At 37.6% G+C, this 67,447-nt stretch overlaps 2 protein-coding genes across 2 annotated transcripts; both read right to left on the reverse strand.

Moving 5' to 3' along the window:
* Positions 1 to 47,516: 47,516 nt before the first annotated feature.
* LOC125228463 lies at positions 47,517 to 50,488 on the reverse strand. The gene is made up of 4 exons (XM_048133022.1): positions 50,323 to 50,488; positions 49,788 to 49,957; positions 48,132 to 48,307; positions 47,517 to 47,759 (listed from the first exon to the last, which is right to left on the reverse strand). Exons 1-3 carry the CDS (start codon positions 50,366 to 50,368, stop codon positions 48,140 to 48,142), a joined length of 384 nt encoding a protein of 127 aa, XP_047988979.1. The 5' UTR covers positions 50,369 to 50,488; the 3' UTR covers positions 47,517 to 47,759; positions 48,132 to 48,139.
* Positions 50,489 to 56,387: 5,899 nt separating this feature from the next.
* Positions 56,388 to 59,095, reverse strand: LOC125228933 (39S ribosomal protein L27, mitochondrial). Its single transcript, XM_048133651.1, has 3 exons — positions 58,943 to 59,095; positions 58,607 to 58,770; positions 56,388 to 56,646 (listed from the first exon to the last, which is right to left on the reverse strand). Exons 1-3 carry the CDS (start codon positions 58,992 to 58,994, stop codon positions 56,443 to 56,445), a joined length of 420 nt encoding a protein of 139 aa, XP_047989608.1. The 5' UTR covers positions 58,995 to 59,095; the 3' UTR covers positions 56,388 to 56,442.
* Between the last annotated feature and the right edge of the window lie 8,352 nt (positions 59,096 to 67,447).

The raw sequence follows: 67,447 nt of genomic DNA on the forward strand, positions 1-67,447 counted from the left end.
TTCGGGTCTGTTACTTGGTCGATACTGATCGGGCACGGCGAGCGCCCGCGCTTATATCAGTGCAAATACTAGGAAGGCTGGCGACCGCGAGTCGTCTTGTAATGGATGTCTATAGGGGTTGGTCTGTGACCATGAAGGTATTTTATTTTCTAGGGACTTCTTTTCTCAAATTATAAATGCAGACATCAATCGCAATGAAAAACTCAACAGTGATCGACTCTGGCCAACGTGGGACTCGAACCCACATCCTTGGATTGCCGTGCCGGTCCAATGCGTTACCAATTGCGCCAGCCGACCATCCGTCCATGACTGCGAATTTAACCATTACGACTGTAATCCATATGTTTATATTTAAAAACATATGGATTATTAAAATTGACTTCTTTTCTCTCTTCGTTTTAGTGGGATACCTTCTGCCATAGAGGAATAAGTAAGGGAAGAATGAAACTCTTACATCAGTAAATGCAAGTTATTAGTAGTGACGTCTATCGTCAATCACGCGTCAGATAGCATAAAATATCAGTACCACAGCAATTCCCGTCAACTTTGTACAAAAATTAAGGGAAAAGTTAAATTTGTTTTTATTAATTCCTATTTTGTTACCAAGATTTTGTTGATTAATTGAGATTTTATTAAGTTTTATTTCGTCATTAAGGTTCTCTAGTATCTATATTTTCTTAATTATAACAATTATCCTGTATATATCTTACGAAAGTCGAATTATATTACTAAATGTTGGTAACAAAATAGGATCAATTAAAATTTGCTGACGTGGCATTGTACAAAGTTGACGGGAATTGCTGACCACTACTCAACACTACGTGCCAACAGTGTTGCGTCTGTCAAAAATGTAATATTAAAACAGTTTACAACTCATATTACAAGCAGTAGGAATAAAAAACAGAGTACTGATTAATACTATTGTAATATTAGCTAACAATTGTCGAGCATTAGACTTTTTGTTCGTCGCGACATCTATTGACGAGTAGTACGCTAATTTACGCTAGTTGCGTGGGCGACGGTCGCGCGACGGTCGCGCGACCGTCGCCGTCGCGTCTCATACTTCCGTATCGATAAGGTTTGATTTCGTATGCGTCGCATCACCGTCGCGCGACCGTCGCCCACGCAAGCCACGGCGTTAAGATATTATTAATAATTATTTGGCTGTTACAGAATAATACTACTACTGGTGATTTGATTTTTCGGCTAAACCATAAATCAATACAAACCGAACACGTTCTTTCATGTAATATCCGTTGCTGTTTTAATCAAAGAACCAAAAACCTTCAAGCCATTGAGCAATACAAGGCTGTTTGCAGTTTGTACCTATAGGTATTTAACTAAATAGTTGCATACGTAATTGTAGGACTAAACTACTCTTCGACGAAAGTGACAAAGTCCAGATTTCACCAAAAGCTTGGCAGCCCTACAGTATGAGACGGACCCCGCGGAAACGTTACTGTCATGCAAATTTAACGTTTCACGGAACTAATTACTCTACTGCATTCACATTCAGATAAAGCTTTTATGTTTGTATAGTTTTCGAACGTACTAGACTCAGTTTATACCAGGTGTAAGTTTTGTTAAAGTTAACAAGTGTAATAGAGAAGTTTGTTTTAGTTCCTAGTTTAATATTGATTAGAGTAAAGCATGAGGATGCTGTATCTCCTGCCTTAGCAGTATTAGCAGCGACGGAGTTAGGTAGTAAGTATAAAAAGTTGGAACGTTGGAATTTTAGTGGTTTCGCATATTTTACAATGTATTTACTTAATAAGTGGGAAACTTTGGCAAAGAGTGTGGTGTGATGCGCTTATACTGAAAGAGGGCATGTAATAAGTACTAAAATATGTATGTAACTCTAAGGTGGATTTCTTAAACTGAGCAAAATTTGTTCAGAGATTTCAAAAAAGTAATTGTTGTGGTAAGGTACAGCGGGGAAAATCTCGACTGGGGGCAAATGTAACTGATCCTTTTTTTCCATGTTTTACAATGTTTGCATTATTAAATAGATTGTCCACCGGTGATATATGGTAGGCGTGTTCAGTGGATACGTGTAGAACTCAACATCATAGTGTAATAATGGAAAAAATGGATTAGTTACAATTGTACCCCAGTCGAGATTTGCGCCGCTTTACCTTATTTGTCACACTTTAAGTTTATCCGCATCACAAAAGCATGATGTTGCTTTCCAACATTAATTAAACTTACATTGATGCCAGCGTAGATTGAAAATAACACAACTTTATGTTATGACTGCATAACGATGTTGCTCTGTAAAACTTTATTTGTGTCTTCATTGCAAACAAAACGTATTCCTTACTCGCTCTCGACAGCGCGCTCCTTACCTAACGATCGCGTTAATCAAAGCGACGACAATAGCACTCGACTTTACTTCTGATATTTTTCAACGTGGATCCAAATAGGTCAGTGCACCGGGCCGGCAATGCCGCCATTGTTGCCTCGGCTACAACAATAGGTAAACGGGAACAGTTGTCAGTCGCGAGCTTTGTCCAATATCTCCCCGATGCATAGATCTGCGGCTTCGTGCATTCAGCCATCGAAATGAAAATGTTACGATTGGTTCTATACACCTATTGTGGGAAGCATATTGAATGCCTGTTTTCAATTTTATTGGATCGGGTTTTATTTAACTTGCAGGTACGGTAAAATAATTTAATAGACTCTTTTTAGGTACATAATTGATTGCAATGTAAAATTGTGTATAACTTGCTTGTGGTACATATATTATTATAGTATGACACTATATTAACACACTATAAATGACTTTTTTTATATTTTTTTTCATTTTTTTTTTATATTTAGTCAGTTAAAGTCACGTTAAAAGAATGACCCATGGTCTTGTCCGAAATGTCGGAATAGATTATCAGACTACGCAGCCAAACGTCCTTGCCAAGATTGATAAAAAATGACAAGTGAACATTAAGCTAGACCACTTTGGTCGTTAATGTTAGATGTAGGTACATTTTCGTTGCCTATTTTTTTTCTCGTCATTTCCTGGTCAATATTAAGTATAAATAATGAGACCATGTATTAGTTACGTTATATTAGACATACATTTGATACATAAATATTTTTTCATTTTCATTTTTCATGTTGTATAAAGAAGCAACCAGACGAACATTATCATTTGCGAAACTTAAATATTTTCTATTGAAGTTTTGCAAATGATAATGTTGTATAATGTTCATTTTCCTAACCCTACGAAACTCTAAAATCAGGAGTAAATCAGGAGGTTATACGAAATATACATTCAATTTAAAAAAAAAATTAAATCGGTCCAGTAACGACGGAGATATCGTGGAACAATCATAAAAAAAAATACAGACGAATTGAGAACCCCCTTCCTTGAGATTTGGGGCGCCGGTTAAAAAAGAAGCACTCGTGTTCTTCGTGTTCTTCCTTAGCTAAAATTTACCAACAAAAACGTGTTTTACACTTATAAAAAAATATGTTAATTAATATTACAGTCTTACTCCATGCAAAGATGAAATGTATTTTTCAGTACAGATGGTGTTTTTTTACGCACTAGTGCGAGAAGTGGTTCATTATATGCTAGGTCGAAACTTTGGAGACTCATCTGTACTGAAAAACGTCGTACGATACACGTGCGAAAAGGAAATTCGAAACTCGTTTCGAACTTCCTTTTTTACGCACTTGTATCGTAATGTACTATTTTAATACAGTTGCTCAAAAAGTGCCCGGTTTTTGGGCTGTTTAGCGTGCGAGAAATTGTATTTTACGCACTAGTGCGTAAAAAGTAGGTACTACATACCGAGCTGTTTTAATATTAGTCTATTTTACTAAGACGGAATAAAACTACAAACATACTACTAAGTGATTAATGTTTAAAACATTGATATTTCAATAAGAGTTTTGAATGATTCACGGTTATTTTCATTAGACTTATATTGACCCGGATATAGACCGTGATTACCTTTTTGATTTTTGTCGAGCTCCCGATATTTCGACGCAGTTGCATGCATCATGATCACGGAAAACTCATGCAACTGCGTCGAAATATCGGGAGCTCGACAAAAATCAAAAAGGTAATCACGGTCTATATCCCGGTCAATATAAGTCTAATTGATATTTCATATGTAATTGTTTATTTTTAGTCATACTCAACATAATTTATAAAATAGTTTATACTTTGAAAAAGTGGCTCATAATGAGTCGTGTAAACAGAACGTGAAATGGAACGAAACGCGTCGTCTGTCATTTAAGGCTCCCCACAGACAGTCTTAAAAATTCATAATCTTAAAAAAAACTTGTATGCAATCTGACAGTTCAGATCTGTCAGTGTCTTGTCAGTGTCAGTTTGAACTGTCAGATTGCATACAAGTTTTTTTTAAGATTATGAATTTTTAAGACTGTCTGTGGGGAGCCTTAAGTAATGGCGTCTTACCAATGTTACCAACTTAATGCAAGCACGTTCAAAAATCTTAATATGTTACGCGATTTGTCATAATTATTTTATGTTATTTGCAATACTTCGAGGCATAAATGGTCGATTTAATTAAAATGTAGGTATATATATTAAACAATCGTCTCAAATCGTAAATGTTTACGTTTTTATGGCACACAATGAAATAAATAAATTGTGTTGGATGGATAGCAAAATTGAAAATATGAACGCAAGTTTAAAAGCTTCAAAGATAGGTGTACGTCAATGTCAATGCGAAAATTGGGAGTTCGGATTGTTTATCGTTTTATTTCGTTGTAGTAGTGTTTTTTTCGCAACTGTATTAAAAAACGTCGTTCGTCACTCGTGCGAGAATGTCACTCGTCTCGAGTTTTGCCACGTTTAAAATGTCACGAGACTCGTGGAGTAATGACATACTTCTCGCACTTATAACGAAATGTACTATTATTTGAAACCAACTTGACTTTCTGTAAATATTTATTTACATTCAACCAGATACATAACATTTTATGAGTTCAAAAACCACGTGCCCATTTTAAACTGATTAAAGTCTCCATTCCCTTTCACAACGACACAATGGTCGATAACAGACTCGCGATGAGAGCCATCAGAATTTCATTCAGTATTCACAATTATTCGATACTGAATGGCAAATATTGCTCATTCATATTATCTGCAATAATTTACAATTGATGCTGAAGTTAGCAGAATTCAGAGTTTAACACACTTCTCATGAGACAAATAACTAAAAAAACATAAATAGTCACTCAGTTGCTTTTGGTAGCTCTCTAGTTACCAGCTCACCTTTATTTTACTTGACAATAGAGTCCATTGAAAATTTTAGAGCAATAGGGATGACGACCACATCAAAAAAATGACATTCTGTTTAGTCCGTCAGTAAGATCGTCCAAAAATACTAAACACGTATTTTTCACTTTTTCTAATTAAGTAATAAAAAAATACAAAGATATAGAGCACCAAAGTTCCGGAGTGGGGGCTTGTGACGTCACTTCTAAATAAAAATTATACCTAGGCGTGACGTCACGCGAAACTTCAACGCACTGTACCGTCGTCATTTTTCGTTCATGAGAAAAAAAGAAAAAATAAGTGTCCTTTATATGTTCTTTGATAATCTAACTGACGGACTAATTCGTTTTTTTTAGTCGTCTCGCCTATTGAGTGGATAGGAATAAGTACTGGTTCTTTAAATACAGTTCCGTAACCGAAATGGCTAAAGCAAAAAGTTATGAACTTAATAAGATAACAATACCTACGAACGAACATCGTCCATCCGTTCGTCTGTCCGTAAAATATAGCTCTGACAGCATAGATACAGTTAATTACAAGTAAAAGTTGCGATAGCATTGCGATACAGCGAGGAAATGTCGCCAGTATCCTTGGTACAATACCTCAAGGGCCTATTTTAGACATTAGCTAGCTTTTAAGTTTAGTCTTCATCATCATCATTTCAGCCATTAATCGCCCACTACTGAGCATAGGCCTCCCTTCGTGTACGCCACTTATCCCGGTCCTGGGCTAATCTCATCGAGAAGTGCAGTACCCCGCAGTTTTTCGAATGTCGTCCACCCAACGAACGAACGGATGCCAGGCGCTTCTTACATCCGATAACGGCCACCATTCGGTCAACATTTTGGTCCACCTGCCATCACTCTGCCTGGCAACATGCCCCGCCCAATTCCATTTGAGTTTGGAAATGACGTCACCCACGTCCCGCACCTTGGTCTTAGTTTAGTCTTAGTTTCTTATATGACAAAGTGAAAGTTACTTCGTATAGATTGGTATCAATATTGGTATAGACCGTATAGATTATAACGCAAAAAGTTTTTTTAAAAGTAAAGCTAACTTGATAACTCTGCACAAAACTCGTAATAAAAGCAAAAACATTGCGTTATTTTTGTTCAGTTATTTATGGAAAACGACCGCTCAGTAGACAAAAAAATTACAAGTAGAATAAGCAAATTCAAGATCTTTTAAAAACTAATTACCTTAATTTTATTAATGAAAAAATTTAACTGCGCTCTTTTGTAAAATTTAGAACTCTCTGAAAATGAAAATTCCTTGGCTTCATAAGTTACATAACAATATTACTTCGAAGAATTTCAGAGATGTTTGCTTTCATCGTGTTATTTTATTAGAAGATTCGTCAAGCGATTTAATTAAATTACAAAGCAGAGCTAAATGTCGTCGTATTGGAGATTGCCAAGTGTGTATTAGCAAAGACATTATATAACTCCGTATAGACAGATAAAGTCTACGAAAAAAACGTACCTCAGTACCATACAGAAAAAGGTACGGTGGCCTAGATGGCATTACACCTTTGGGGTACGCTCAGCCAGATGGCGCTAATATTATTATTTGACATTTTAACCATATCGAGCTAAGAATATGGACCAAATTGTCAAAACTGAGGTTCAAAAGTTTTAAGCCTGTGTCAAGAGATGGCAGTCTATGCACTGTGATTAGTGATTACACATTTTACTTCGACAGTAACTCTCTATATAATACTCGATCCTCTTTGGTATTAGTAATTAAAAAATAAAGGATTGTTTTTCTGAGTAAGTTCTAATTGGAGAAAAAAATAATTTGGTTGCACTTTTTAAATCTTTGATTTCGTAGTTTTTTGAAAAGTCAAATCGCATAATTCTAATTCATAGTCTCTTGAGAACATATTTATAGGAAAAGCGCTACGACTTTTTAAAATCCGCTATTAACCTTCTGCGCCGTGAAAACGAATATTTTATTCAATGTGAGATTCGTATGAAAAACATAACACACTTGACTTTTGACGACAAGGAGATAAGTACTGAACGATTGTGTTCGTGCCATGTGAATCTCGATATGAAATTGTTCGTTATTGAAAAAGGCTTTACGGCCCAATCCGAAGTTTAATATATGTCAACTATTAGCTCTAGGTACGATAATGGTTATAATTAAAACAACGTTTTTAGGGTGCTGCCTAAGTGCGTTTTCACATTATTCGATCCAAGAATTTCAAAGGTAAAAATCAAAGATGGCTGCTTAAATAAATGGGATTAATGGATTCGAAAAGGAGTGTACAAGTTTCTTGCTTCCTTGAGTTGCAGGCGTCCATGGGTTACGGTAACCGCTTTCCATCAGGCGGACCGTATACCTGTTTGCCACCGACGCGGTATAAAAAAAATCCGATATCAGATCGGATAATGTGAAAACGCACTTAGTGTGCGACTCTGTCCGTCTTTCGTCATTTTCGACACTTACATATCTCGGCCTTATCGTATACAGAGCTAATATATGATGCGTCTTATAACTCGAATCGAGCCATTAGACGTACCCACTTAACATTAATATTTTACGTACCTATTCTTAATATTTGCCATTTAAAAGTGCGACGAAAGAAGTAATCGGCTTTCAGTGAAGTCTTGCCGGTAAAAGCTTTGGCGGCCTCTTCGGGCTTTTACAATAAAACCGCAAAGCTCGAATTATTGTTGCCGTTTACAATTTTCGCACCGACTCAGTCATTTTGCTCGTCATTTGGCATTTATGATGCTTCGGAGAGCATTTAAAAGGAACGGTAAATGGAGCTTCTTTTTGTCCATATTTGAAAGGATTTTGTATTTGGATTTAGCAATTTTGTAGCTTAGTTACTAACGATGGTAAGTGGAGAACGTTAAGTAGCAAAGTTAATTCTATCACCATGTGGGATATGTAGTAGATTAGCCTAATACTTAAAATAACTTATAGCGATACCTTGTCGTTTTGCTTCTTAGGGTGCCTTACTACCAGAGATCCCTACTTGGATGTGTTTGATATCCACCAATCATGTTCATTGTTCCACAAGGCATAGCGCTAGTGGAAGCGGGTTCGACTAAGCTGATTGATGGATATCAACGTGTTAATGACTCTCTAGTGGAAAGACACCCTTTCGCGACATGCCGGGAAGACCATTTTATCGGCTATGAGTTACTCGTAAGACCATAACTCAGCGGTAAATGAATGGAACCCACTAACACCAAACGGGGTTATATGTATACTACATAGATGGCAAACAAGTATATAAGCCGCCCGATAGTAAGCAGTCTCCGCAGCCTATGTACGTATAATATAGAATACTTTTATTGGCTCAGTAAAAGATAAGGCTTAGATAAGTAATCCTGTAAGAAATAATTTTGTATAATATTAATTTCAACTGCGGAACACGTGTTCTCGTAAATAGAAAGTGTACTGACTAACAAACTACAAGAACACGTGTTTCATTAAAACGGGTAATCATGACGTCACATGCCGAGCGAGGTGGCGCCATTTTGCCAGGTAAAAATCAACTGACTGTGACGTCATGTCCGATCAAAGTGGCGCCATTTCAACAGGCAAAAAAGGCCTGAACAACTACGCGTCGGGGTCTTTTGCGCTTGAGCTGTCGAATAGTTAACAAGTTCATTATTTTAATTATAATATTGTAAAACCATAGAATGTAATCCAAGTGCTGTGATTATTTTTTTTACATCATAAATAAAAACCTATTGTTTACATAAAAGTTCTGGAGTTTACTTCAACACCTGATTTCTTACATCAGAAGTTGGGATAAGTACTTACATGAAGATCACACACGAAACATGACGGGAAAAAGTAAAAACAAATCAAACCGGAAGTCTCGCTCGAGGGAGCGACGTTCACACTATAAAGACGATACAAGCAGGCGAAAAACAAAAAGGCGGGACCGTGGTTCTAGTAGCAGAGGGCAATCTACGGAATCTACGACAAGTTACCACGGTGGCAAGCGGAGGTCGCGATCGACGCAGCGCAGGTCGCCATCGAAGCGACGGCGGTTGGAACGTCAAGAGAACTCTGTTCAAGAACGGTCTCCGCGTTCTTCCAATCGTAAGCGACAGAGTTACACACCAGCTCGAGAAATATCAGAGGCGAGTAACATTTTTTTTTTTTTGTTGTTTTGTTTGTTTGTTGTTGTTATTTCTTTCGACTGAAAATATTTGGAGATTTTAACTCGTGCCAAATTCAGGTTAATAATAATACGCTTCACGTAATAAAAAAAAAACTATTTTTGGTTCGTTGGGTTTGATTTCGAGAACAAAACGGTTAGATGCAATAAATTCTTGATTCCTTGTTTGTTGAAAAACAATTTCGAGGTGTTTACGTATTTGACTTGTGAATGTTTATGACTATAAGGTAGTAAGACCTTTATTTTGTGAATTTCAGCGAGAGTTGAACACGGAACCCGTGAAGAGAATGAGGGATGCTGAGCTGGCAGACGAAGCTGATGCGAGGTCTACACAGCGACATGTTGAGCGAGCGGCGGAGCAGCCTCACGAGAGACCAGAGACTACCACAGCAGCTTCGCGAGAGAGAGACGAGGTACCGATATTACCTTCTAGTTTGACTGATGTTGCAATGTTTTTTCAAAATTTGCTAAAGTATAACACACATAAAATGTCATATGATAAAAATATAATACCAAATTTCGATCCTGCACAAAAGAACCAAAAAATTGAAAATTGGATAGCTAAAGTAAATGAGTGTGCTAAAATTTATAATTGGACGGACGAACAAACTTCTCATTTCGCGTTACCTAAACTAGCCGGTTATGCTAAAAAGTGGTACGAAGGGTTGCAATCTATTCTAATGACGTGGTCAGAATGGCAAGAACGATTGACTAGGGCGTTTCCTTCAGAAACAAATTACGCGGCTTTGTTAATGGAGATGTTAGATAGGTCTTTAAAACACGGAGAATCGGTTGACGAATATTATTATGACAAGATGATTTTACTTAACGCGTGCGGTATTAAAGGTAAACAAGCTGTAGATTGCTTAGTTTATGCTATAGACGATAAAATCATGCGTTCGAGTGCTATGGCAGCCCGTTTAACGGATCCAGAGGATTTATTAAAATTTTGCTTTCTCAAACCACTTCGCAATCTTAAATCTAACTTAACGATTCGAGCTTTGGAAGACATTTTCACGACGTTTGGCTATCCCAATAGATTGATCTCTGATCGAGGTACATCTTTTACTTCGAAAGAATTCAAAAATTATTGTGAACGGTCAAAAATTAAACACATACTTAATGCCGTATGTACACCTAGGGCTAATGGCCAAGTAGAATGATATAATCGGACAATACTTGACTCTCTGACAGCGTATGCAGATAAATTAGGTGAACGCTATTGGGACACCGTTTTAGGGAAGGTACAGTGGGGGTTGAATAATACCATGAATAAAGGGATAGCCAAAACACCTTCCGAAGCAATGTTCGAAGTTAGAATGTTGAGTAAAGGTGATAATGCTTTTGCAGAGATATTGCAAGAGACACGACAAGTTGGTATTATAGATGATATTAGGGCAGAGATAAGTTTGCACATTGAAAAAGATCAAGCGGCTCAAAAGATGCGGTATGACGGTCATAAAATAAAGGCTAGAACATATCAAGTAGGTGATCTCGTAAAAATACTAAAACCAATTCCAAGTAATGAAGGTCAGAGTAAGAAATTATTGCCCAGATTTACAGGACCGTTTAGAATTACAAAAGTTCTCGATAATGATAGATATGAAATAGCTAGTATTATAGGGACTAATATTACACAGAGAAACTATTGTAGTGTATGGGCAGCTGATCGTATTAAGCCCTGGATAAATACGCGAATGAATGATAATGGTAATGACGATACAAGTAGCTCAGACTCCGAGAATGATGATACCAAACATTAATGAGTTCTTGGTGCACGATCGAATAAAAAATAGAAAGAGATTATGGTTCAGTTATGATTGTTAGTAATGAAAATAATTTATGATTTGTGTTGTTCAGTGATATGATTTTGTTTGAGATGTCATATTTATTGAAATATGTATTTGAATTATAAAGGCTAAAATGAGAAAAGATTGGATTATCAAAGCTAACCGATTTCTCATAGTTAATTTCTTATCTCAGAGTATTCTATTATGATTAGCTAAATATTTATAAATAAATATCTTGAATAATGAATACTGGTAGTATGGTTAGTATGGTAGTATGGTAGTAAGGTAGTAAAGGTAGTACGGTAGTATGGTAGTATGGTAGTATGGTAGTATGGCAGTATAGCAGTAAAGCAAAATGAATCATATGGTTGATAGTGACGATGCAATAAAATAAATAATAATGATTGAGGGAGATTATATTAAAAAAAAACCGGCCAAGTGCGAGTCGGACTCGCCCACCGAGGGTTCCGTACCTACAAAACTATTAGGTACTTTTACGTTACTCACATAAGTCTAAAGACTGGGCTAGGCTAGAAGTATAGGTTCTCTAATGAGCATAATTGTGTTTAGCGCCACCTCTCGACGAATTCGCGAACTAATAAGCACAGCTTGCGTGAGGTCTTTTATAATGTTAACCAAATTCAACATTTTTTATTTTATTTTAAAGTAGGTGTTTTATGTAAAATTTCGTAGCTATAAATTTTTTAACACCTTTATTCATAAACGTACACTAAAGTTATCCAGCCGATAAAGTTCGTTTGTCCCTTTCTATCACACCAATACGTCGGAAAGGGACAACCGAACTTTATCGGCTTGATAACTTAGTGTACGTTTATGAATAACGGGGTGAGTATTACCGTACTGTAAAAATGTAATGTATACGGATTAATGAATTTAATATAGATAGGTAATTATTGATATGTGGCAAAACGAAGGAAATTGTTTACACCTTCGCAATAAGTATCTAATGATATTTTTTTAATTTACCATGTTACTTCACGTACCTACTTAGGTACTTATTTTAAAAACTCTAAAAATGTCTATTGAGTTTCTGTCGCAGACCACCATGTGGCTTCTGCATATTCTGCGCTGTGATAGAGTTGCCATAGTAGGTATGTATATATTGTATAATAGGCAATAAGAGGCAAAAAACATATTGTGCTAAAATATTTAAAATACCTACAGTCATTTCCGAAACGTGTGAATTCACGTCAATACTTTCTTTTATCAGTATTACACGGAGTAGGTAAACGTTTCGTGGCAGCGACAGCGCACACTGCAGAGAGCGTACGTGGACACCGGCGCGGCGCCACAGAATATATAATAGCACAAGTAAAGAAGGCCCACTGCTTTGATGTTTCCGAAATGCCGCCTTTTTAAATACCTACAACATTCTTACAAAGAAACGAGCCGCACGTGCGCGGCGTCCGGTGATAGGGTTACCAATGGATCCAAACGAATTAATACTCACATTAAATGTTATATTATTATATTCAAGTCTTGAGTACTTTCTAGGTATATACGCTGTATTTATATATTTTTGTTCAAGGTTCCAACATCACAAGCCTTATTGAACTTTTCCGTGGGACTTAATCAGTAGTAGATCTGTATAAGAATATCTTTTGGTATTTATTTTATTCAATATGTCTATTTAATTAAGTATTATTAGCCATTCCACCCGCGGACATCGCTTAAAAAACCTCGCGACGTAAAGTAACAATAGAAAGTGCGAACGTGCATTCCGTGAGAATGTGCGCCACCCCTGAGTAGGCCGCGAACTCGCGGCCACAGCTCGCGGCCGCCAGGATATACTTGTAGCGCGGCGATAGGATAGCGGAGTGAGCCGCCCCTGGCAGCGCCAGCGGACGCGTCTGTGTGCGTGAGCTAGGTATGCATACAACTACAACTGCTGTAGGCACCGCCCCCCCCCTCAGCGCGTCCTCTGCGGCGCGGCGATAATCACCTAGCCCTAAGGCCCTGGTTTCTCTGGCCCGTCACACGCGCCCGGCGGCGTTTGGATGTGAGCCGCATGTGCCGCTGTGCCACACGCTGTCGGTCGCGGGTGCGTGGGTTTTATGACCCTTGGTCACCTTTCGTCGGCGACGGAACTCAGAAGCTCTGGTAGACTGATTTTTGAACTGTTGTGTTGTGCTCTGATCAAAATGAATGCAAAAATACTTACATTGTAATTCTTAGAGGAAGAAGATTATACGCGACTTAATCCGTCCATATAAATATTGATACTTATTACCCAAAAAAAAGAGACAGTCAAACTATATTTTTGTATGAAACCGGCAAAAAGAAAGTGAATTTTTTAACTTGGTACTCAAACACTTGCATTGTAGTAAAGAAAAAATTACATCATATATTCGATTAAGTATATCGAAAACAGTTCACAGAAGTACAATTCATCCATTGAATTACTATGTACTAACGTCTAACATACTAGAAATTACACCCCAAACAAAGTCTGTGCTCCGGCCGGCAGCGCGCGGCGCATGCGTGGGGAGGTACCGTGTCATAGAGTAAGACTTGACCAATGACCACCTAGACGCGACACTCTTAGTGTAGACCTTTTTTATACTTTTTGTAAAATACTAACCCCTTATTCATAAACGCACACTAAAGTTATCAAGCCGATAAAGTTCGTTTGTCCCTTTTCGGCGTATTGGTGTGATAGAAAGGGACAAACGAACTTTATCGGCTTGATAACTTTAGTGAACGTTTATGAATAAGGGGGTAAGTAGTTTAATTTTAGCACTATCATACATTGTGCTATGTGTAAGTTCTACTAAGTGAAACACAAGCGCGGATCCAGCTTCGTGCCCAGGGGGGTCACGTGGTAAAGGCCCGGGGCCCCAGGAGGGGGTCACGTGGTCTATTTGTATGGCCAACTTAGGCTCCAGGGGGGTCATGACCCCCATGACCCCCCCTGGATCCGCGCATGGTGAAACAAAAATACATTATTGATTTATTTCATATATGTTTAATTGCCCTTGAAGAAAATCATAGGTTATTATTGTATGAAAATATCGATTACAACTCGTGTTAGAACTGTGTAGTATTCATAAGTATAACGTGAAATAAATTTAACATTTCTCTTTTATATATTACAAACAGAATATAATCACAATTACCTACTATACTTCATTACCTACATGTCAAGTCTGTGCGATTATGATGCGATTAATCTATGATTTCGTTCAACAAAATGGCAGCGATAGCTTCGCGTTTGAGGAGCGCGTTCCCTTCATTGAAATAATTACTTAAATAAAGATCGATTAACATAGCGTGTATACTAACCGATGAAATGTGACACGTCAGTTTTATTCGATTTTCTCGTATGGCTTAAACAGCATCTTGTTGCGCAGGAAGGCATTTTTACATTTTATTTGTGTGCAGGCAGAAACATAAGTCCAATGGACTTATGTTTGTAGTGCAAACGTTTTGCTCGCAGTATCCTCTCTAGTATTACCTCAATGAGTTCATCATTATCTTTAGTGAAGTCAGTCATTTTCCATATCAAGACGCCACCCGCCGTCCGTTGCTATTGTACAAAACGAATACAGACCGTCGCGTGCGGCGTGTGACCTTCGCCCGTCGAACCACCCGCCGCCGGCGACGTTTCAAATAAACCACCCTCAAACATTTCCGAACAAAACATTCGAACGTCGTCAGTCGCGGACCCGCGTAATTAAAACCACAACACGTTCTATGAACATAGGTCAAGTGCGAGTCGGTTTTCGACTTTTCCATACAAAGAACTCATGAGCGCCTGAACGACTGTGATGGCAAAGTTAACTTATCGCACTTTCAAGACTTTACGTATATATCTCGGAAACGATAAGAGATAGAGCAAAATGGACTTCAGATTTGGGCTGTCGTTGGCACAAATTCTATGTTTTCGTCAACAGAGACCTTTTTTTGGACCGATTTGAACAAAATTTTGCTCAGTCCACTTACAAACGGTCTTAAGCGCCTCCTTTTTAGTAGAAACTTAAGTCATTTTGGCAAATGAAAAAAAAAATTGAACAATTTCTAAAAAGAAAAAGACAGAAATGAATTTCTTTCTACCTGTCCATCACGCTTACAAAATTTTAAGACGTTTAGTACTGCTTGCAGCGTCAGTGAGTGAAAATCTTAATTTAATTTTTTTTCTCGTAAGTCCGACTTACGCTTGACTGTAGATTTCTAATAGGTTTTCCTGTAATCTACAGGTAGAGGGCTATCTCGTGTATTTTTTTGAAAATTTTACGCTAAGTAGTTTCGGAGATAAGGGGGGGAATGGTAATTTTTTGTCTATTTTCTTAAATTACTTCTAAAGTACCAAAATTAAAAATTAAAAAAAAATATATTTCAAATGCTCATAAAATGCTTTTTCATTTGATATATAACACAATATAGTTTTAATAACTTTGATTTTTAATTTTCAAGTTTACCCCCCAAAAGTGACCCCTATGATTAAATTTCATTTAATTAAATTACATGTCCGTCTTTGGGCCACAGGTTTACATATGTGTACCAAATTTCAAGTAAATCGGTCCAGTAGTTTCGGAGAAATCGGCTGTAACAGAGGGACAGACAGACACACGAGTGATCCTATAAGGGTTCCGTTTTTCCTCTTTGAGGTACGGAACCCTAAAAAGAGAGAAGAGACCAATGATATGTACATAAATGATATGATTCCAATTATTATGTAATCTAAATTGTAAAATTGAATATGATTTGTGTATTGATGAACTTGTTAAGTACTTCTTGAATGTGTTTACTTATCATGTAATTAAATTTGTAATCTTTGAATATGATATGTGTTGATGAATTTGTTAAGTATTTGTATCTAAGTTTAGGACAAACTTTTTGTCAGGAAAGGCCGAATGTAAGAAATAATTTTGTATAATATTAATTTCAACTGCGGAACACGTGTTCTCGTAAATAGAAAGTGTACTGACTAACAAACTACAAGAACACGTGTTTCATTAAAACGGGTAATCATGACGTCACATGCCGAGCGAGGTGGCGCCATTTTGCCAGGTAAAAATCAACTGACTGTGACGTCATGTCCGATCAAAGTGGCGCCATTTCAACAGGCATAAAAGGCCTGAACAACTACGCGTCGGGGTCTTTTGCGCTTGAGCTGTCGAATAGTTAACAAGTTCATTATTTTAATTATAATATTGTAAAACCATAGAATGTAATCCAAGTGCTGTGATTATTTTTTTTACATCATAAATAAAAACCTATTGTTTACATAAAAGTTCTGGAGTTTACTTCAACACCTGATTTCTTACAATCCATACTAATATTATAAATTGGAAAGTGTGTGTGTCTGTTTGTTTGTCCGTCTTTCACGGCAAAACGGAGCGACGAATTGACGTGATTTTTTAAGTGGAGATAGTTGAAGGGATGGAAAATGACGTAGGCTACTTTTTGTCTCTTTCTAACGCGAGCGAAGCCGCAGGCAAAAGCTAGTAGATTATATAATAGACAGAGGCAAAGAACAGTGGTCTTATCGTTAAAGAGTGATGTGTGATTTCTTCCAATCTTTATATAGGTTAATAGTTTCCAACTTCTCACCCCTTTTTATCAGGATGTTTTAAAAGTTTACTTAAAAACGTTCCAATTTTAAAACTCAAACCTCGGCAAGACACGGTGAGTGCCCCGGGTTTCATCAAAGGCAATTTCACGCCACGTCCTCGTAGGCCGTTGGAGTAATTCGTTTGCGACACGCAAATATGGAAAACTCGACGTTGAAAAATGTCATCTATTACTTTGTTCAGGCAATGTGCCGGCGTATTATTATGTTGTGACTGCACAGATTTTCTCGTTTACATTGATGAGATAAATGGGTGTAAGAGATAAAAGGTTACGCCAAATATTTTCAAAAGTTTAAACTTTCACTATTGTTTTTACATAATTAAATTCTACTACGACATACCTTACTTTTCTTTGTCATTTACAGGGTCGTTCATGCATCTATACATTCACCTCTGAGCTACGGTCGTAGAGGCTTAACGACAACGTGTCGTGATCAACAAATTAGAAAAAAAAGAGTGATTTGAAAGGATTGAAACGGTTATATTACTCAATCAATTGATCTAGTTATAACCCATAAGCAAATGCGGTCCTTAAAAGCCTACGTCCAAATCACTTCTTGATTATATCGCGGTTCGCCACTGACTTTTGTTTTGATGTATCTCAACAACTCAATTTACCAACAAAACGTACAGCGCTCCATAGCCTCTCAATTAGTTCTGTTAATTCTAGCTTCCCCACGCGTTGCAACTCCGTGCATAAATTAGTCTCGTTAAGTACAAGAATTTAATCCTCATATTTCGTCTGCGAGGGTTCGGCATATCTTTTCAAGTCTAAAATGACGAGCATACCTGCACAAGCCAATATAGGCTTCATTGAACTTCTACTAAAGACCACACTCTATTGGGTTTCACTCGAAGTCAGTTTTAAGTAGTTTCGGTAATATATGAACAACATTGATGGCTGGAAATTTTGTACCGTATTGCGTTTTCCAACGACGGAAATTGCTATAAAATTGTAGTAACGTTTAATCTCATGTGGATTTGTTAGTCTGCATGTTTAGTGGTACGTACTCATTACTCTGTAAATGAAATCTGATTATCAGAAGGCAAAGCTGTATCTCCTATGGAGAAATAAGAGCCTCTTATTTAAATGCGTTATTTTTCACCATAGATAACAATTCCGTTTACATTATTAAACAATAATAAAAGTGATTATAAAAAAGCATTAGGCACGACAGAAAAACGTATACTTGTGTCTAAGACCAGACTGATAATACTCTGTAGTATACTGTGCTAAGACTAAACACTCGGCATTCAGAGATACACTTTAGCTGTGTGTCATTTATAAAATATAGAGAAATACAGTAAAATACAAACGAAAACAAAACAAATTCATACATATTAAAAAGTTACAATACGAATATTCAATCAAAGCAGATACAACAAGGATACAGAAAATGAATTAAATAAACATGCCTTAGGAAAAAGGCTCAACGTCTATCCCGTTCGTTTTCTTCAAATCCGGGAAACATTATTGTTTTTGTATTTTCGTACGAATATTTCAACAAAGATAATCGTTGTAATTTTGTAAATGAAATGTAAATCAAATTTTCCTTATTTTGTTTCTTTTAGAATACTTTATTTTTGTTGTTTTGAAAGCATTGAGCAAAGCAGACACTATGGTAAAAAAAAATCCAGTCATAACCAATAAATTGCAACTGAGCTTCACGACAAACTTGGGTTGAAAATGTATACGCGCCTTTTTATGATAAATCATAATGAGGTAAGTCTAACCAAATAACCTTACATTAAACCCTAACGTTTGATATACTTAAGTAGCTGTTTAAAGGTAACTTTCTGGTTGGGGTTGTTCAAAAGGGAATTAAACGGTAATTTGCTTTCTTCGTATTTAGAGGTGTAGGTGGGGTGCCAGACATGTATTTTACTTATAAAGACGTACATACAAGTAAGTAGAAGTCGTTACTCGTGTATTCTGCAGCATTCCTGTTGATTTGTGAAAATTCAACGTTTATGCAAGAATAAATTAAGTGCTGATAATTTCAGCACCAAGTAACCATTGAACGGAAGTGAACTAAATTAGACGAATATTGCGAGTACTTGGATAACAAATACATATTAAGTAACTATCAATCACAACTCAATCTTCTCATTTGGTTTCTTTAGTTTACTGACTAATGCTTATTTTTCTAAAAAGAAGAAGAAGTATCTTCGTATGAAACTGAGTATCGGTTTTATAGCCTCTGTGGCATTTCTTTCTGACATCTAGTAACTCCAGGGTGCGTAGCCGAATGGCACAAACGCTCACGAAACGCTCACGAAACGAAACGCTAGTACGCGAAACGCTCTATCGCGCTTGCGTATTGGCGCGACAGAACCAGACTAGCTTTCGCGGCGTTTCGTTTTCGTTTCGCGTCGGAGAAATGCCATTCGGCTACGGGGCCTGTTGATAAATGTGAATGGTCAAATAATAATAATTTATGGTGACCATTTACTTCAGCCATCGCGTACGATTGATTTATAAAATGCTTACCAAACCTGCAAGATTAAATGTTTGGTACTGTTTTGGGTGTCGGTTGATCTCTTGGCAATACAAAGTTGGAGGATAAATGTGTTTACGCAAAGTTTTCGAAGTTGGTTTGGGTTGGCTTGCAAACATTTTTTGTACTTAATACTGCGCCTATATTATTGTGATTTGCACATCTTGCATACGTAAAAATGGGGGAGCAGGGTTTGCTGGGTAATTAGGGATGCTAATCTATTTTTTTTTAGTTGTAACTAAGTTTTCGGGCTCTGTGTGCTCTTAATGTTTTTATATGGAATCAGACCTAGAGAAACAACCGATCCTTAGTGTGTGTAATGAAAACGACCACAAAAGTTGTAAAGTAATACTATAAATCCATCTCCTTGTGTCCTTGTAACTTCTAGATAGAAGAGAACAGTTCCGGTCACAATAAGGATCGCTTGGGCTGAACAATTAAGTTAGTTGCCCGAGGGAAAAAGTTGTCAAGGAAGAAAGATAAGTCGGGATTGTCGCGGGTTTGAAGAAATTACAAGAACACAAAGAGACCGTTACGTTTTTATTTAAATGTCGCAAACAAAATTACAGAGGCTCAATGTTTGTCAGTCTGTGACTTCATATTTGTAGGCACTATATGTATTATTTACTTGCATTGCTCGCTCCATAATAAACCATACCTTAATAATTTTGAGGTTATTTTTAATAATCTGCCAACTAAACAAAGCTCGACTACAGCACTTGAAGGAAACTCCGTAAAACCTGTAAAACTCCGACAATGAATTTTCGAACCGTAAATTAGCACACACGATTGCAGTCGGGCTATCGCGGTTGTTCTAATGCCTGTAACGTATAGCGGCCCCCGCTGCGAGAGACGAATAAATCGCATACGAATGCATCGTGTCGCGGATGGCGAGTAGGGATGGGAGAATCCAGATGGGATAACATACATACATACATACAATCACGCCTGTATCCCATAAAGGGGTAGGCAGAACACATGAAACTATTAAAGCTTCAGTGCCACTCTTGGCAAATAAGGGGTTGAAAGAAAACGAAACTGTGCCAGATGGGATAAAAATAAAATTACCTACATGAACATTTTATTGTTCATCTTATCACACAAAGGAATAGCAAATAAAGATGCACCATATAGAAGGAAATCATGTCAACATTGTCAACCCTAGACATGCCATGAAAGCGGACCCCAGGCTTCCATGGGCCGACACGAATGCCGGGATAAAGCTAGGAGGATATGGAAGTAAACAATGCTTCATAAGGAATTTAAGGGCCTTGCACTATTTTCATTTTATCATTCGGGGGTAGACAGGGATCATCGATAACCACGGTAGGATCTTGACAGTATACGAGTAGGCATGTAGGTAGGTAAAGTTGAAAAGGAGGTACAGACCTCCTTTTCAACTTTCATTTTCATAATATTCCTCATACAAGCCCCCCCATTTAATGTGCTCCTGATATGACCTTACTTCAAGATTTCCAGGATTTGACCAGAGGAAGTCTGCCGAGGTCTGCCCCTTCCAACTACTTTTCCCTTATACTCTCTTGGTCACGACTCGGAGAAGTCATGAATCTGGCATAAGAGGACTCTAATGATCATTTAACAGTAAATAAGTAGTCTATAAGCAGTATTACTGTATGTGGCCAAACTATTGGGCCTGACAATATGACGTGCAAATGTTTTATAAAAACTTTCGCAAAAGTGCATCAGCCTACTTTGAAAAAATAAGCTTCTCTAAAAGTAATAAATACTGTTCCACAGCGCATCCCTACGAAAAACAGCTCACAGTACTAGGATATGGACCGTTTGAATTTTTAGTGTTTCCAAACGTTTGAGAATGCAGCTTACGGATACGGAACGTAGCTGTGAAGGCTCATTTGAATTCAAATCCCAAGTCAACAACCATGTCGTCGATCCGTTTTCCAGGCATATAGACACGATAAAATCTAAAACGTTGTGCTTCATTTGTGCGTAGCGGTGTTTACTTTACGAACAAGTTAAGAATGAAACTATGTAAAATAGTTTTATTTATTACTAGCTTTTACCCGCGGCTTCGCCCGCGTAATAAAAGTATTCATTAAGATTTTCATTTGGATCCTTAGGTTTCTCTGTAGGTATATTTATCTGCGATTATTTCGATTGCACATAATACTTTTGCTTGCAATGATTGTAGAAATATTACACATCGACCACAGCGTAGGTAATTCTATATACGCTGAGGAAACCTTTATAAACATCCCACATAGCCCGTATTTCGACACTATGATCGGTGGGTAAAAAGTACTTTTTTCTATTATCCCTTACAATTTTTTACATTTTGCTTATACTTATCGCAAACGTAATCTTCAAGCAAGCAAACAACGATCGTCTTAGAGCACATTGATTGTAGGAGACCGCCGACCGATTATCCGTATCCCTCTAACGATACCCATATTATCCGTGTCCGTATCCGTATCCGTATCCGTATCGCTATCGCTATCGCTATCGCTATCGCTATCGCTATCGCTATCGCTATCGCTATCGCTATCGCTATCGCTATCGCTATCGCTATCGCTATCGCTATCGCTATCGCTATCGCTATCGCTATCGCTATCGCTATCGCCATCGCCTTCGCTATCGCTATCGCTATCCCTATCCCTATCCCTATCCCTATCCCCATCCCCATCCCCATCCCCATCCCCATCCCCATCCCCATCCCCATCCCCATCCCCATCCCCATCCCCATCCCCATCCCCATCCCCATCCCCATCCCCATCCCCATCCCCATCCCCATCCCCATCCCCATCCCCATCCCCATCCCCATCCCCATCCCCATCCCCATCCCCATCCCCATCCCCATCCCCATCCCCATCCCCATCCCCATCCCCATCCCCATCCCCATCCCCATCCCCATCCCCATCCCCATCCCCATCCCCATCCCCATCCCCATCCCCATCCCCATCCCCATCCCCATCCCCATCCCCATCCCCATCCCCATCCCCATCCCCATCCCCATCCCCATCCCCATCCCCATCCCCATCCCCATCCCCATCCCCATCCCCATCCCTATCCCTATCCCTATCCCTATCCCTATCCCTATCCCTATCCCTATCCCTATCCCTATCCCTATCCCTATCCCTATCCCTATCCCTATCCCTATCCCTATCCCTATCCCTATCCCTATCCCTATCCCTATCCCAATCCCTATCCCTATCCCTATCCCTATCCCTATCCCTATCCCTATCCCTATCCCTATCCCTATCCGTTATCAAGATGTTCAATGATTTCTTATCAAGTGCTAAAATATAAAGTTTCATGGTTTTATCTTTTAAAATTAAGAAATCCCATACAAACTTTCAACCTCTTTTTCAACCCCTTCATCCCTTTTTTTCGAAATAAAAAGTAGCCTATGTTCTGTCTCAGGGTCTAAAGATTGTCTGTTCCAAATTTCATCAAAATCGGTTGCGTGGTTTAAGCGGGAAAGCGTAACAGACAGACAGACAGAGTTACTTTCGCATTTATAATATTAAGTATGGATTATTTCAATTAAGTAAGACATTTAATTGGAAAGATTGGGCAAATTTTGACATTCACTGATTTCGAAACAACTTTTTGTTTACTTAAGGATATAATAATTAAGCAGGATCAAGGACCTACGTTTCAGAGGACTATTTAATATCCATCAGTTTACATACACAAGCCTATTGGGTGCTGCTATTCACATCGCTGGTCAGCGAAGACTCGCGAAGATCTTCTAATGTTGTGGTCGCTTGGTCTTTCAAGATATTATTCTGTACTGCTCAAATAAGTATAGTATGGATAAAGAAAATTTATGATTGTTAAGTTGGTATCCATGTGACAGCAATAAGCGAGACGATGTACCTACTCTTTCACCGGAACCGAAAGCAGAATATGCTGAACCTTACAATACAACTTGTTAACATCCCAATTGTACCTACTATATTCTTAGGAATAAATATTATGATTATGATTAAATGTTAGATTTTTGTGCAAAACTTATTTTGTAAAATCAATGTGAGACTTACTGATACAGTAAAGTTGATACCTAGTGTACCTACTACAAAATAAACAATGTTTTTAGTCTAAAAGCTATCGCACTAAGTTTTTGGTGTGACTGACTGACTCATGCTATTGGAAAAGGTTAAGACGCGTCAAATACTTACCCTAATCTCGAATGTGCTTCCGCCATATTTTATCAAAGCGTGATGTGGAATTTGCGATTTTTATTTCTTAACTCGTCATCACACAGCCGTAGACCCTTTAATATCGAGAAGTATTTCACAATAAAGTATGCAATCTTCGACTTCGATATCTCTTTATTTCATAGGAATCACTCCCCAGGTATGACTGTAATAGGATTACTAACTCAAATTGAATCATCCAGTTGAGAGATCAAAGCAGCCATTCCACTTGACTTACTTGAAGTACGCTTCGTCACTCACTGGCCACTTACTATTAATCACAATATTACGACGCTAATACTTAGTTACAATTACACGGTGATTGGGAGTACTGTAGTATCGATACATACATGCTTTATGGGCAAACATTTAAAATTTAAATTGCTATTAGTACCTATTATAAATTGTTATATTAACTCCTGTGAGCAGCTATTCAAATGTTAACGCGGGTTAGAAGTCATTACCCCTGATAGCTAGCAATTCTTTTTTCATACACTCAAAGAAATAGGTACGGGCTGAAAAACAGCGTTGTGCAGTCACTAGACTCGCGGCACAAGCTGAGTCTCGAGCCTATTGTCGCACCTAGTATTTAACTGTTGATAGTTATTTTAGTCCTCAAAGTTGTGATCATAGCTAATATAGAATATAGACATGATTGTACTGTATCATAGCGTAGCTTACTCTTAATTGCATGATAGAAATAAATACTTAAGTTTTACCTTAAAATTATTTGCGACAATAAATGACTTTTTTTTTATATTTTACATGCATCATATATGTATGATATTTATATACTTTTTGCGTAGTTTATTTTATTGTCAGAAATACAATCCGATCAACTTCTCAGATTAAGGTACGCCTTATAATTGAGTCCATATCTTTAGCTATGGCTATAGCCATATAAATTGCGAAGGTTCGATCTGCCGGCCTAAGCGAAGCGACAATCGTTGATGCTACGTGGCGATCGGAAAGCAGTTTGGCTCTGTCGCGCCACTACAGAAAGGCAATAGGGAGAGCAGCTACGATACTTACAAAGCGTAAGCCATTGTGAGGTTGGCTAGGTACTCAGGTTGCCTGCTCCTTGCTCCCTCCGGACTATGTTTTTATTCGAACCTACATTAAACCACCCCGGGACATTATTTTTAAACGGAAACTCGTGAAGAAAATTTTCGAAATTCAAAACTATTTTAAAACGTTTTACATACCTATATTCAAAATCACTGTCACATGCTTCATGTCACTGTAATATTACTTCTTTTTTGAACAAATAATCGATATTGATTTTTATTTTTTGATGTCACTGCGGTTTTACACCGTCGCTATGACTTAGCTAAACCAATCGCTCCACTGTCCATTAGCAAACATATTACTTAATTTTTATTTAGAGTATAAACTGACATTAGTCAAGTCAGTTTTAGGGTTCCGTTCGTTTCTCTTCGTTCATTCCATTCTCACCAAGAAGGAAACCTGAACTCAGGACTATCACTTTGGTGCCTGTCCGTCAGCCTGTCAAGACTCACATTTATTTACATTTTACTAACTGAAATCCACCGACTAATAAGTTAAACAGATAAAACAATAAATTATTGGACAAAGATAACTTGAAAGTCAACAATCACCGATACAAAGTCATTGATTCTCTTCTATGTACGCGGCTCTTGCTAGGGGCTTGAGAAAATTGCAAACATAAACTTTCTAATCGACGGATCTTTTATTCCCCAGCACGGAAGATACAGCCCATTAGCTTCGTAATGGGGACGTACTAAATTTATTTTATCATCTCTCGGCACGTGATGTCTTTGTTTTAAAAATGCAACGCTAAAGTTGGTTTATTATAGTTAGTGTTATTCGCGATGAGACCCAGACAAGTCAAATGAAATCAAATGAAATATTTATTTTCCAAGTAGGCATATTACAATGTGCATGCAACGTCAAATAAAGCTACGCCGGCTCTAACCCTACGCCTCAGCCTCGAGAAGATTTCAGTCTCCCCTCAGTTGGAGGGGGGTATCCACTATGGGACCGGCAAGAAACTCGGAGGGCCACTTCTTTTCAAAACATTACATCTTATAATTAACATGCATTAAAAAAAACCGGCCAAGAGCGTGTCGGGCCACGCTCAGTGTAGGGTTCCGTAGTTTTCCGTATTTTTCTCAAAAACTACTAAACCTATCAAGTTCAAAACAATTTTCCTAGAAAGTTTTTATAAAGATCTACTATTGTGATTTTTTTCATATTTTTTTGAACATAGGGTTCAAAAGTTAGGGGGGGGACGCACTTTTTTTTCCTTTAGAAGTGATTATTTCCGAAAATATTGATATTATCAAAAAACGATCTTAGTAAACCCTTCTTGATTTTTAAATACCTATCCAACAATATATCACACATTGGGGTTGGAATAAAAAAAAATATCCGCCCCCACTTTACATGTAGGGGGGGTACCCTAATAAAACAGTTTTTTCCATTTTTTATTTTTGTACTTTGTTGGCGTGATTGATATACATATTGGTACCAAATTTCAGCTTTCTAGTGCTTACAGTTACTGAGATTATCCGCGGACGGACGGACGGACGGACGGACAGACAGACATGGCGAAACTATAAGGGTTCCTAGTTGACTACGGAACCCTAACAAGATACATTTAATAAGCAAAAGTATTCATCAAAAAAAATTAACAAACTAATTAGGTACCTACTCTATGGAAATCAAATCAAACCTTTATTACCTATCAGGACGATGTGAGTCATGATAGTTACACGAATTACGGGGTTTACCCTTGAATCGCCGACAGACACTTGTTCGAATATTATTTCAAAGACAACGTTTCAAATAATTTCATTTCATCGACAGTTGATATCGTAGAATTCGTAGAACAATCGATACAAGTAAAATCAAACCGTAGACTTTTATTTCGGAGATAAGTTATTCCGAGTATACTTTATATCGTGGTATCTCGTTCCGTGTTTTTACATTTCATTTTGTTTTACATTAAATACAATTCATTACGCATAATATTATTTCAATTATGATTTTTTCTAACATTTTCCAATTTGTAAATTGTTTGTTTGGTCACAGTTCTAACCTAACCTAAACCTACTCTGTAAGCCGTTTGTTTCTGTGTGATCACAGTTCTAACCTAACCTAAACCTAGTAATATATATATAGACCGTTCGTTGATGTGTATGGTCGCAGTTCTAACCTAACCTAAACCTACTCTGTGAACTATATGTTTTTGTGTGGTCACAGTTCTAACCTAACCTAAACCTACTCTGGTAAGCTGGTCGTTTTTGTGTGTGGTCACAGTTCTAACCTAACCTAAACCTACTTTAAAAGCCGTTCATGGTTTTGTAGCATCGCAGTTCTAACCTAACCTAAACCTACTCTAATATAAGATTTAAGCCAATGGTCATAGTTTAATTATGGACGTATGTGATGTGCCACGATCAAATCGAAAATTTGAAGTTTCCTAGAATAGAAACATCTATAAATATGTGTAGTACGACAAATGAGAAAGTTTTGTAATATTACGTCGAATAAATGAATTGCGATGTTTTGTAGTTCCGCTATTTGAAGTACTTTGAAACGAATCAGCGATGAAGAAATATTAGTTGAATAGTATTTATAATAACTAAGAAAATTTCAAATAAATAGTAGTTGAAACAAAATTACTCGAAACAATTTTACTCGAACTAAACCTTCGATTATTTGTTGTCGATGAAATTATATTCGATGAAAAGTTTGTCGGCGAAACAAGGGTACACCGAATTACGGAATTACAGAGGTGTTAACAGCGATGATATTGATAGAACCGGCTGTTTGGATCCTCATTTTATTAAAAATATTATTAATGGCACCACCAGTTACATACCTGCAGCATTAGCATTACTTGGAAACGATAAGGTTTAGCAGAAACATAACATAATAAAAAAACATAACGTTCCAAACAGCCAACCTCAAACTGTAATCTTTTAAAAATATTTTGTGGAGCTATGCTTAAAAGCTATATTTAAAATAATGTTCTTGTATCCACATGTATATTAATTGAATAAATAAATAAAATAAATAAAAATAAATCTTGAATGTTTATTGCAGACTGCTGTAATGGAATGAAACTGGCATACGAGTTCTCGCGCCGCCGTGTAAATCCATAATGCCATAGATTAATAAGAAGATCATAAATCACAATCCCCATATCCCAAACATTACAATACATTACAATGCGACCGCCTAAGAACGCGCAAAAAATGCCTTTTTGCCATCGACTATTTGTAGATTGGCGTTGTGTCACTTTCGAGTCATAAATTTATGTCAAAAGTGACACTTAACGCCATCTACATGTATAATCGAAAGCTACAAGACATTCCGTGGGTGTCGTAGAAGTCGACTGTGGGATATGGGTGAAATTGTGGCAGGCGAGAGGCTAGCAACCTGTCACTGCAATTTCACAAGTTCGATGTGTTTCAACCCCTTTTTGCCAAGAGTGGCACTGAAACTTGGTAGTTCATGTGCTCTGCCTACCCCTTTATGGGATACAGGCGTGATTATATGTATGTATGTATATGTACAAGACATTATTTTGTGGCGCCATCTATGTGTGGTGTAGTGTATGAGCGTTCTTAGGCGGTCGCATTTTAATGTATAGCATGGTATGATCTTTTTATATTTAATCTATGGTGTAATGTATGGTGGTTATATGCCTAGAACCGGTCCTTAGTTCGCTTTTCCTTGAGTTCCATATCGATGTGTCCACCGACGACGTCGACTCCAGAATGCGTCAGGTTGGCGTATATACGGCCCTTCTCGAAGGGGAAGCCGGGGGGAATGGCGGCTGACGGGATCGACATGTTATACAAGTGGTAGTCACCCTAGAAACAAGAGAAATCTATGATATGTTTTGAAATTCCCTCCTTTGAACCATAACGAATATATGTAAATATGTACTTCACCGACCTTTTTTGGCTATTCTGCTATTTGGTGTCACAAATCAAAGTCAAGTAAAAAAAACTTGTATCTTCTTCTGTAAATGAAGAGAAAAATGTATTAAGTATGTATGGAATGCATATATACTTACTACGTTTTGTCTTTGAGGAGCAATGTGAGATACGAGATCTTTTAAAAGTAGTGACGATATTAGCACACCTCGGGCACTGGCGAGAGGCGCGTTCCTAGCACACATTCTAAGCTCGTGTAGGTGAACGCGTACCATGTTTGTATAAGTGAGATATGACAGGTCGACTGTTCGCGTTTTTGACAGGCGGTAACTGTGACGGCGCTTAGTATCTTAGTCAAAATGGGTGACCAACTGACCACATAACGTCGGTCGATACAGCAGCCTCTAACTCAACTACAACGGACAGAGAGACGGGTGGCTTGCGCAGTGCACGTAGTGTCAGCTTATGCCTGACGAAGGATCTCCGAAAGGCCCGAAATATTTCACCGATATAATTTTTAGTTTTTGTACTAGTTCTTACTGTACCGGTGGATAAGGGCAGGGTTTTGCGAGTTTGCCTTGCTTCATAGCGGCACCAAAAAACGGGTCCTTGTGTATGAGGCTGCACCACCTGAAGTGCATCTCCACGAAGCTACGGCGGTACTCGTTGCTCAGGTATTGGAAGAAATAGAAGTCTACCTGTAAATAGTGTAATATAGTCAACTAATTGGAACCCTAGGCCACTCTACATCAATGTCAAAATTACAAGCAGTAAGAGATTTCTTGCAATTTGATTTATAACGTCACTATGACATAGGTTCCAATTGGTTGACTATACATCACTATTAGCGAAAATAAAAAACCTTACAATTTAAAATTATGCAAAAATCTGATAATTATGTATTATTAAAGACGGAACACTTTGTTCACCAAGAATTATTGATTTTACGCCTCATCAATAACTACATACATTTTCAGACTTGGGTTCCATCGCTATGATCTACAATAGGCGAGACGACTAAAAAAACTAATTAGTCCGTCAGTTAAATTATCAAAGAATTTTAGACACGTATTTTTTTATTTTTTCTCGTAAACGAAAAATTACGACGGTACAGTGCGTTGAAGTTTCGCGTGACGTCACGCCTAGGTACAATTTTTACTTAGAAGTGACGTCACAAGCCCCCCACTCCGGAACTTTGATGCTATCTTTGTATTTTTTCATTAATTAGAAAAAGCGAAAAATATGTGTGACGGACTAAACAGAATGCCATTTTTTTATGTAGTCGTCATCCCTATTTGATAATACATCGATTGGTCATCAATATCATCACGCACTAGGCACTGTAGTCGCACTAAGAATACTAAGATCCATTTCTTTCCCTTATGAACGACTAAGATTGTGTTTTAAATTCCACACTTATGACATACATAAGCCTGAGCATGTTAGAAACGTATCGTATTTGAACTATTCACGCTTATCGAATTGATAGTTGAGTGCAGACCTCTGTGATTTTTCTGTTTCTTGTAAAAGAGCTATTAATGAGAATTATTAAGATATCCATTGACTTTCCGTTCATAAAACCTCTTACTCCTCTTAATGTTCGATGAAATATACCTATACCAGTATAAAGTGACAAAATTGTTACGTTCTTTTAAACTGTCGTCGAAAAACAGGAGCTGTTGGTAATGTATATCGACGTAATACATTGGGCTTCGGCGGTTTTTTCTTACTGATGTAAAATTCACATACGACAGGTACTTTGGATTTACATGAGACAACTTGGGTCTTTCCGTCACTATGTAGTAAGAAACCTGAAAATTTGAAATATATTTTGTAAGCAGAAATATTTGCAATATGTACTAATAAAAAATTACCAAGGCATAGCACATGATTGCCGTGAGATAGACTACCCGTCCTTATGTTATTAATTAACCGCCTTCCAAATCTCAAAGGAAGGGGTTCTCAATTCGTCTGTTTTTTTTTTTTAATGTTTGTTCCTCGATATCTCCGTCGTTACTGGACTGATTTTGAAATTTTTTTTTGATTGAATGTATATGCATACAGATTGGTCCCATTATTCTCAGAACCCAGTTTTCGTGGTGGGATCCTGGAGAAATCGAGGGAATTCCTCAAATCTGAAAGGCATATATATGGTGATTTTTGTGTTTTTAAAGGAACAGCATGCATTTACGTACGGAACAGTGACATTTGGTGCAGTGGAACTCCTGATGATGGTCAGAATGGAACTCCTCAAATCTGAACGGCACACTTATAGTGGCTTTGGTATTTTTATAAGAACAGCATGCACTTACGTCCAAAACAGTGACATTTGGTGCAGTGGAAGTGCTGATGATGGTCAGAACGGAACTCCTCAAATCTGAACGGCACACTTGTAGTGACTTTGCTATTTTTATAAGAACAGCATGCACTTACGTCCAGAACAGTGACATTTGGTGCAGTGGAACTGCTGATGAAGAGTGAGCCGCCCCTGGTTAGAGTTCCGTTCTGATAATCATTGTCATCTGTAAGTACTTCAGAATCATGCAAATTTCAAAATTGGTTCAGAAATGACGGAGATATCGAATAACAAACATTAAAAAATATACAGACGAATTGATAACATAATCCAACATTTGAAAGTATTTATCACCAGAACCCCAAAGGAAGGCGGTTTTTTTTTCTTAAAAATTATACAGTTAGAAGAAAGACGTGTCATCTCTATCTCGCGGCAATCATATGCTAGGCCTACAGTTGCCCATGGTGTGCGATAGCAGTGGACATACACTAATAATATAATGTCACCAAGCATTGAAATCCTTCTTCGTCGCTTGATATATCATTTTTTGAATTACTTATTTGTAAAGATACAAGCAAATCTCGTCAACAGTAACAACAGTAACAAACTAGTAAAGTAGTAACAAAGTAGAACTTAGATTATAATTTGACACATATAGCCTAATGTTCAATGAATACGCACCTTGCTGTCAATAGACGCAACTAATAACAATATGAAACAAAACAAAATAGAAGTATTCATTTGTTTGTCAGTTCGAATGAAAATAATAATACTGACAGTTATTGACGTGTTATTAGAGTAGTTATTAAAACAATACTGATGTATATTTTTGGACGATATTATTCAATCATTAGTATACTTTTAACTACTAGGTACCTTTGGTTGGCTTAGTAAGGACATAAGGTGACGGACCCAATCATGGACAGTTTAAGAAAAAAATTCGCCTGTTTTTGATACTTCACTGATAAATGTAAAAATTCTACCGCCAAGCGTGTTAAATCTTGAATGTCCTATCCTTCTTCTACATTTCAAGCGTATTGCAGAATAGATACTCCTATTGGTTTCTTCATAGTTAACAAATTAAAACTAGGTGTTTTTTCTCCAATTATGGACGGCAGTTCTCCGGTAATGGATCCCCCATTATGGACAGTGAAATAAGTTTAAAATTTTACTTTTAAAGCCAACTGATACGCAATTAGTCAATTTTATACACCATAAATACAATTAGTTTGGGTTATTTTAACATAGGATTGTTTCTTGTAAATTTTGCTTTTGTAAATTGTTCCTTATCCATCATAGGAGGTAGGCAGTTTTTCGGGTCCAGTAATGGACACTCGCAAAATAACGTCATTTCTTTATATCTTTGGAGCAACAAACTAGTATGTTTTATACCTTATCTCATGCTTAATGCAGTAAGTAAAACGCATTCAACATTACACCGTGCGTTATTTTTTTATTATTTTATACATGAACTCATCTCTCTTAGCAACATTACTAAGAATTTGTCTTGATATTTTTTTCAGTAAACTGGTGAATTTTATCTTGTCTCCAAATCCTTCAGAAATAACCGAATTAATTGAAACTTCAAAATGAAACAGCTCTACAACTCTAGTTTATGGTACATAGCCGTCAGTTTTTAGAAACTTATTTTAGATACTTATTTTTAAGGATTTGTGTTTTTTTGTCCATAATGGCATCACCGTCCATTATGGGGTATTTTACCTTACTCACACTTTGTATGTTGATTCGACACATGCTTTTAATAGTCACGATTTTAGATATTGTCTGTGTTTTTTTTTTTTTTTTGTTGTCCATCGTATCTGTTTCATGGAAACTTATTTTTAATAACAAAAAACCTTTCGGATTCTAATATTGTGTGTCAACATACACTATTGTACGTTAAACACCTTCCACGAAATAAAATCTGTTGAATACGATCCGATACGTTGATAACGATCTACTTTATTTCATTAGCGCGCATATATCTGAGTATAAGTACTTAGTATTTACCTTTTACGTACCTACCACACGTTAACAAATAGGTAATAAGGTACTTCACTTTTTTGCCTTACCTAACATTGTGTCTAATATCATAATTATCTATATTTTCAGACCGTACAATTATTATGTGTTCTTTAATTTCAAATTGTACAATTTAGTAAGTGTTCATGTTCACAAATCTTCGTCAATTGTCTAAAAAAATTCAAACCAACTACATACTCATAAGTGATTTAATTGATTAAGTAGGTATACAAAAGAGAAAATTTAGTAAATAATACTCAGACAACATGGTTCTCTTACGCATATGGTGGTGTTAAAAATTATACTTATTATACTACCGATAATAATATGACTAATTTTAAGCCACAATGGTAGAATGCATTTCGATTAGATATATTACAATTAGAATTTCAGAGTACATTATATATTCATATTATTTGATAGCATCAAAATACAGATACGGATGTAAAAAAGCAATTATCAATATTTCTAACTACTCAAACAGTAAATGTTATTGTAATGTCAAAGAAAACCTTTATCATGGCAGTCAACACACGCATATTCATGAAAGAAACGAATATATATTTAATGTACAAGTGTTACTAAACAGGAGTGATATTGATGCATTGATCATGACTAGGTAGACTCTGACATATTCATATTATATTCGTATCAAGAATTTTTATTTCAGTTCTTTAAAATTACAATGTGCCTGACAGACGGTATTACTAGTTATCTCTACAGTTTGCATTATAAATTAGGTAATAATCTGCTTGTTTACTTAATGAATGTTGCTGATATACGAAATAATAAAATTATTCTACAACACTTTCTAATAAATGTACAAATCTTTGGAGAGGCCGACAACACATCGGCAAAATGTCAACCATAATCTGAAAGCCAAGTTTTTTGAACTTTTATTTATATTTCTTACACCTAAGGATGCAAAAGGCCGCCGGCCGGGCGAAGTGGAGACGACTGAGCAGGAAAGCGGACCCTGGGGCTCTAGGCCGGGAAAACGTTAGGTTGAAGGAGGCGGTATACTGTGTCTCATATGGAACTGATGAGTAAATAGGTAGGTAGGTACGCCATGTTTTTCATTTGTACCCATTAAAATAGTCACGGGACGGGTGCCGCAAGACTGGGGTCTGGTAGACTTGGACAGGGAAAGCGGGAAGACATGGATGGGTCAACGAGTGATCGAAGTTTGCTTACAACTGAGACGAGAGGAAAATGAAGACCGTTTTACAGCGGTGGGACACTGTATAAGCTTATAATAAACATCAGGATTAATATCCTGCGCTCACCAGGCGATGTATGACGTCGATTCCGCTAATGATGCATTAATGCGTTTGCATTGTCGGTAATGACGCATCAGGCAGGGAGTCTGCAACTATTAGGAGCATTAGGACATGTGAGAGGTATGTGAATGTAGCGTTTATAATATACATTTAGATGTACAACTGGGGCATTATTCGACTCGTATTAATCGTCAAAGTCGCATAATTTTTAAAATCGCATGTTGATTCTATTAACTGCATAAGCAAAACGTAGGTGTTAATTAATTAAAAAAATAATATAACAACCTTTTTTTTATTAAGTTAATGCTGTTCAGATCAATAATATTTAGTTTTGTTTGATTGTCACAATTTTCACCCATACATATGCAAATGCATGTTATATATAATTGCCAAAGATATATATCCTTGTCTTGCAAAGATATATATAATTGCTATAGATATATATCCTTGTCTTTAGGTACTGTTTGAAGCTAAGCTATGTTACAATATTTACAAGAGTATCAAAAAAGTTAAATCCGCATTGATTATTACCTACGTTTTGGATTCAATGCCATTTACACAATTTCATTTCACGGTTCGCTGAAAATAAAAACGTATAGTCAAGTTATTAACGCCGGGCAATGTATATCTAATTTAGTTATTACTAGATTTTGCCCGCGGCTTCGCTCGCGTTAGAAAGAGACAAAAATTAGCCTATGTCACTCTCCATTCCTTCAACTATCTCCACCTAAATAATCAACGTCGATTCGTCGCTCCGTTTTGCCGTGAAAGACGGACAAACAAACAGACACACACACTTTCCTATTTATAATATTAGTATGGATTTACTGACATGTGGTGATCCACATACCTAGTCGATTTAAAGTCGGTTAAATTATAAAACATTTGTATAATAAAGTAGTTTTATCTCATAGCAATCTGCTAAGAGCAAATATCTATCTTTAGAACATTGCCAAGACCATTGTCGGCGACCCAAGTAAATGTCGTCTACATTTTTGAAACAAGCAGTTACATTAAAATTCACATTAGCACTAACTGGAAATATCTTTTGTAATGGATAAAATATGATAAGTATTACTTCTAAGTAATCTTGTTACTTAGAAGTAACGCTCAATCAAGTCAATACAGTGGATAGGTTCCGTACTTATTTATTTTCTAAGAACGAAATAAATTGCAACACAGATTACGATGTTTATACTAATCGATTTATTTTGGTTCGTAAACGTGTTCTTTTCCATTCCGATCAACTTAAAACTGGCAACCCTTCATAAATAATTCCCGCCATGTATTCTCGCATTACGCCGTCTTTAGATTTATGGCAACCCGCTGTCCACCATATTGCTCCAAATTTAAAAATATTTCTCGCGCAATCCTGGGAGCGCGCAACGATATCGAAACGGACGTTAGATAAACATTGAGTGTACTTTAGGGAATTTTCGTATCCAGATTTTATTTTTTTCGTGCCCAATATTGGATTTTATTTCTAACACAATAAATCCGTTTAAAAAAACTCTACATAATCCGTGAAATCTTTAAGTTTATTTATACCCTTCTTCTTGACACATTTGTTGAAGAGCTGGTGTAGAGTCATTCGTAATTCAACATAACGACATACATTAAAGTCGACGGAGAAGAACTTAAACCCGTAAAAGTTATTCAGACATAAAAAGATGGCCTTATTGTAAATAATTTTAATTTCAAAAATGCAATCGCAAAAACTGAATAAATTTTTATTTTGTCTGGTAAAGCAAATCAGCAATGGCCGGCGGTCAAACGGCGCTAAAATTAAAACTCGTAAAAATAGACTCCATTTGAAACGCATAAATTTTAAGGATGGCGGAAAATTAAAACGCCTGGCGCGCCTCTGCATTTCTGTAACTTTGTATATTTCCTATCAGTTGAAAAATCATTTTGAACTGTAAACCTTATATACTGGCTTGCAATGTTACGTTTAAATCGCTTTAGTTCAGTACGAAGTGAGGTTAAGGAGGTAAGTTCCAAATATATAATTGAATAGGGTGGCAATAAACAATGTAACAACACAATATTGCACGTGAAGCACCTTGAGCTATTGTGTTCGCCTTTAATTTATCACTTCAATATTGTGCTGAAAACGGAAAAACGATGCTTACCTATGAGTTTACGACTTGGGTTTGTAACACCAAGATGAAAATTCTGTCTAGACAATATTATAGAAAATATATTATGCATGGCTCTCTTCTTGTTTTGAATAAACTGTCGAATTCCAACAACCGATAAGAGCCAGAGATTAAAATCTACAAAAACCAAAATATCAGTAAGTGTTCATTGCACTTTACAAGAACCTAAGACAGGTTCTTGTAAAGACAGAACAGACTCAATTTAGCTTTTCAGTGTAACGATATTGAACGTAGCTAAAAGAGATATATAGGATTTCGGACAGACATAGGACTCCATTTTTTCTGTAATAATAAACCACAGACAGGTGGTAGGTGTTTATTAAAGATATGAGCAGGTACTCATATTGTATCAAAGCCTCTCAAAAAATATTCACCAGTAAATACGAGTATCTTATCCCCACCTACCCCACGGAGAGCACCAGTATCAATTTAATGTAAAAATTCAATAAACAAACGACCGATAGTAATGCAATAATACGGTTGTCTATTGTTTGCCCGACAGTCATTTAACATAATATTCATTTGCCCGAATCTAACATGCCTGAATTTCATTTGCCCGAATGATTTGTTTACCATAAAAATCAATCTGGGCGACCGAGCTTCGCTCGGTTCTGTTTCGTATCCTTGACCTGTGTCGCCATCTAGTTCGAAAATAAATAGTACCTACATCGATCAATCGAAAGAACTCTCAGTCTTAACAACACAACTACTCCACACGAGATGGCGCGCGTTTCGTCACAAAAGCTCAGAGTGTATTTTTCTATTCGTGTTAGCCTTTACCTGTGTCGCCATCTAGTCTTTGAAGTAAATAATACTTACATCGACCGAAAGACTTCTGTCTCAACAATACAACTACTCCACACGAGATGGCGCGCGAAGAAAAACGCGTGAAAACTCGAAAATTCGCGTTTTCCGGGACCTAAGGATATGTTAGATCGATTTTTCACCCACGAAAACCCCCACATAACAAATTTCAGCGAAATCGTTAGAGCGGTTTCCGAGATCGTCGGTATAAATAAATAAATAGATAAATAAATAAATAAATAAATAAATAAATATACAAGAATTGCTCGTTTAATAGTATAAGATAAGATATGACATACTCGTTGTTTATCCGAATATTACCTTCCATAATCATACAATGCCATACTATTTGTTAGCCATATTATTAAGTGCAATAATATGGTTTCATAGAATATTCAAACGCCATAAGCAATTATTGCCATATTAATTGTTGCCCATATTATTACCTAACCTAACCTACTTTCTGATAGCAGTTTCATTTTCCAGGGGTCACAGTTCTAACCTAACCTACTTTTCCAGCAGTTTCATTCTCCAGGGGGTCACAGTTCTAACCTAACCTAACCTACTTTCTGATAGCAGTTTCATTTTCCAGGGGTCGCAGTTCTAACCTAACCTAACCTACTGTCTGATAGTATTTTCATTTTCCGGGGGGTCACAGTTCTAACCTAACCTAACCTACTTTTCAAGCAGTTTCCTTTTCCAGAGGTTCACAGTTCTAATCTAACCTAACCTACTTTCTGATAGCAGTTTCATTTTCCAGGGGGTCACAGTTCTAACCTAACCTAACCTACTTTCTGATAGCAGTTTCATTCTCTAGTCCTTCTAGTACCTATTATAGTAGTTTTCGATTCTGCCAAAGCACATTATGGAAATTGACTTTTCTGGACGCTAATTTGTATGACAAATGATGGTATGGAATGTGGTAATTACGGATTTCGATGATTCTGACGAATGACATTATGGAAACTGAGTTTATGGGAAACAAAGTTTCTGGCACTAGATTAATATAGTAAACAATGATTATGGCATAAGATGTTATGAGAAACAATATTATGATTGTTGAATAGGATGGCAAATAAAATTATGGCAAATGAAATTCTGGCAAATGGGGGTATCCCCAATAATACGGGATGAACTGTACATTGAAATGCGGGAATTTAGAATGATTTCCAGGAATCTAATATTTATCTCTGACAGATGCCAACTAACGTTAAAGACATGTCAATCCCATCGAATTTACACTTTCCTGACACGTTTAAGGCTCTTTTAGACCAATTCTACACAATAGCATTAGAATGATACCAGTGTACTTTCGAATTGGCTTTTTGCGTTTTTTGTTTAAACAAGTACCTAGTACCTATTCTAACGCAGTTATTATCAGCTGATTAATGCTCACTTTTTTGAACAACATTTACCTAAGGTGAAACCAATATTTAACGGTGAAAAATTTCACATGCGCATCCCACATAGGTACATACGTATAATTTCTTCTTCTTCCTGCCACATTCCCATTTTCAATTGGGGTCGGGCCCCCTTGTACGTAAGCGCCAGGACCGTCTGTCCTGGGTTGTTGTTGGTGAGATGTTCAGTGCTTTTAGATCCTTCTCGATTCTAGTCCACCAGGTAAAAAGTGGAACACCTTTACCTTTGGGTTTTGTTGGGATATTTAAGGCTGTCTTCACGGAGTAGTCATCGCCTCTTCTGTTTATATGACCGAACCAGGGTAGTCAGTTCAGAGCTTCTCTGCCACCGGAGCTACTTTAAAGGATCCCCTGACGAACTCGTTGCGGACTTTGTCTACATACGTATAATGTGCCTAAAGCCTGACCAGCACGGGTAGCATGGTCGCGGATAGACGATAAAATATCAGGCCGTCCCTATCGCACTGTTAGTAAGTGCGATAGGGACGGCCAGATGTTTTATCATTTATCGCGCGACCATAATTGCCTGCCTGAAATATATTATGACTACGCGCCATATTGCGGAATTTCATTAGAATTATTTTCTTCATACTAAACTGAACTGTCAACAAATACATCAGAATAGCAGCGCCAGTCATATATTTCTGGTCTGGTCAGGCTTTATAATATGCGGTGAATATGATAAAGAGATGTGATATATGATAAAGGTCGTTGAGGTTACCAATTTGCTTAAGACGATACGGTAGGGGTCAATTCTCCATACAAACGCTCCCGACTATTTCCTCCCTGGTTTTTGAAGATAGAGCAATGATTTTTTCAACACAGATTGTTATTATTTTTATCTGTGTCGGACCGTTTTGATTTTTTTGATATTCTGCTTTTTAAAGACTCTAGAGCCAATCAAAAATTTCCAAAAACGGCCTTTTTCATTGTGGCGCAAAAAAAGGTGTGATACTCAAGATTGGTAATAATTAAACAAAAAAGCTTAACGGTCCGACATAGATTATTTCATTGTTATTCAGATTCCCAAATTTCGTTCCGATTGATTAAGTTTTGAAGGAGGAAAGAGTCGAGAGCGGAACCTCGATTTTAAAGATTTATTTGAAATATCTTTTGACTGAGTTGTTCTTAATGGACAATTTTTTTTCGATAAATCTAGGTAATAACACCTGTATATTTAACTGAAATTCCCAAGTTGAAAGGGGGGCTCCTTTCCATTTTAGCATTTTCGCTACCGTATCCTCTTAAGTTCATAATCCAATAATACATATATATTGTTTTTATTCGGGAGAGCATGAACCAGGGAACGGCAAGGAAAATATTTTTCTCAAACATGCAATGAAATATTGTCTTTACGTTCCTTAAAATGGGCTGGGAAGTATCGCTTTTTGGGCGCAACAACTCGAGAGGACTGTAAAGGGATTTCATATTATTTTTTAGGCCTAGGCCTGCAAAGTAACTTTTTTTTATAAAATATTGTCCTTTAGAACATTTTTTTTTATTTCATTGTATGTTTGAGAAAAGCACTATACATGCCTCGGCATGAAAACGGATTCCCGGCCTCGTATCCCTATCCGGCCTTGCTCGGACGCTCGCTCGCCGTATATACCCCTTGGCCGGAAATCCTCATTTTCCCGGCCTCTGATGTAATGTACTATTTTGCAAGTTTCTGGTCTCTAGGTTCTTACCTAAATACCTACCTGCATAATCATAATTATTTTTCGTTAATCGTTTAAATGTCAACCAGAAGTAAATTTGACTTTTTTGGTTTCCCAAATCATATAAAAGTACAATCTTTGACTTACTTAAAACTAACAATCTACTTGAAGCCACGCCAATCGCCAAATTAAATATGGTTCCGAAAATCTTGGCCAACTTTTCAAACTTTCTGTTTAACTTTGCCAAAGCAAAAAGGCAAATAATAAGTCTTCAACGTCTCAAAGTTTGCCAAAACCCTTCAGAATAGACACTCCAGTAAATGTTAACCGATCAAGACTAACAAACGGCTTAATAGAGTTAACCTGTAAATGTCATGTCAAAGTATACCCAGCCCTTACCTTCGCAGAGAAAGCTCATAACGTGCGATAAAATTCCCTGTCCTTTTTTAACTGTAGCAATTAGAAAGGGACAGGAAGTCTGTCACGCGGACGAAATACTATCGCGTCCATCATGTGCTTGATCTGTTTGACGCCGCCGAGTTCTATTGATTGCGGCGAGGTCTGATTATTATAATGGGGGCTCTTGACGTTGATGTTAATTAACAATGTTCAGGATTTTATTAGACTGAACTGACTTTTAATATTGGAATCTGATTTTTTTTAATCACAGATCCATAGTTCCTACTCCACGCGTACCTAAGTATCTAGAGATAAAAGTATAGTCACCGACATAAATAAGTGATGATTTCTGTACCTTGTCATATAACGTCTTGTTTGAAATATCATGTGAAATTGTCAAACGATTAAAAGTAGTAGATAAAGGTTTTGCCGGTGACTGTACCTACCTGTAATTTATTATGCGAAGGTAAATTCTTCATAATGTAGGTACATTATGAACTCACAGTAGGTACTCGCATCTATATCAATACAGGGTCTGTCCTTTCTTCTCCCGCTCAACTTTTGCAAAGTGAATATACTGAAATTTTATAAGGTAACATTTTTTTTGGCTTTGGGCTATTTCATTAACATGGTTTTTATAGACAGCATAGGCCGTAATCAATACAAAAAAAAACTTCGACTACAACCTATAAATGATAATAATCCATACTTACTAATATTATAAATGGGAAAGTGTGTGTGTCTGTTTGTCCGTTTTTCACGGCAACATGAAGCAACGAATTGACGTGATTTTTTAAGTGGATATAGTTGAAGGGATGGAGAGTGACATAGGCTACTTTTTGTCTCTTTCTAACGCCAGCGAAGCCGCGGGCAAAAGCTAGTTATACATAAAAACCTGTTAAATCTAAAAAGCACTTGGACATTGTTATTTATCCGTAATTTTAGACTTCCGTAGTCTCTAGTGAGCTGGCCCCGTGCACTGTCTCCAAAATTAAATTATGCTTTTCCATGAATATTATACTCGATCTCGCAATCTTTTTGCGTTATTTAAATCGAGTCGGGGCTATGAAAAATATTCACAATGAATCATAATCTTAAGTTGATTGGGGAAACATGGAAATAAGCGTTAGGGTTTTCCTTTGTTTTCTTCTATACTTCCTTTGGTTACCTGCCCACGGGGATTAAAGCCAACGAGACTCGATTAGCTAAGGTAGGTAATCTAAAAAGTACCTAATTTTACCTAATTCAACAAAATTTATAATAAATTACATACATACATACATACATACATACAATCACGCCTGTATCCCATGAAGGGGTTTCAGTGCCACTCTTGGCAAATAAGGGGTTAACAGAAAACGAAACTATAATAAATTAGTACCTGGATTTAGGGCGTTTTACACCGGAAACAAAATGTGGATCTTCAATTATGGTTATTTGGTTAACAAGAGCTTTCAATGAAAATCTATATTCTCACAGTACTTACTGGTACACGTAAACACATTGATTGGTCTGCCTAGGTTCTGCAGTGCCTCCACAATGTTTGCGGTGGCTCGTACTGACGGATTCGCAGCAATCTTGCGCAAAAAGGCAGCGTCACTACTGAACAGAACGAGGAACAGCCCAAACAGCATCCTAAAGATGATTGCAAATCATGTGTGCTGTCCTGTATTTAACAAAATAATATTAAATGTGAAATCGAATCTAGTTTTTAAGTACTAACATTATTTTATAAGCGATTACTAACAATAATGAGATCAATGTTATCTTTATGAAATAAATAAATATATATATATATTAGGGATGTTACGAATATTTGCATTCGCATTCGCATATGCGAATGATTCGCATTCTTTTAAACATTTGCATTGACATTCGCATTCGCTTCAAACGATGCGAATGTTTTGCGAATGCGAATGTGTGCAAGTCGCAGCTTGTTCCTCGCCCACGCCGGCCGCTCCAATTGCTACTTGTCGACTGTCGACTCGCGCATGCGCAGATAGGTCAAATTCGTACGGCGTGAAGTTCGTAATCGGCATTTTGACCAATAGTAAGCATTAAAACCGAAATAGAATAGTAAGCATTTTAAATTTTTTACCTAGCGGGTTGTTGGTGATTGCTTGGTTTTTATTTTGGTTTTTTATGAAATTCAGCGATATTCGCATTCGCATTCGCATTCGCACATTCGCATTCTGAATATTCGCATTCGCATTCGCGTTCGCGAATGTGACACATGCGACATTCGTGACATCCCTAAAACACATTCAAAAACCGGCCAAGAGCGTGTCGGGCCACGCTCAGGGTAGGGTTCCGTAGTTTTTCGTATTTTTCTCAAAAACTACTGAACCTATCAAGTTCAAAATAATTTTCCTAGAAAGTGTTTATAAAGTTCTACTTTGTGATTTTTTTCATATTTTTTAAACATTTGGTTCAAAAGTTAGAGGGGGGGGGGACGCACTTTTTTTTCCTTTAGGAGCGATTATTTCCGAAAATATTAATATTATCAAAAAAACGTTCTTAGTAAACCCTTATTCATTTTTAAATACCTATCCAACAATATATCACACGTTGGGGTTGGAATGAAAAAAAATATCAGCCCCCACTTTACATGTAGGGGGCGGTACCCTAATAAAACATTTTTTTCTATTTTTTATTTTTGCACTTTGTTGGCGTGATTGATATACATATTGGTACCAAATTTCAGCTTTCTAGTGATTACGGTTACTGAGATTATCCGCGGACGGACGGACGGACGGACGGACGGACGGACAGACGGACAGACAGACATGGCGAAACTATAAGAGTTGACTACGGAACCCTTAAAAGTAGGAAGAGGAGTTTATGAGTGAATCATTGGAACAACTGGTAAAAATTGATTTCATTTTTTGTTAAAGATTATCATATCGCCCTGTAATATTTACGGTCACAATAGTCTGATGATTACTTTATACCTGAAATTTCTCAATGGTAGATGACATTTTATTTAGGTACTTGTCTTATTTGAACCGTTTTCTGTCAAACATGCCTGAATTACTCAACGAGACAGTATCGTTCGTAAATAATCACGTCGATGCATTCGCTTAGGCATGCAATGTTTTCAATCCTTGGGTATCGGAGGTTTTTTATCGTAGAGCCGAGATAAATGTCCGGTTAGTGGGGTCCTACGTTGATTTATACTGGACGTCCGTCAGGGCAACGAATTACGAAGGCTTCGATGTAAATCACCTAACGTCGACCGGCGCCTCTCACAAAACGTTATATCTTACTAGGGGACTAAGGCTCATAAGGCCTTATATACACGTGCGGACGTCCTGTGCTAGGTACTACCTCTAATACGTAGGGTATCGGATATAAATACGGATGCAGAAGAATCGCTGCGTTCCATTTAATCTTTTAGAATCGCGTCGTGTGACATGTTTTGTACGTTTTTTGGCTGCAGTTTGAGTGCTTCGGGTTTTAGGATAACGTCAAACATGCGGATAAAGTTTGTTTTCAAGTGAACAAGCGAATAGTCAATTCAAGTTTCAAAAGTTATCGGTTATAAAGTTATAGTTAGTTATAAGTTATATAACGTCATGTTTTCATTTACGATACTCAGAACTAAATCTAATGTTTTACCAACATCAATAAAATTATTACATTTTTTTTCAGGTTTTGTGATGGTATTTCTCAACAACTAAGTATTGTCATTCTGGCTAAGCACCAGCGTCATTTGCTATAAAATAAATACTTTACGCTGTTTTATGATCTGTCATTTACTACGTACCTACCTACACGTCGAAACCCCTGCCCACATATTTAAAATCTCAGTAAAAAAAAACCTAGACTTAAAAGGCAATTTTGTTTCTTGCACAAATAAAATTTTATCTCAAGATTCTGCACAAACGTTGTCACATTTTCTCATCAGGAAGTGCAAAGACAGCTTAAAAGATTAAAACAATAAGTTACCTCATAAAAATGAGTTCAAAGTGCCGTGCGTAGGTACCTATACCTACAGGCTGATGTTTATTACTCGCGCAGGTTGGTGTTAAAACTTTTTATACGAAAAAGTTGACGATCGTAAATGTTCGGGCGGATTAAAAAAGGGGCCCGTTGAAGCTTTGCAACGTGTGACTGCCGAAGATCTTATACCGTTGACATAAAAGTAGATTTCACTTGTTTTTCCTTTAATAACATTGGTGCATGTAAGTGTTTAGGGTAACGAGATCTGACATTTTCCGGCTGAATGTGCACGTGCGTTGTTTTGTTTTCTGTTTTAATTTAACTGTTCAGGTTTAGTTGCACAAAGGTACTAAATTCTAATGAAGCATATTCTAGTGTGCATTTTGTTTCAGGTATATTTACCTAGCTGAAATAGCGAGGGAATGTAATTAGTGATGATACTCCCACAAAATGTATAAGAATGTAGTTTCAAAACTTGTAACCTAATAGTTTTGAATCTTGATTAACCTACAATCAACTGAAGAGATAAATTTAATCTATCTGCATCTATAGATGATTGTATGCACGGGTGCTAAGCGAACAATATTGCTGACTAAACATACACCGTGGCCAAACAAACATGTATTACGGGATAACATGTCATTCAGTCCAAAATCCCGATTATTCAAAGCCACTTTGTCTTTTCTGAATCCTCATCAGCGAGTAACTTATTCAATGAATAATATGTCTTTCTTCATTGCATTGTAAACTAAATATAGAAATACCTAAAACATCGTCATGTTAATAAGTTTACAGCAACGAAGCCTGCACAATCGTGCACTTACGTGAAGGGGACAAGACTAACGTTTCATTTCTCGCTCCCATTCCCTTTTAAAAAGCGCTTCGAGCCTCCACTCCGCTTCCAAGGCGTTTTGAAAAGCAAAACAACTAAAAATTTCCCAAAAACCCTGTCTCCGCATATAACTCTGTTGAAAAAACGTCTCTGTTTCATTCAACTAAAATTTAAATTTCGAATAACTCACTAGAACGGATTGGAGCTCGTGAAAATACCCCTAAGAAAAGTTTTTGTGCATATACGCATTGCTTACAAAATGGATCGTGCAAGTTAATAATAGGGTTGCAAATCCAATGGGGGTGAGATGTAGACTTTCCGTTCCAATTACCGCATCTGAGCGAGGTGTGTTTTTCTAATGAAAGTCCTGACTTGCGGACGCATTGTTCGCGTCGAGTGATGTCTTCGCGCTTCCAAGTCTCATTGATTTGATGACCTGCAGAATAAACTTTTTTTGTTAGGTACTGATTCGTTTGTATACCTACGGAATGTACTTGAATCACCTCTGAAAAGAGGCATTGCTGACCTGCGGGCGTTGCACACTAGTTGGATAAACTTTATCGCATCGGTGCGTCCCTATCGCACTTACAGATATTGCAAAAAGGACGGCCTGACATAATGGCCGGCAACAGACGAGTCTTAATTTTCATAATCTTAAAAAAAAATTGTATGCAAACTGACACTGACAGATCTGTCAGTGTCAGTTGGAACTGTCAATTTGCATACAATTTTTTTTTAAGATTATGAATTATTAAGACTGTCTGTTGCCGGCCTATATCGTTTATCACGCGACCGTGCTTGCTTGACTGGATTAATTAACTGTGGTAAGCGGACAATACCTATATGTGACGGTACTAATACCGTGCCTAAGCACGCCACAGACAGTCTTAAAAGATCATAATCATAATGAATATTTAAGACTGTCTGTCAGATCAGTCAGTTTGAACTGACAGGTTGCATACAAATCTTTTTTAAGATTATTAATTTTCCCCTCACTAGCTCGGAAACACGTGTTTTGTCCTTTAATACCAGCGGGTAAAAACGCATTTTATCCACTAGTGGGTAAAGTAATTTGACCTTGAACAGAGGCAAATTTTCTGCTTTAAAATTGATAAAAGTGAGTAAATCTAGTAATGAAGATGTTTTACCACCTGTGTAACTACTGGAAGCAGTGATTAAGGCGTTTCTTGCGTTGTAGTTTCCTCGCTATAGTGAGGGGAAAAGTTTTGTGTTACACACGAGTGCAAATGTATTTTACTTCTCGTGTGTTGAAAAACTCGCAAGCTCAGGATTCTATTCTCGAACCACTCGCTTCGCTCGTGGTTCAACTATAGAATCCTTTCGCTTGCTCGTTTTTCAATTCCACACTCGGCGTTAAAATACAACTTTGCACTCTTGTATAACAAATAACTATTTTAAGACTGTCTGTGGTGTGCCTTAGGTGTGATGGAGAACGCCCGTAAGGTCTTGAAATTGTTTAACACGTTTAATTTAAAGTTAAAGGCCGGCAACGCACCTCCAACACCTCTGGTGTTTCGGGTGTCCATGGGCGGCGGTGATCGCTTACCATCAGGCGACCTGTCTGCTCGTTTGCCTCCTATCCCATAAAAAAAAAAAATACGCATAATATCTAAATATTGCAAATGCAGTCATATGTAAACATACTAGTTAATGAGATCAAACACTATGCCAATATATAAATGAGTTCTGCACATTACCTACCAGCCAATAAAACCACATAAGTACATCTACTTACATCACAAGTCGTCTACCCCTCTAATGGCGAATTTTCTCACATGTAATTTCCACCGTCATATTGCAGAGCCCGCCCAATAACGTCCGACGTTATATTTCAACGGCAAAATTAAACTTTTTGCCCGAAAACGAAAGTTATCATGTGCAACTGGCTTTATAGATTGCAGTGGAGAGTGTGGGCTTGACATGTCGCGGTCGCGGAGAAGCGATGGAGCTTTTAGAAAGAGTTCTATGAGTTCTTTTTTTTAATTCTGGGCGAAAAAGTAAGATTAACGCCAATAAAACTACCTAAAACTGTCTTACTGACACCGTAAAAGTAAGGACGTTACCCGTCCTTACTTTTACGGTTACCGTAAAAGTAAGGACGGGTTCGAAACCTCAGGGCAAATGATAAACTTATCTAAGAGTCCGTGTAGATTAAGGTTTAAAGTCAATAAAAAAAAATACGGAAACAAGCACAGCATGGTAGACTAGGTAGAGGGAATTCCATCCATATGAACAGTATATAAGTAATTGAAACATATTTATCAGCATTTACCTAGTTTATTTATTGGATTGATTATGACTTATATAAGGCTGACTTTATTCTTTGGAAACATTATAATCCGGATGAGGTCCAGCGGCCATATACTTCTCAGTCGGAGGTACATCTTCAAATGTAATTCCATATTTTCGCGACATTTCCTTATAGTCAATCTCATAGTAAGTTTTCCACCCGTCACGCTCAGCAGCAATCTGCGTAGCGTAAGTGGACATCCAAGCTCCAGTCATGGGTATGCCGTGGACTGCACACATTATACGTCTGGAATAATTAATAAATACAAGTTATAAAAAGTATTATCACATAATTCAGCTTAAGAAATTATCATGAGGATATTGAGGATTGTAGGATTATTAGTTACGTTTAATTAGCTATACTGTAATCTCCACATTACTGAAGGTCTGGACTTCTTAAAGTTAGATCCAAATGATTATCAAGCCTTATTTGTCTGTGTCACTTACCAATACATCGGTAGGTACCTACGGTGCGACACCAATTAAATTTCTTCGCTAGAGGAGGGGTCCTAATTCGTGTCGAAATTACAGATTACCAGCTTGAGAACTTTTTTCAAAAATTTTCTAAAGGGGTAGGTAAATATGCTTTTAAGAAGACGGTCGAGTCATGCAGCCTTACCTGACTGTCTAAAACTGTTGTGATATACAGTGTCCTCGGTACTTCGGTAACACTAGCAATGATTTATCAGCGTAGTGCGACGGAATATTGAATTTTTTCATCAAGTCGAAGCCTAACTCGTCATCGGCACATATTTCGTTATACTTTTTGGCTTCTTCTGTTTCCATGCCAGCAGTCTGAAAAAGGAAAACATTGCATGAAGCAACTTCCTACCTACCTACCTATTTACTAAATATGAACGTCAAACCAAAAATTGGCTTAAACGCCCATTAAATTATTTTCCTATGTACCTAAGAAAATGACCGTAGGGCTGGCGACTTCCTAGGAGCCTATTTTAGACTAGCTTCCCACGGCTTCGCTAGCGTTAGAAAGAGGCAAAAGGTAGCCTATGTCCAGAGATGTTAAAAAATAGGTAGTGCAATGTATTTAAATACAAAATGCAAATACTTTGGTTTTTACCTCTTTCAAATAAAAATACAAAATAGTTTTACAAAAGGGTATTTGAAATACCTACAAAATGCAAAATAGGTATTTTCAAAATACCTTTATTCAAATAAAATACTTTTTTGACATAAGGTAAAACTTTTCTTTTAGAGATGTGTTATGTGTTTAAAACACAGAATCACCAGAGACCAGTCCAGAAACCTGGCTCTATAAAATTAACACGTTAAAAAGTGAATCCAAAAATGGACTGTCTCCATGTCTTTTACCTACCTAATATTGTAAAAATCGAATGAAAGAGTTATATTGCAATATGTATGAAATATGAAAAAAATCCTAAAATAATAGTAATATTAATTAAGCATAAGGTATACAGTCATTACCATTAGGTATACGAATCGATATGGATTTTCCCCGATTTTTCGATGTTCACGGTCAGGGTGATTTGGGGTCTCGCAACAAATCGTTTACTATTTACTGAACCTTAATTATTATAGGAACCACTATGTTGGCAGCACTGAAAATAAGTGTGTTTTTGTAAAACATTAAATCAAGCGCTTCCGAACGTGTTGTTCCGGTCAGTACATAACTTAGGCAGACAAAGAAAAAATAGAATACGCGCTCGGTACCATCTATCTTACGTCAAAAAGTGACAAAAAGCATTTTGTATTTTGAAGTGGTAGAAAATGCAAAATACTTGTACTAAAAAGTATTTCAAATAAAATACAAAATAGGTTTCGAAAAAAGTATTTAAAATACCAAACATACAAAATAGGTATTTTGTATTTCTATTTGAAATGCTTTTATTTCAAATAGTTAACATCTCTGCCTATGTCACTCTCCATCCCATTAACTATCTCCACTTAAAAAATCACGTCAATTCGTCGCTCCGTTTTGCCGGGAAAGATGGACAAACAAACAGACACACACACACACACTTTCCCATTTATAATATTAGTATGGATTTAGGCTAGTTATTAAGTTATATGCTTAGTTTCGATTTTTAAATTCTCAGCTAAATGAATCCAATACTAAATTGGTTTTTTTTTTAGTTATCGAACCATAATTTATTATAGGACCAAGTTACACAGAAACTTATATAACATATCTATAAAATATTTGTTTATAATATCTATGTGGGAGGGCAGCACCGTCGTCAAAGCCGAGCCATCGGGTGATGGCCTTGAAGCGGTGGCGTGTACTAAATTGTATTACCATATTCCAATTTGTTTCCTTTTCCTCAGCTATACAGGAAATGCCCATAATATCCTGGGTGTCGTCATCAGTGTCGGCACAACACATTACGGTGCGACTGACTGGATCACGAAATACTCTGTTTATGTATAATCTGTATTCTTCTAGAGCTACTGGATTTTTCGGAAAACCTGAAGAAAAAACATTTGTAAACTGGTATGCCTAATATTTGTCAATTAATTAAATGGGAGCTTACAGGTCGGTTGGAAAAACTATTACCTACGATATTTTTCTGAATCGGAGTAAAATTAGAGGAAACAGATGAAAAGTTCCGTACCTATTGCAAGCAATTTTGGGTCGAATGGTTACCAAAGAAAATACTATAGGTAGTAGGTACCCACACATAAGAGAGATAGAGAATTAACCAACAGTACGAACTTTAACGAATATGCAACTCAATAAGTTTCCACAAGTATTTCCCAGCCACCTAAGTATGCATAAAATCATAAGCACTTACAGTATATATTTTTCGAGTGTAATGAATGAATCATCAAACCTGTTGCCTTCCGATAAGGTTCCTCCGTGACGAAATACTTCACCATCAAATCCGCAGCTTCGTCGAATCTCTCTGGCGGGAGGTCCTGTATCCTCAATTCCCATAATGTAGTTATACCTACCTAGTACGTTTTAAATAGTTAAAATCATCAGTTATAAAAGTATATAGATATCGAAGCGTCCAAGATGTTCAAAAACATCTGAACGTACCTTTATGCCACTATTTCAGATTTATCGTCGGATGTCGATTGCACATAGACGATATCACTATGAATCAATGTGATGTGAGTAGGAGTCAAGGCTAACACCACAGAGCTTAATTTAGATAGAAGAAACAAATTCATATATTTGTATAGGGGCCGAGCGTGTCAAATTTTGTACTGAAGTTGATTCTTGCCTGTAATTTTAAATATGTCTCAGGCTCTTGATTGTTCATAATTTTTGTGTTGTTGCAATTGAATATCACGTAACGAGGCATTTTTTATGTTTTGGTTGACTTCAACTTACAAAAATTGACGCCCGAAAGCTGCAAGCTGCGAGTAAAGACGGACAACTCAGTGGATTTCACTGAGTTCATTTGACACGCTAAGTAGATACGTTTGCTTGATCTATGGTATATATGACATCTGTGGCTAACACAATACATAACAAATTGAAAAGAAAACAAGTTCCTACGACATATTACAATAGTAAGGCCTAAGACAGTTAATAGAAATAATTTGTAAAATGTTAATAAACTGATTTTATTAAGCAAACACACACGCTTTGGTCACAAGCTGAAAGTATACTTAGAAAACACTGACGTGGACATACATGTAAAAGCTTTATGCTTAAAAGCATCACGCCGAGTTTGCCAGCTGCACACACGTGTGTTGCTACACTAAAATAAAATTGTACGATGTAGTTTCAGACATAATCGATTACAATGTACTATCAGCTACAAAAGTGCATGGAGACATTATGAATGAATTCATTGATAAATTCACTTTTGCAGCTGATAGCCCATTGATTATGATCGGTTGCAACTTGAAACAATCCGTCACCGTTGAACCGCTCGCTAAATTTTATTTCATGGAATGATATTTCCTAATTTCCTGCTGAGACGTTGTTCGGTCTGCTAATTGTGGTTCATGCAACGGGCCCTAAAGTAGGTCGTCCTTGCGAAGCTGTCGTAGTCACCTAATCTAAAAGCACTAAAATACCAGTTAGTAGCAGCAATAAGCAGTACCATTCGGTCAAGATGCTACTAGGGCCGGTTGCACGAAATTATGTTCCATCCACCTAGTTGCGACTCTTGCTAACATCTAACAAGCTAGGTTTCAACACTCACTAGGTCTATTTGCAGAACAAAAATATTTAAACAACTGTGAAACTTCTCAGATGTAACTAAATTATCCTTTGTGTACACAAAGTCAAGAAGTTTCCATTTCGAAATTGCACCTCTATTAGACAAAGATGCCTGCAGGCAAAAGTTTCAAGTTTGTCTGGCTTAAAGCCGAGTCGGGTGTCAGGTGCTACAAAATTTGAGGAGATAGGTCTGACTTGGGCCACCTATGGCATTGAGTTATTCTAAGATGTTTCTTAGTGATGTCATTGAATACATAATAAAATTGTACTAGGTAAGTCTAAGTAGTAGGTTACAGTAACAAATCACAAAAAATAATAGAACACTGTGATCGGGAAGGGAATAATCACAAATTATAGGGCCCCATACTCGTAGATTCCACGGCTGTTATATTACATACGATGATGAAAAAGGTGTAAAGAAAGTTCTCTAATATCTGAACCGGATGTAATACTTTTAGTGTTGGTAAATTGTTATTATAACTGCAATCTATTTAATTTTAGGTTGGACGCCGTACGATCTCCTCTATGTCTACAATGAAATGAATTCTCATCGCAACTGCACAAATTAGGTTTACGAGTTTTTTACCGAAATTATGTATTAGAAGTTCCGTAGTTTACAACTCCCAATTTATGATGATCGAAGGTATACCTAATTGTTATGTTTAAGTAATTCGGGTTTCAAAATTTAATTTAACTTTCCCTATGTAGATAGGCATGTACTTACCTGTAATAACAATGTCATTTCTGCAACTTGTTTCAGCCTAAATAAACATCTGAAATCGCCCTGATTGCGTCGTACCGGTCGTCAGTCCAGCACACGGTCCGGGTCAACATCCGGACCCGCCGGACATCATTTAAACTCCGGAAAATCGCCAATCTCCTTACTTGGTAGGTATAGGTGTATCTGAGATTTTTCCATGGTTAAACGCACGGGGCACGCAAACAGAAATTACTCATCAGAAAATGTTTGTGAACAAAGCAGCGGTGTGAACGAAACACGTAATTACGAGTGGCACACGGATAGTTTTTATGAATAGAGAAAATTGTACGTGAGCATTAAGCGTCCCCTAAGATAACTATTAGTCGACTGGAAAAGAACAGAGGAGTGCAGTTATTCACACTACGTCATCACAACAAGTGCAGACTTGCAGAGTTGAACTTGGCTGACCAAGTTCCAAGTGAAGGCATCTTATTATTTTTCCCCTCACTAGCTCGGAAACACGTGTTTTGTCCTTTAATACCAGCGGGTAAAAACGCATTTTATCCACTAGTGGGTAAAGTAATTTGACCTTGAATAAAGTCAAATTAACTGCTTTAAAATTGATAAAAGTAGGTGAATCTACTAGTAATAAAGATGATTTACCACCTGTGGAACTACTGGAAGCAGTGATAAACGCATTTTTTTGCGTTGTAGTTTCCTCGCTATAGTGAGGGGAAAAGTTTTGTGTTACACTCGGGTGCAAATGAATTTTACTTCTCGTGTGTTAAAAAACTTGCAAATTCAGGATTCTATTCTCGAACCACTCGCTTCGCTCGTGGTTCAACTATAGAATCCTTTCACTTGCTCGTTTTTCAATTCCACACTCGGCGTTAAAATACAACTTTGCCCCCTTGTATAACAAATAACTATTAACGATCAAAACTGTAGTGTGACAAACTTTACGCACCTAGGTGTTAGTGCGTTTTGACATTATCCGATCCGATATCGGATGTAGGACCGATATCCCATACATTGAAGCCGCCATATTTGATCTTTGCCTTTTAAATCCTTTCGACATCCGATATCGGATCGGATAATGTGAAAACGCACTTAGGCAAAGTTTAGTATCCAACAGGTCATAGTCTCATAGTGTGTTACCTAAAGGTCAGTCAACGAATATAAAATTCGCAAAATATAATAAAATGCTGAGAATATTATCAATCTTACTATGCAGGTACAGTACTTATTTATTTATCGTATGGCATTATATTTACATGTCACTGCATTATACAATTAAAAATTAAACCTAGAAGCCTTAAAATAGTACAGTACTGTTACCTCACAAAGGTGCCGTTTTCTAAAATTTCAACTCGGTACGTGTGGTTAATTCGCAAGCTCTTTCCGCTCCGCAAATACAAATATTTGTTCAGGACAAGCGAGTATTTGTCTTCGGTCAGAATGTTTAGAATTTGTTGCTCGTTGTTCTTAGGTACTGGAACTAGGTCGACAAATATGTCGAGAACATGTATTATGTTATGGTTTAGTCTCGCGAGTGTTCCAATAGTGCTGACGTTTTTTGCTATTCTTAAGACATCCCATATCTACTTGTAGACATAGGTCAGGTAGACTGTAGGTAGATATGTGTGTAGATGGAGATAATGTTTGAAAACATATTCAAAGGTAAGTTGTTTTACTCAGAGATGTTAAAAAATAGGTAGTGCAATGTATTTAAATACAAAATGCAAATACTTTGATTTTTTACCTATTTCAAATAAAAATACAAAATAGTTTTACAAAAAGGTATTTGAAATACAAAATGCAAAATAGGTATTTTTTAAATACCTTTATTCAAATAAAATACTTTTTTTTGACATAAGGTAAAACTTTTATTTTAAAGATGTGTTTAAAAAACAGAGTCACCAGAGCCCAAAAACCTGGCTCTATAAAATTAACACGTTAAAAAGTGAAGCCAAAAATGGACTGTCTCCATGTCTTTTACCTTAATATTATAAAAATCTAATGAAAAAGTTATATTGCAAATTGCAATATGTATGAAATATGAAAAGAAATCCTAAAATACCTAATAGTAATATTAATTAAGCATAATACATTACAGTTGTACTAAATAAAAATACCTGCAATCATTCATTAGGTATACGAATCGATATGGATTTTCCCCGATTTTTCGATGTTCACGGTCAGAGTGCTTTGGGATCTTGCAACAAATCGCTTACTATCTAAGCTAGGAACATACTATACGCGGACGCCCGCCGTCGAGCGACCGCGACCGCGACCGATCAGTGTGCACGGTCTTCGGGACGTGGCTTCGGCTGACCAAAACATCCAGCGAGCCAGATTTCGATCGGACGTCCATGCGCTCAAGGCCACGTCCACGACCGTCGGCCGATAGTTTGCACGGTTAAGTGTATAATTGTATGCCAAGCTAGTGCAAGCTAGTGCCAAGTATGCAAGCTATGTATGTCAAGCTAGGAACATACTACGCGGACGTCCGCCGTCGCGCGACCGCGGACGCGGATCTGGACAATGAATATACACGTATCCGTGCAAACTTTATTGTACCTTAATTATTATAGGAACCACTATGTTGGCAGCACTGAAAATAAGTGTGTTTTTGTAAAACATTAAAATTGCGCTTCCGAACGTGTTATCCCGGTCAGTACATAACTTAGGCAGACAAAGAAAAAATAGAATTCGCGCTCGGTATCTACCATCTATCTTACGTCAAAAAGTGACAAAAAGCATTTTGTATTTTGAAGCGATAGAAAATGCAAAATAGTTGTACTAAAAAGTATTTCAAATAAAATACAAAATAGTTTTCGATAAAAGTATTTAAAATACCAAATACAAAATAGGTATTTTGTAAGACTTATATTGACCGGGATATAGACCGTGATTACCTTTTTTGATTTTTCTTATATTATACTGTATTAATTTGATGCCATCTATTGCATAAAAACTGAACCACAATCAAGCAAACAAGACTAAGGTCTTTTGCTAAGCTTCAACGCCATTTTATTTGTTTACGTCGTATCGAATAGATGGCGCTTTATTCAATAGCACGCGTGCTATTGAATAAAGCGCCATCTATTCGCCACCGTTCAGGGTGCATGCGGCAGACATGTCCAGGACACCAGTTCCACTTAAGCGTAGCGGTCTTGACACCTACATCTGCAACTCGAGTTCTGGAGCGCAGTGCAAAAAAGAGATGGCGGGATGACTTGAACACATTCTATCCAAGCTGGCAGAATTACGTACGCGACAGGGTTGAGTGGAAGAAACGAGGGGAGGCCTTTGCCCAGCAGTGGGACACTAAAATAGGCCAATAAAAAAAATAAAAAAATTGTAGTGAAATTGCACTAACTGCAAGCCCACAACCCAGGGATAAACATTTAGAGCCTCAGTTTTGATCATTTGACTCATATCCTGGTATGTGTTAAATATGATATATAATATAACCTATTTAAAAATCTAAGTAAATGTTGATGAAATATGATGAGAGAAAGGAAGAAGGAAACTATTCAAAATATATTTCTGGCAAACCAGAAGTCAAGTTATCAATTAGCTCGATATAGACACAGAACACAGCTTGACTAACCACCAAGATCCCACACATAAAATGTGTTCCACTCCATTGCATGACTGAATTCTTAGCTTATATTAATTTTTAGGATATGTGGGCCATTTTTTTCAAAATTTTTATGTGGATGTGGATTTGGAAATTGTTATGTGGTTTCCACTCAGAATCGCGAGCTCTCTCAATTCTAATAGGAGAAAAAAAAGTGTCCCAAGGTTTTTCTTCCATTCCGTTACCATTTTTTCATACATTTTGTACCGGAATGGAAGGTTCGAAAAAATTTATGGAAATCTTGGGACATTTTTTTTCTCCTATCAGGATTGAAAGAGCTCGCGATTCTGAGTATTAATCACGTAAAAAATACACAACCTGGTGGACAACTTTGAAAAGAATGGCCCATGTAATGAGTGTTAAAATACTGGAATACTAAACTCAAATTCTATATTACTATATAAACTATTTATACAAAAATATCAAATCTATACTTCATCAACCAGCTTGAACCTCTGATGCTGTGGTGCAGGTATAACATTAAAATACTTCTTGTATATGGTCTGCTGTTCCCGTCCTCCGTAAATTCGCTGGACCCATGTATGCTCCCAGTTAGGATCAAATTGTTCACATGTCACAACTACTTTACCGGGCTCCATAGCAAACAGTGTACCGTTGCGACCAAATCCAACCTGAAAATATTATGATCTAAATGTAAATAGGATAGAACATACTTCACACACAGTGGTAGAAATCAGCATGTTTGGGCGCTTCACAATGCAAATAAGTATTTTAATAGACCTCTCATAAAGGTATGTTGACATCATGTTTAGATGACAGCCAAAAATTGTAATTTCCACAGACATTTTATTCCTAGGTTCCTCATCAGGGTGTCCACTACTAAATCCAAAAAAAATTCCCTGACTTTTCCCTGACTTTCCATGACCATTTAAGAAAATTTCCCTGACCAAATTTTCACTCTATGATGATATTTTTACCACGGTTGCTTAAAAACAGTTTTTTTTTTCTTAAAAAAAACCCGAAGAAAAAGCAGTTTTTTCATGGGATCACTCGTGCGTCTGTCTGTCCGTCTGTTACAGCCAATGATTTTCTGGGATATGTTTGTTTTCTAAAGTACAAAATATAAAAAGTTGCAAGGGAGTTCATACTTTTAACTATTTTCCTTTATGTTAACTATTAAACTTGGCTATACCAGTGCCGGCCCGTGCACTCTCAATCAGGGACATCATGGTAGAGCGAGTTTGAGTTTCGGCGCCCTTGATAATTTCATGCAAAAAAAAAGTCGCGAGCGCAGCGAGCGCGAAATTTTTTCCCCTTTTATACGTCCCGTAGTCGTTATTTGGTACTTAACTTAGCAAAACAAAATGGAGTACCTAGTCTATCAGAGCAGAGTCAGGAAAGCAAGCTTGAAATGAAAACGAGATTTCAAGCGTAATGTGAGCGTGAAGTATTGACCAAGTTACAAAAATATATTACATATGTAGAAATATTAAACGCGAGCGAAGCGAGCGCGAAATTTTTTCTCTGTTGTCAGCATCGGGATGCCCATTTAGGTGTTTTGCCACTACATGCCTTTAGGTTTCCAAGTGCTTCATCGTCACGCTAATTATACTCCTATGCTCCTTTGACTAATACAAAATTGCGCCTCTATGTGACGTTTTGCGCCATAGGCTTTATGAGGAACTCCGCTTTGGATTGTCGATTCGGATAGATACTTAGAATTTGGCCAGCGACGTAACGTAACTTTGTCTTTGTCGTTTTCACATCGCCCTAGCAAAAGCACCTACCTTATGAATTTTGTACATGGTGACATTGTGGTGCAACTTTCCAACTAATCTGAATCACAATAACTGAATTTATACCCGTTCCCCTTCGCTATTTTGGAATATGAGGGTGGGATACGCAAAGTAAAAAAATCTGGATTTTTCCGCATTTATGATTTTGGGCCGGATAAATTAAGGTTAAGCATGAAGATTTTAGCAATCACTGGGATGGAGGCCAGGTACTATACTTGTAATGAAAAGTCTAAAGTGTCAATTTTAAGTTGCCTTAAAATCACTACCGGGAATCCATCTTTGCTGTCATGGATGTGGCTAACCCAAGAAATCATATTATTTTTTCAATAATTTTTGATTTTTTTTCATGGTGCCAAATTTTTCCCTGACCTCCAAATCATTTCCCTGACTTTCCCTGACTTTCCATGACCACTATGAGCTTCCCTGACTTTTCCCTGACTTTCCCTGACTTTCCAGAAAGTGGACACCCTGCTCATGGCTGAGGGTTGCAATCACATATAGTAAGGTACAGCGGGACAATTTAGACTGGGAGGCAATTGCAACTGGTACATTTTTTCCATGTTTCACAATGTTTGCATTATTAAATAGAGTGTCCACCGGTTATATGGCACGCGTGTTTAATGGATACATGTGGAACTCAACTTAATAGTGTAATAATGGAAAAAATGAATTAGTTACAATCGCCCCCCTCCCCTCCCCGTCAGGGTGAGATGGCATTTGGGCAAGATGGGATTTGCCCCGCTGTACCTTACATAGATTATTTATGTTGTTCATGTAAAACATGTACGTCTAAAAAGATTAACTAACAGACATTTTATTAAAATAATGAACTCACATTCAGTCCGGGATGAAACCTAGGGGTCCTCTGTGTGGCAAGTATGTTGCCTGCCTGCACCATATGACCATCCTGTTTCTTCCATCCTCTGTGCTTCGGTTTTACTTTGCAATTCGTATTTTTAGTGCTTCCACCAGTCTTCTTACTGGCATTCCGCACAGATTCTGTACAAATAGAAATTGTTTCAATAAATTAAACTAGTTGATATTTATGTTTATATATATTTTATTGTGATTTACAGTAAACTACGCTTGTTTTAAAGTTCTTGCAAAATAGTTAAATGTTATAACCTAAACTATTTGTATAATATGTGTAAGTATTATTTATTTCACATACCTAGTAGAACCGTAGATATTTTGCTCTTGGTAAATAAAAAATTCAAAACCATACTGGATCCGATTTTGAAACGAGCACTTAATTGAATTTATTTTTATAAATTAATAAAATCGCTTTTCGCTTCGAGTCTTCGACAAACTGAAGAATGAAGAACTGTCACAAATTTGACAACTGACAGATGCCAGAAATGAAACAGATTAGGCCGGGCACAGACAAACAGATTATCACCGGTTTCCGAACGGAATCACATTTGGCAAAAAGAAAAGTGGCAACATTGTAGTGTCGTCCCGTTTTCACGCTTAAGCTAGAAACAAAGCTAGAAACAAATTAAGGGTCTAGATCATTGAGGTATATGTACTACGTACTAGAGGCGACGTTGCCAAGTGAAAACACTGCACATGCTGACAAATGCGCGGGGTGGGGGGAGCGGCCATTTACGCATAGAGTAGGTCTACCATCAGATGTGACACATTATTATATTCTGCCTAATGGGAATTTTACATTTAGTTAAAATACGGCTATTCTAGTCAAAATGATTTATTTATTTACAACTTAAACAATACAAAATAATATAATTGTACTGTACTTATTTTCTTCTTTAAAATACAATGAATGAACAATATGTGTGGTCAGTTGGTAACCAAGTTTCCTCAGCACAATTTTTGGATAAAGCGTATCCATTGTTCCCTTTTTTCATGACCAGGCCAAAGAAAACTGCAAAAAGTGAGCGTGCTACAAATACAATTTCACTCAAAAAATATTAACAATTTATAAACAAATAAACTTTTTTAATATTATAGTAACATAATTCATGAAGTAGTAAGTAGTTACCTAATAATTTTCCAAATAGAAATATATATATTTCGCAAATATATTAGAGGTGAAACACATTAGTAGGAACAATGTAAATGGCACATCTGCGCGGTTAACTTTTTCTAGTCTATGATTGCGTCACCAAAATGGCGGCAGTCCGCTTCCGCTCGCGTGTTTGTAGATTCTATTCAATCTTAAAATATTATAGACGAGTTTTTTGTTTAATTTACCGATGAAATGTCACACCTTGACTTTTATTTGATTTTTTCGAGTGATTAGAACAATTTTTAAGCACACAAGAACGCATTATTCACGTGGATTGTAAATGAATCACGGCACATCACTGCACTGCAAGGGCCTGTAGACGACTGACAACGTTGCGGTCCATGGACCGCAGTGGGGTGTGTTAAAAATTCTCTTAGTAAGTCGCCTCTAGTACGTAGTACATATACCTCAATGGTCTAGATAAATGAATATACACTGAATCGTGCAAACTATCGGTCGTAAGCCGTGGACGTGGCCTTGAGCGCACGGAAGTCCGGACGTCATCTGGCGAGCCGGCTGTTTTATGACTGTGCATACTTATCAGTCGAGGTCACCAACCGTGTCCGTAGACGCGTCAGCCTAATTTAGCTTTATTCTACTCTAACGGCTCAGCCACGACATTGGTCTAAGCGCGACAGCGGTGAGCGGCGGCCATACATTGGAGCGAGACACGGCGATGGGACTTTTCATTCGCACATATGGCTGCCGCGCACCGCTGTCGCGCTTAGACCAATGTCGTGGTCGGGCCGTAACGAGCAGGGTTAGCACATGATTGCCGCGAAAGTATGTCGCCGTGAGATAGACTACGCGTCCTTATGTCATTAATACAGTTAGAAGAAGACGTGTCATCTATCTCGCGGCGACATACTCTCGCGGCAATCATGTGCTAGGCCTACAGCTATGGAGGAGCCAGCATGTTAAGAGCGATATATTATAATCGAAAATTACTGTCATTTTATTGAACCCTAACCATAGATTTATATATTATTAAGCTAGATTGAGTTGTTAGGCCAAAAAGTGTGTCCACATGAGAGGGTAAAGTTGGGGCTGGTGTCCCTCTCGCACTTATTGCCGCTGTCAAAATCATTTGAATGACGTCATCACTGTCATTATTTGGGGATACCAGTAAATATTCAAAGTTACTACCAAATCTACTAATTAATACTGAATTAAAGGTTTTTTTTAATTGCGCAAATCTATATAATATAAAGCTACAACCCGACTGACATTTTTCAAAAAATGGGCAGAAGGGGGATTTGAAGGTGGCAGTGTTTGGTGTGGTCGTATAGAGTTTGGTCCTGCGACCCCGGATAGATCAGACCGTCGGTCTACCGGTTCCGGGTAAAAAAATGTTGGACGGCCTGGCCAAACGGCTGGAGTTAGCCGGGGAGTGTTCGACCAAATGTCATAGAGAACCCTGGGCAGTTTTTGACATCGCCATTTTTTTTTCAAAATGGCCGACTTTTTTTTTTGACGATTTTTCAAATTTATCGTGGAGTGCTCAAATTTTGGTCGCAGAATCTCCAAGCGGCCTTGATTCGAATGAAATAAAAAAAAATTGAAAAGTGCTACAAATGTGGGAAAACTGGCCACTTTTATTTTGTATGGCAACTTTTAAACCGTAAGAGATAGCCGGGGGGTGCTCGACCAAATGTCATACAGGTATCCGAGTAGAAAAAAGTTGCATTAAAAAAAAATCAAAATGGCCGACTTTTTTTTTTTGAAAATTTTCAAAATGGTCCTAGCGCGCTGAGATTAGGCACACGGGTGGACGGTCGCGCTAAGATTAGTATTCAAAAAGAAAATTTTGAAAAATTCAAAATGGCGGCCTTTGAGGGCCAATTGAAATTTGAATGGAGGTTTTTCTTTTAATTACCATAGCTCCGTAACGGTACAAAGAAGTGAAAAGTGCTCAAACAAATGTTATACAGTCACCCGAGGTCCATCGAATGGCATTAAAAAAAAATCAAAATGGCCGACTTTTTTTTTTGAAAAATTTCAAAATGGTCCGAGCGCGCTGAAATTTTGCACACCGGTAGACAGCCACCCCAAGATTAGTATACAAAAAGAAAATTTTGAAAAATTCAAAATGGCGCCCTTTGAAGGCCAATTGAAATTTGTATGGAGGTCCTTTTTTTAAATCCCCATAGCTCCGTAACGGTAGGGAAAAGGTTAATAGTGCTTGAACTAATGTTGTACAGTTATCTGAGGTCCATCGAATGGCATTTACAAAATTTCAAAATGGCCGACTTTGAAAATTTTTTTTTATTTTCGGTCCGAGCGCGTTCAAATTTGGCACGTGGTAAGAACGGGGGCCAAAAATAGAAATGAGAAAAAAAATTTGGAAAAGTCAAAAACGGTGGCGAGAGGGGACAAAGTCAAATTTCCCTACCAGTTTGTATGGAGGTTTTTTTTTAAATCCCCATAGCTCCGTAACGGTAGAAAAAAGGTTAATAGTGCTTAAACTAATGTTGTACAGTTATCTGAGGTCCATCGAATGGCATTTACAAAATTTCAAAATGGCCGACTTTGAAATTTTTTTTTTTATTTTCGGTCCGAGCGCGTTCAAATTTGGCACGTGGTAAGAGCGGGGGCCAAAAATAGAAATGAGAAAAAAAAATTTTTGGAAAAGTCAAAAACGGCGGCGAGAGGGGACAAAGTCAAATTTCCCTACCAGCCTGAGGGAGCGTTCTACAGCCCGACGGTCATTGCTCCGGTCCAAGTTCCGAGCTGCGTACAGACAGTGCTCCCAAGCAAGAAAATATAAGTAAAAGTGTCTAAAAAGCGACGCGGCGGGCCGGAGGCCGCAGGCCGGAGGTCCAACTTCCCTACCAATCCTACAATCCCCACAGTAACTACGCGGAGGGCCGAAGGCCCGGAGCGTGTCTGACAGGCTCCCAAGTATGCGAAGGCCGCAGGCCGAGCTGCGGGCAGAGTGCTCCCAAGCACGCGAAGGCCGCAGGCCGAGCTGCGTGCAGACTGTGCTCCCAAGAAAACAATAACAAAAAGTATCTAAATAAGCGAAGCGGCGGGCCAAAGGCCCGACGCGGAGCTTCGAAACCCAGCGAAGGCCGAAGGCCGAGCTCCGCGTAGGGCCGAAGGCCCGGAGCGTCCCTGATCGGCTCGCCGGCGGACCAGGAAGTTGGAGTTTAAACACGACCCAATAGTAAAAGTGTCTTAGAGAAGCGAAACGACGGGCCGGAGGCCGCAGGCCGCAGGCCCGTCGTGAGCTTCTCAAGACACTTTTACTATTGGGTCGTGTTTAAGCTCCAACTTCCCTACAACCCCCACAGAAACTACGCGGAGGGCCGAAGGCCCGGAGCGTGTCTGACAGGCTCCCAAGCACGCGAAGGCCGCAGGCCGAGCTGCGGGCAGAGTGCTCCCAAGCACGCGAAGGCCGCAGGCCGAGCTGCGTACAGACTGTGCTCCCAAGCAGAACGATAATCAAGGTGTCTAAAAAGCGACGCGGCGGGCCGAGGGCCCGACGCGGAGCTTCGAAACGAAACCCAGCGAAGGCCGAAGGCCGAGCTCCGCGTAGGGCCGAAGGCCCGGAGCGTCCCTGATCGGCTCTCTGGCGGACCGGGAAGTTGGAGCTTAAACACGACCCAATAGTAAAAGTGTCTTAGAGAAGCGAAACGACGGGCCGGAGGCCGCAGGCCGCAGGCCCGTCGTGAGCTTCTCAAGACATTTTTACTATTGGGTCGTGTTTAAGCTCCAACTTCCCTACAACGCCCACAGTAACTACGCGGAGGGCCGAAGGCCCGGAGCGTGTCTGACAGGCTCCCAAGCACGCGAGGCCGCAGGCCGAGCTGCGGGCAGAGAGTGCTCCCAAGCACGCAAAGGCTAAAGCAAAAAAGCAAACAAGCAAAGCAATAAATCAAACAAGCAAAGCAAAAAAACATAAAGCAAAGCAAAAAACAATAAAGCAAAGCACAAAAGAACACCGCGGGGCCCTCGGGCCCCGCGCACCTTTAAAAAACTAGTCTTTGGTTTTATGGCTTCATAATAATGACTTACCAATTCGTTACAAGGTATCAATATCCTTGCCTCGATATAATACAAAAATAATTTAAGAAGTTTATAAACTTGGTTATCATACAGGTAAAAATAATACTATTAATAGTAATCTCTTTAACACTGGTCACACGTGCGAGAGGGACACCAGCCCCAACTTTGACCCTCTCATGTGGACACACTTTTGCTAGTCTGACAAGAACACCTTTCTGCACCGGTGATAAAGTTCAATTTAGTATGGCAAAAAAAGTGTGAGCTCAGTCCCTATTGAAAGTCCATGACCCTAACTGACAATTTATCTCTATCCATGGACTTTCAATAGGGACTGAGCTCACACTTTTTTTGCCATACTAAATTGAACTTTATCACTGGTGCAGAAAGGCGTTCTTGTCAGACGCACAAGTGTGTCCACATGAGAGGGTCAAAGTTGGGGCTGGTGTCCCTCTCGCACGTGTGACCAGTATTAAAGAGATTACTATAGTAGTAGTATTTTCACCTGTATGATAACTAAGTTTACAGACTTCTTAAATTATTTTTGTATTATATCGAGGCAAGGGTATAAATACCTTGTAACAAATTGGTAAGTCATTATTATGAAGCCATAAAACCAAAGATTTGCGCAATTAAAAAAAACCTTTAACTCGGTATTAGTAGATTTAGTAGTAACTTTGAATATTGACTGGTCTTCTAACTTTGAATATTGACTGGTATCCCCAAATAATGACAGTGATGGCGTCACGTCATTCAAATAATTTTGACAGTGGCAATAAGTGCGAGAGGGACACCAGCCCCAACTTCACCCTCTCATGTGGACACACTTTTTGACCAACAACTCAATCTAGCTTAATATATGTAAATCTATGTCTCTATATTTCCATGCTTAGCCCGCAGTGGTGTCCCTATATAACGCCCGCACACATTTAACTTCGCTGACTCCGGCGGCTCTCCAACAACTTTATTTTTCTAATATATAATTAGAATCTTAATAAAAAAATGTCCCGACTAGACAAATGACTCATACAAACTCAAGATGCTTAGTATAACCAAGTAACAATTATTAATATCCATGATGCTCGTAAAGGCAAATAAGCGTCGATAAGGAATTCAAAAATAATACAAGTAAAATTATATAAAACACTTTAATTAAATTCATGTGACATGTTACAATAAATATTTAGTTTTATGTAGCGCCACCAACACTTTTTCTACGTGTTTTTTTTTCTGTCTATTTGACTCTTTTTCCTTAAGCAGACAGGGCTCACAGGGCTATAGAGTCATCACATAGTGCACGAATGATGATGATACGAAAGACCAGAACACGAACCAATAAGTATTAGAATGGTAGTTTGAGTTAGGTATTTCATAAAAAAAGAAAAAGCTATAAATATAGAGAAGTAAGGCACAAGATTGTGCGGCTCGGGTTTCGCGCACTAAATATGGCCGGGCCCTTAATATAGGATTTAGTTCGGATAAGTGTCGATAGCCTCACAACGTTAGTCGCCCTGAGATGCGACTAAACTAGTCTTGGAACACTCACTGTTTATTTAAAGGGCGCCTTCTGAAGTTGACTTAGGCAGATGGATTTAGTAGGAGGTAGGGCATAGCGAATGATATTCCGCTTTGTGTGGTAGGGCACAGCACAGCGGATATCGTCTCGTTCGAATCTAGAGCAGAGCCCAACTGGGGTAGTACCTCCGCCTTACAGAAGACCGCAGCCAAATAGCACTAGACCCTACTCATAGTGTTGTGTTCCTGTCGGTGAGTAAGGTTGCCAGAGCTCAACGAGGGTGCGGTGTGCTGATGACGGGAGGACTTACGGAACTAACTTGTTCCGTTTATTGTCCTTTGAGTCGTCGGCAACCCGAACCCTCCTTGGAACTTGTACACTCCTTTTTGCTGTGTACTTAACACAGCAAAAGGGAATGTACTAGTTTCTAATGGGGTGGCAACGCGCATGTGACACTGTTTGAGTTGCAGGCGTCCATAGGTTACGGTGACCGCTTTACATCAGGCGGGCCGTATACTTGTTTGCCACCGACGTAGTATAAAAAAAAAAAAAAAAAAAAAAAAAAAGATGGCCCTCTTATGATGTTTATAGTGTGTATACAATGTAAAAGAGTTTCAATGCGACTTTCAATTTTGTTCATAATAGATAAATAGGTATGTTCCAAAAACTCGTCATTTTCACTACACTAATTTCTTACCTCAACTTAAAATATTACAGTGATGTAGTGTTTTACGAAGTGTAAAGACTGGATTAATTATTTAAGCATGCCCGAACGTAAGTAGCACAAGTAACTAAAATTAAAAAATGCAGTAACATAACTTACAACACTAGTTCAAAAGGGGTTTATATAACAATTATTGTTATCCCAAAACATACATACACCAAGTTTCTTAAAAATAACACGTTTAACAATAAACAAAACATGATTTCAACAAAAGAAAATACATTAAAATACAACTTGCAACAGATATTATCACTAAAGATGTATGGATGTTGAAACTTTCAAGGAAATTTTACTTTTTTCTTTCGAGTAAAACTTAAAAAAAAACTTTACACATTCTTCATATCCTTATTTCAATTAGTTAAATAATATGTAATAGTTATTATGCACAACATTTAGGCAGGTAGTTCATTTTGTTAAAATTCATTCCTCTTTGCAATCAACACCAAAAAAAACATCTTTAAGTACTGCTACATAGTGAAAATAAACAAACATAAAAAGCTCAGAAGGCCATACAACATGACTGTGCATAATCTTGTTTATCAACACCCACATAGTATGTCGAGTTTTATACTATGAAGTACTGGCCATAAGAAATTGTATGGAAAGCATCAAAGATTTCAATGTATAGAAATTGCACATGAACGAGTTAAGAATTTAATACAAAAATACTACTCCCGTCACTCGCTATAAATAAATGTTACCTTCAATTCAACCAACATTCTACGCAAACACTCAGTCTTTCAATAGTTGGACAATATAACTTGAAATATTCAGTAAAAGTAACAGTTTCAAGACGATAAAATATATCCATATAATATAGAATATTAAATATTAGCAACAAATCACTCTGGAGTTGAGTGCTTTACAATACAACGCTTTAAGTAGATAAGTGGGATTTTAATTTTTATCAATTCAGATTTATAAAATCATAGTTCAAATTTAAGAAAAGCTTATTTAGTAAAATTAGCCCTATGTGACCGACTGGCGCACAGCTTGGCAAAAAAACAGAGTAGAGATGGATTTTTTTTTATCATAGCAACACATTACTGTTTTCATAAAAAGATGGCACAATAGTTGCCGCATGCAACGGTTTACATAGACGGTGGCGCCCCCATTATTTTCTACTCATTTTGCCAGGCTGTATGTAAAGTCGTACACGCTAATTTAGCTCGATTTTGACAGCCACCCGTGCAAATGTTAATTTAGATGTCAAAGTTCTATAAAATAGGCTAGTTTCCTATACTTGAAATAAAATATTTTATGCAGTGCACGAAAGAAAGCACCACATAATTAGAAGAAAAATATGGACAGTAGTTATGTTTAAACATAATTGCTATTTAATAAGTCAAAGAGAAATATATAAAGTAAATGAAATGACCGTATCATCACTCCTCAGTATTTC

Source organism: Leguminivora glycinivorella, chromosome 8 (genome assembly GCF_023078275.1).
Source record: "Leguminivora glycinivorella isolate SPB_JAAS2020 chromosome 8, LegGlyc_1.1, whole genome shotgun sequence".
Classification (NCBI taxonomy): domain Eukaryota; kingdom Metazoa; phylum Arthropoda; class Insecta; order Lepidoptera; family Tortricidae; genus Leguminivora; species Leguminivora glycinivorella.

What these genes read in the sequence shown, in the direction of transcription:
- LOC125228463 (XM_048133022.1), bottom strand. Translation starts at nt 50,368, where the DNA reads ATGGTGAAGTATTTCGTCACGGAGGAACCTTATCGGAAGGCAACAG. An exon ending in ACCTTATCGGAAGGCAACAG is followed by an intron (nt 49,958 to 50,322) that starts GTTTGATGATTC and finishes TTTTTTCTTCAG; the next exon opens with GTTTTCCGAAAAATCCAGTA. An exon ending in AGGAAACAAATTGGAATATG is followed by an intron (nt 48,308 to 49,787) that starts GTAATACAATTT and finishes TTCCTTTTTCAG; the next exon opens with ACTGCTGGCATGGAAACAGA.
- LOC125228933 (XM_048133651.1), bottom strand. Translation starts at nt 58,994, where the DNA reads ATGGTTTTGAATTTTTTATTTACCAAGAGCAAAATATCTACGGTTCTA. An exon ending in AATATCTACGGTTCTACTAG is followed by an intron (nt 58,771 to 58,942) that starts GTATGTGAAATA and finishes CTATTTGTACAG; the next exon opens with AATCTGTGCGGAATGCCAGT. An exon ending in GGTTTCATCCCGGACTGAAT is followed by an intron (nt 56,647 to 58,606) that starts GTGAGTTCATTA and finishes TAATATTTTCAG; the next exon opens with GTTGGATTTGGTCGCAACGG.